Source organism: Thunnus albacares, chromosome 10 (genome assembly GCF_914725855.1).
Source record: "Thunnus albacares chromosome 10, fThuAlb1.1, whole genome shotgun sequence".
NCBI classification, from domain to species: domain Eukaryota; kingdom Metazoa; phylum Chordata; class Actinopteri; order Scombriformes; family Scombridae; genus Thunnus; species Thunnus albacares.
Window position 1 is genome coordinate 2,749,862 of NC_058115.1, and position 71,796 is coordinate 2,821,657.

General features: G+C 40.6%; 4 protein-coding genes across 5 annotated transcripts; 1 reads left to right on the forward strand and 3 right to left on the reverse strand.

Annotated features, from left to right (window-relative positions):
• Positions 1–4,713: 4,713 nt before the first annotated feature.
• Positions 4,714–21,193, reverse strand: mlsl (malate synthase-like). The gene is made up of 15 exons (XM_044364653.1): positions 20,125–21,193; positions 18,842–18,970; positions 18,549–18,767; positions 16,237–16,327; positions 16,026–16,102; positions 14,777–14,887; positions 14,597–14,656; positions 10,039–10,195; positions 9,664–9,862; positions 8,408–8,486; positions 8,190–8,282; positions 7,515–7,587; positions 7,372–7,439; positions 6,073–6,197; positions 4,714–5,229 (listed from the first exon to the last, which is right to left on the reverse strand). Exons 1-15 carry the CDS (start codon positions 20,128–20,130, stop codon positions 5,058–5,060), a joined length of 1,659 nt encoding a protein of 552 aa, XP_044220588.1. The 5' UTR covers positions 20,131–21,193; the 3' UTR covers positions 4,714–5,057.
• A 4,517-nt stretch (positions 21,194–25,710) lies between these two features.
• LOC122990409 (induced myeloid leukemia cell differentiation protein Mcl-1 homolog) lies at positions 25,711–27,440 on the reverse strand. The gene is made up of 3 exons (XM_044363769.1): positions 26,743–27,440; positions 25,981–26,231; positions 25,711–25,877 (listed from the first exon to the last, which is right to left on the reverse strand). The coding sequence occupies exons 1-3, from the start codon at positions 27,281–27,283 to the stop codon at positions 25,785–25,787; spliced, it is 885 nt and encodes a 294-aa protein (XP_044219704.1). The 5' UTR covers positions 27,284–27,440; the 3' UTR covers positions 25,711–25,784.
• Positions 27,441–30,751: 3,311 nt separating this feature from the next.
• hars (histidyl-tRNA synthetase) lies at positions 30,752–40,737 on the forward strand. 2 transcript variants are annotated; one of them, XM_044363956.1, is made up of 14 exons: positions 30,825–30,936; positions 33,326–33,691; positions 33,867–33,956; positions 34,618–34,737; positions 34,847–34,942; positions 35,686–35,811; positions 35,922–36,029; positions 36,124–36,222; positions 36,428–36,521; positions 37,277–37,404; positions 37,552–37,824; positions 37,914–38,030; positions 39,128–39,274; positions 40,156–40,737. In XM_044363956.1, the coding sequence occupies exons 2-14, from the start codon at positions 33,581–33,583 to the stop codon at positions 40,213–40,215; spliced, it is 1,569 nt and encodes a 522-aa protein (XP_044219891.1). In that variant the 5' UTR covers positions 30,825–30,936; positions 33,326–33,580; the 3' UTR covers positions 40,216–40,737. The 2 variants fall into 2 exon arrangements, with proteins under 2 accessions (XP_044219892.1, XP_044219891.1); XM_044363957.1 differs by lacking the exon at positions 33,326–33,691 and having other exon boundaries at positions 30,752–30,936.
• Positions 40,738–42,011: 1,274 nt separating this feature from the next.
• Positions 42,012–53,420, reverse strand: dnd1 (DND microRNA-mediated repression inhibitor 1). Its single transcript, XM_044364478.1, has 5 exons — positions 53,314–53,420; positions 48,085–48,190; positions 44,324–44,649; positions 43,042–43,174; positions 42,012–42,815 (listed from the first exon to the last, which is right to left on the reverse strand). The coding sequence occupies exons 1-5, from the start codon at positions 53,335–53,337 to the stop codon at positions 42,259–42,261; spliced, it is 1,146 nt and encodes a 381-aa protein (XP_044220413.1). The 5' UTR covers positions 53,338–53,420; the 3' UTR covers positions 42,012–42,258.
• Positions 53,421–71,796: the final 18,376 nt, after the last annotated feature.

Here is a 71,796-nt window from a genome sequence, read left to right on the forward strand (position 1 = left end):
ACTCTTTCCACTGCAGCCTTGTAGTTGTGCAGGAAGGAGACGTCTGCAACTCTCAGCTCCTCCTCTGTGGCTGTGACTGTGTGTGAAAGAGCTGCTATCTCTCTGCTCAGAGCCTCAATCTTCTCCTTCATCATCTGACTCTTCTGCTCCTCTTCCTCCCTCAGTGCAGCCATCCTGGCCTCCTCTTCCTCCTCTAGAAACTGGTGAAGCTTCTTAAACTGCTCCTTAATCTGCCTCTTTGTGTTTTGGGCCTGGACCTTGATGTGTTCTGCTGTTTGATCCCAGTCTCGTTGAACTTTATTAAAGAGCTTCAGTTTCTCTTTTAAGGGTTTCAGGGATTTCTGGAGTTCCTCCCCAAGATCTTGTGCAGCTTCATCGATGGGTCTGAATGTGTGGTTGGTGTGTTTTTTAGAGTCTCTGCAGACAAGACACACTGGCTGCTGATGTTCCAGACAGAAGAGTTTGAGTTTCTCAGAGTGCAGACTGCAGAGAGCCTTAGACCCTGATGAAGCTCTTTCCAGTAAGAAGGCCTCAGACAGGTTCTTCAATGGTTGATTACAAGGTGGGTCAATGTTTGAAGATATTCCTCTACAAATTGGACACTCTGGGTCTTGTTTCTCTGTCCACCAGCTGTGCAGACAGGCTTTACAGAAGTTGTGGCTACATGACAGGAGGACAGGATGTTTGAAGATGTCATGGCAGACAGGACAGCAAAGATCCTCCTCTGAACAAGACGCCATTTTCCTCTGTGAGTAAAACAAAAAACACAAGAGGCAGATGACTCAAACAGGCCAGTCTGTTGAGGTCGTACTCCCTCCTCTGGAATATTTCTTGTAAATTACTAATATTTCTAAAAGTACATACATTGTGTGAAGTCAGTGACTGGTTGAAGTGACAGTATTCCAGTATTTCTCTTGTTGCTGTCCTCCCTCAGTGAAAGTTGTTGCATTTGACTCAGTGAATCCTGTCTTCAGTCTTTTGGTGTGTAAGTGTGTCTGCTCAGGAAGAAAAAGCTTTCTCATCTGTCTGTTGGGTCATACTCAGGGTGGAGCTTTGTCACAGGCAACACATTCAGGTTATGAGACAGTTGTTGCTTCTCCACAGTGTGGTGTGGAGGGCTCCCTGTAGCTGGTGATGTCCTGCAGGCAATTCCACACTGACACAGGTTCTGTGGGTGGAGACCTGTTTTTTCACATTTCCCTCTAGTTTCTCGTATCTATTCTGATCTTTTCTGTCAGTGTGTCTCTTACCTGGTTCTATAGGGTTATGGTCCCACTTCTGTATGTTACCTGAGTTTAGCTGTAAACCCTTACTTACTGTTATCAGTAAACAACACTCAGATTAAGGGCCTCGGTATGCTTCAAACAGACTGCTTGTCAGATTGTCAGCAGTGTCTGAACCCCCCATTCACTTGTCCTATATTAGAGTTAAAAATGGGGGAAGGGGAGGGTTGCTGGGGGAGCAGCATCTGACAATTTCTGTAACTTTATAAAACGAGCAATCCAACATGCATGCCTTTGTCAAGCAACATTTGGCCAAGTGTGTAACTGAAAGGATTTGAACTTTTAAGGGTCACACAAATTCTGTCACATTTCTTTACAAATAAGTACAGTTCTGTACAAAAGTTTTAGGCACTTAAAGTAAAGTGAGGAAGCTTTCAAAATTAATGCCAGAAATGTTTTTTATTCATCAATTAACTTCCTCCTTCCTCCTTGGTACACCTGCACACAGTTTTTCAGGTACTTGGCAGGGTGGCTGTTCCTGCATCTTGGAGAAGTTACCACAGTTCTTCTGTGGATTTAGGTGTCCCAGCTGCTTCTGTCTCTTCATGTTAATCCTAGACTGACTCCATGATGTTGAGATCAGGGCTCTGTGGGAGCCAAACCATCTGTTGCAGGACTCCTTGTTCTTCTTGTTGCTGAAGATAGTTCTTTATGACTCTGGCTGGATGTTTGGGCTCATTGTGCTGCAGAATAAATTTGGGACCAATCAAACGTCTCCCTGATAGTACTGCATTATGGATAAGAATCTAAACATCTGAAGAACCTAAAACTTGGTACAGTACTGTACGTACAGGAAACTGAATGCCTTTAAGAAGTGACTGTTCGATAGTATGTGCCTTTACCCTCAGTTGAATGATTCATTGCATCAAGACAACAAAGGCATACCAAAGACACATGAGAAACCAGACATCGAATACACAGTGGAATCCACCCATGAGGAGACTAGGACAGTGAGCTTTTTGCCTCGCCTTATAATGCCGCCATCTATAACAGGTTAAACACTTTTGCTGTTAGTCGTTGGAGGACTCATTGTATGACCTAGTTTCCATGAACCCTTCATTTCCAACATGACATCAAGGACTACTGTGCGTTGGATCTGAGTCTGCCACATCAGCACACTAATTCCACATTTACCACGAGCACAGAACTCTGGAATGAGGCCAGCACAGAGGTGGGGAAGTCTGTATGGTTGTTAACCCTAGATGGGGCTCTGATGTGGCAATTTTCACATTAGGCTTTATTCAGGTGTTAGAGTTATCAACTATTAAAGACGCTTATACCCGTTTTGCAAGTTCAGCTCCCTTATTTTGACTGTGGTCTACATTTGGTCTACAGGTAAACTACTTCCCAAATTTAGCCAGCACATCAACATACCTACATACCTACTACTACCTGACAGGACAGCTACAAACAGAGCAGGGAAGGGATTTGCAGCATGCCATTCTGCTGCTCCCTGCAAACAAACAGGTCAGCCAACTGTCAATCAGTGCCTAGACAGCAGACATCAAAGCTACTTTAAGTCTTCCAAGCTTATTCATTTATTTATTTTTATGTGTTTTAGGGCATTTTTTGCCTTTAACAGAGAGCTGATAGTGGAGAAGCAGACAGGAAGTAAGGAGAGAGAGAGAGAGGGGCATTACATGCAACAAGGGTCCCAAGCCAGAGTTGAACCAGGGATGTTGTGGTTATATGGAATACAATATAACCATTCAGCTACTAGGGTGCTCCAATTAATGGAGCAATATTTTCCAAAATGACCACCAGCACATTTATTAGAGGGCCTGAAATTAGCGATTGAGACCCTAATGACTCGTTGAAAAAAAAAGATTGATTTATTATTTCTAGAGAGAAGTTGACACTTTTTGAATGGGAGTCAGTTGGAGCATCTATGCCGGTGACATTGCTTTTCAAGGGATTTCCACATTGGCTTCATCCTGAAATCATGGTAGTTGCTGCTTGGCTGCGGACCCTCACTGTCATGGGCAGATGATGAAATTTACATCATGTGGATGTAGAAAGCATGAATTGGCCTTAAGTATGAATGCCCCCCGGGCTTCATGATGAGCCCTCTATTGTACTGTTTACTCACGACTGTGTTGCAATGCACAGCTTAAAATGCCAACGGCAAATTTATAGACAACACATCCATCCTCGGCCTCACCACAGATGACATAAGTGAGCTTACAGGTAGGAGGTTGAAGTGGTGAATTCTTGTCATGACACCAATCTCTGCCTCAACATCAATAAAACTAACAAGAGAATAAGGGAGCAGAGGAGGGTCCATGAGGGCGACCATGCTGTCACACATTGACTGAAGTGACATTGAAAGGGTCAGCAGTTTCAAGGTCCTGGATGTGCACATCACTGAGGACCTCAACTGGACTGTTTACACAAACTTGGTGGTTCGAACTTCCTTCCAACTGCATTTCATTTTAGGAGACATGAAGAGTTTGGCATGGACCCGATGATCCTCACAAACGTCTGAAAAGTTGCATCACCTTCCTTATTCTTTATGGCAGACAGTAACAGGGTCCAGAGTATCAGAGCACAATCCTTAAAGACTTAAAGACCGTTTCCACCTCCAGGCCATCAGGCTTCTTAACCCCTTGAACTCATTTAGCACTAGTCTGACATTGAACACTTTTATGCTGCTCATACCTGAGCACACATTTAACAAACTCTGGCTCAGTGTGCCCATGAACATTTATGTCAGTTTGCCAGCAGTATCTTAATTCAGCACCTTTATGTTGTCATGACTTTTAGGGATAATTTAACTCTTAAAATATAAAGCAAGTCTAGCATCTTTATCTAAATGCACTAATATACGAGGTATTCAACAGAAAATGCAGATAGAAAACATCTGCAGATTGTTTTAATCCTTGAGGGTGACTTAGAGTATTATTGTTTACTGAAGCTAGCTTCTTTTTTTTGTCTCCTTGTTGCTCCAGAGAAGTGCCTGTTGATGCTGCAGTCAGTAAACAGGGCTGTAACCATCAAGCCTTCTACACACATGCCTGCACCAGTGTCTCATGTGCTTTAAAGGAGGTTACCACAACTTAGAGTGAACCACTGTTTCATACATGGCTGCAACCAAGGATTATTTTCATTACTGATGCATGTTATTACTGATTCAGCATGCTGTCTAACCTTTTTGGCACTTTGTTGATTGTTGTACGTCTTTCTTGTTGCTTATATTATTTCTCATGCACTTGTCTACTTCCTGTTGTTTCTTACTTTCTCATTGCACTCGTACCTGGTCAGCTACTTGAGAGTTTGTACCAGGGCTCTTTTGGAGTCACTGTCCTCAAACACTTGATTGTCTTGCCTCACTTCTAAGTTGCTTTTGATCAAAGCGTTTGCCAAATGACAAAATGTAAAAATGTAAATGATCAGAAAATGTCAAAAAAAGAAAAATGTCCATGGCAAGTGATGTCATTAAATTGTTTATTTGCTGCAGATATCAGAGTTGTGCTTTGTGTGACCCACGAATGTCCAAGACTTCACCTTGATTCACTTTTTTGCATCCCTTGTGTTTGATCCTGATGGAAAGCAGCTGTGAGAGGTCCAATGAAACTGACTTCTGCTGCTCAGAGTGGAAAATACTTCACTTTACACTGACAGTATTCACAGCCATTTGACATGATGCTGCCTGTCAGAGGGAACAACTCATGAGTCAGGACCTTTCTGTCTTTCAGTCAGTGAGGTGAACTTATGTGTGTCATCCTACATAAAGGCAGTTGAGCAGAGAACATGAAGCTGTGTTCAGCTGGACCTTCACAGTTTGGCTCGGTGTGTGTTTGTGTTCAGATCCTCCTCCTGTCCGGTGCTGTGGGAGCTGAGGAAGGTGTGGTCCTGATTCAAGTAGGTGGTGATGAACTCTGGGAAATCTCTCTTCAGGACCACCTCCAGGAACATGTCCGCTGCTGTGTGTAGCCTCTGTTTAGCCCTGAAGGAGACAGAGAGACGCTGCACATCTGAGCCGCAGTCCAGATACAACAGAACATTCCTTGCATGGAAAAAGCAACTATTTTCATTTGTCTTTCAGTGATGGAAACAATCATGGAAACTCATTAACAACAGGGGAAAATAGGTGAAAAGTTTAAAATGATTTTTAAAAAAGCCTTTGTAAGAAGGACATGATCAAAATGATGAGATACTAAATAAAAAATACGATTTACTGTGTCAAAAGTATGACTTATTATGAATGAAAGTAAAAATATACTTATATCCTATAATTTTGACTTAGCATGAATGTTTTCCATATGAACACCCTGGGCGGCTGATATTAACATTCTTCTTAGCTGTATTTACAATACATCAATGAGCTGCAACCATTTCAGGTGGCTCCATAGACGGTGTGTTCTCTCGTGGCAACAAAAACCATTTTCAATCAAGCTTTACAAGTTGATCACAGCAACGTCTCATCAGTGTCTCACACACTATTAAAAGTTCTGTGTATTCTGTGATCAGAGGCTTTGTGCTGTTCTGTCCTTCTATGAGTGTAGTTTTCAGTATAAATGCTTAAATTCTTTGTAGTTCATTTACTTTTTTCTGTCACAACTAGAAAGTAATGTGCTGTTTCTGATCCTGAATCATTTTCCAGAGAACTTCATATGTAGTGACCAGATGTCCATGAAATCTGTGTGATGTTCATGGTCCAGAGAGTATAAAAAGACTATTGTTCCTATTAATCCTATTCGCTGAAATTTCCACACAATGGAGGGGATACACATGTCCTGATTGCTCAGCAGGTTGTTCCGAAAGGTGTCATTATGAAGAGTCTGCTTACCTAACAGAGTGCCAGAGAGCACTGAGCTCCATCATGACCTCCTTAGTGAGGTCAGTCACCAGCTGCCTGCTCACCACCCTGCTGTCATCCTCCAACTGAGTCTGATGACGGATCCACTGCCACACCTGAGACACACATGCACACAAACTTTTTCTCTCCCTTAATATTTACATTCAATAATAATAAAAGTAGATTTTTGCATTTGACAAACATGGATTTACAACACAAGCTCCATTCATGGTAAAATACACCACAAACCAGTTCTCAAAGAGGATGAATTTTTCTATGAATACAAACAGAATTGATAATCTTCTCTCTTATGAAGGCAGAGAAAATATCACTGTTGCCTGTGATGAAAAATGAATGAGCTCACAGCTCTTTTTTACTATCACCAAAGATGTTGTCTTTCCTGTCCTGTCTGTCTCTGTTTGTCTGTCTGCTAGTTAGCAGGATGTTACCAGGTTTCAAATTACATTTGGCAGAAATGAAGGCCATGGACCAAAAAACAAGTGAAAAGATTTTAGTGTACATCGAACCACCTACTGGTCATTTTTAATCATCTCATGATCCTTAAACTGGATTCCTTGATTAAAGAACATCTATATGTTTGGGCCTTATACATTTCTGTCCAGACAGATTTATCACTGTTTTTTTGATGATATGCCATTCTTAAATTCAAATTTCTTGTAGGTGTGGCTTTGATATAAACTGCAATATCTCTTGAACACATTCTAAATTTGCAGACACATTTTGATGACATGCACATATAAACTCTGAGCAATGTATCATAACTTTTGAGCATTTAGATAGAATCCAACATGGTAAATTCAACTGGTGATACCTCAATGACATGAAATGACTGACATGTTTTCAGACAGGATTTTGTTCATCATGACTTCACTATGTGTATTTTGATATATGTCTTGATTCAGAGGCAGATTGAAACGTTTTAAACATTTTCCAGTATTAAAGTCTCCCCAAAAATGTGTTTTGGTTATTATTACTTCACTGTGATGTTGTTTTCTTCTCTGTGCAGAATGATGTATGTGCAGAGTTGGTTTTCACATTTGTCTGCTGACAGAGGAAAGTTTCTCTGTGTTCACCTTAAATCTCAGTTTAACATGTGTTCCTACAAGCATGATTTGGCACCAATCATTGTCCAGTATATGGAAACTTGAGGGACTGAGAATGGACTTTACAGTGAAGTAGGAGTGAAGTAAGTATAAATGTATAAGTTATTCCTCTGTGGTGGACACACTTGATGAGTGCTGAAGTTGGATCATTTAATCCTAAACTCACCTGTGATCTGGAAATCTCTGCAGTGGCTGAATCTTCCACCTGGCCTCTGTAGAAAAAGTGACCTTTACCTAGGAAACAGAGTGTGGTTTTAACAGTCAGTCTGCACAATAAGACTCATTGAATATATGAATTAATGTACTTACCTGATAGCCAAGCATTAATAAAGAGGACACCGACTGCAATGTTATACTTCAAACCATAAAGGGTGACTCCTCCCTAAGGAAAAAACATGAAATTATACTTTATCATTAGAGACTAATACAGCATATCCTGTACTTTTACCCAGGTCAGTATTATGTTTTCATCCCATCATGCTCTGTGATATGTATGACAATGTTGAGATGAGATCTCAACCTAACTGAACACCTTGTAGGAGATTTTGGTTTTAGACAGTGCTCTCCATCACCATCATCAAAACACCAGATGAAGACATATGTTTTGGAGGAATTAAGTTCATCCCTCCAGTAGAGTTCTACACACTTGGAGACCTGAAGCTGAGTCGGACCAACACCAAGCTAAGACACTTTGTGGTGCCTTTTCCTTTCATTTGTCAATCATTTATATCTTCTTAGTACATTTTCATTCCCTCCTAATAACATCTGCACAAAGTAAAACAGCACTATCTTCCTGTACAGTGCTATAACGCAATACAGTGTCTTTGCCTTTTGCAGTGTGGAGGCTGGAGGAGTCTGTTTGCACATGAATGAACTCACAACCAATTGCACAAATATCTCCAATTTAAATATCTAGTAAGTGCTGCAGTTTTGGTGTATTTGGTATATTCTGCAGTTCTGTTATGGGACTACTAAGTGACTGACCGCAGGCATGGACAGCAGGTCATCAGGGGTCACAGTGACATCATTTCGAAGCTGGTGGAGCTGGTTATCACCATCAGTGTGGAGCTGAAAGAGCTGCAACAGGGAAAAGATTATTATCACTAGAGAATAGATCAGAAATTCTTCTTATTATTATTATGTTATTGACCATTCTGTATTTCTAGAAAACAGTATATAGATCATGATCTGTTAGGACTTACTTTCTGCATGGGCTCAATCAAGTTCAGGTCATACACCATGAAACCATCCACACCTGCCTTGATCTCCAGCAACTTCAGTCTAAAAAGAGGAGAAACAGAGCAGCATTGTTAGGATAACATTTGTCAACTCAGCACAAAATTCAGATGTCACCAATGTAAATATAGTGTATATTAGTTAAATATTAAAAATAAATATTAAAAGACATCCCAGGGTGCTTTCACATCTAACCTGTTTGGTTTGGTTCAAAACAAACTCTGGTGTATTTTGTGTTTAGCTCAAACAATTACATTGACCACTTGAAAAACAGGTTCTCAGTCTTCCATGTGGACTTTGGTGCTGTTTATTTGTGGTGTAAAAACAAAGCAGATCAACCACAGGATTTTTGTGATAGTAGATGCAATTATATATATATATATGTTGTATATGTGTGTGTGTGTTTGTGTGTGTGTATGTGTGTGTGTGTGTGTGTGTGTGTGTGTGTGTGTGTGTGTGTGCGTGTGTGTGTGTATAAGTACCAGTCAAACGTTTGGACACCTTCCTGTTCTCTTGAAAGAGAAAAACAGCAAAACTGTCCAATGAACCATTGGACATCAGTCCATGTGACTTCATTTTTGCACTTCTTGGTTCAGTCAGAGTAAATAGGAACTGGACCAGAGCTAAAAGGCAATAATGTCCAGACCAAATGAACTACTGAACTACAGGTGTGAGAGTGGCCTCCAAAACCACTGGCCAGAGCACCGTCAAGTTCCACCAACATCCTTCTGACGCAACTGATGGTGATTTTGGTCAACTTGTTCCTTGACCAACATTGACAAAAATTCTCAAACACTAAAAACCACATTTTCATGATATTTGTTGTGAACATTCATTGTCTCCAGAGGATAAATCCTAACCATGTTAACCATGTAAAATACTGAGCACATTTATACTCCCCAGAGGATGAACCCTTTCATTTGGGATACTACAAAATAGAACCTCTAGTGCCACCCGCAGGACAAAAGATTATATTATCTAAATGGCAGACTGCCATCAAATTCACAGAGCTCATTCATGCTCCCAGAAGGACGGACTCCTTTGGTTTTAATGACCCCGTGGCTCATTCTCTAGCACCGCCCTCAGGACATTCTTTACGTTTTTTGTCACACTACCTGTAAAACTCCAGGCATCAGTAAGTTTAGATTTTGTGCCCTGCACTACTGTTGGACTCAGTGTAATGAGTAAATGCCTGAATGTGTGCCAACAGTGATGCTCTTGCCTGGTGACAGTAGCCAACACTGTCCTGTAGGGGTCACTGTTTGGGTCCTGAGGCAGCAGGAGGGCAGCCATGCCTCCTGTGGCCAGCGCTCCCCGCTGATGACATGTCTGAACCAACAGGTCCATGTAACTGCGCAGAAAACGCTTCTCCATGTTGACATATTTACTGCGGTCAGGCAGCAAGAAGGCACGTCGGTGACCTGGACCAGAAACACATGACGTCTTGTTAGGAGATTTCCCTTTTCACTATAATTGTGTAGAGTTAGCTTGTAAAAAGTTACTAACCTATATAACAATAAAAATACTCCATCATACTCATTACATGAACCCTAAATCTGATGACAGGAGCAGCTACAAACCAAGATTTTTGGCTCACCAAACTTATTGACAAAGGAGGCTGAATAATCCCAGATGCCACAGTTGAGTCCTGCTGAATGGTCTCGCAGCTCATAGAGAATCTCCTCCATCTCAAACGCTGCTAATACATTTTCAATCAGCACTGTTGCCTTGATGCTGCCCAGAGGAAGGCCCAGCTAGACACACACAGACACATTTATTAACATTGAATACATACAAAGGGCAAAAAAAAAAAATGAAATAAAATTGAAACCAAAGTCAACAATTTAGATTATTTGTAAGGCATTAATAAATTAAATGACAAATGGCTATGTTAAAAATGGACAGTGAAACTGACAAATCTGCACTGATAAACAGAACTGCTTAAAGCTGAGGTGTAAACATTGAAAACATATGGAATTAAAGCTGCAAGCAGCGTTGGACGGGCCTTCGCGCCCTTGCGCACAGCGAGCCGCGGCGCAGTCAGTTGAGCTTGTGGGAACCAAGAAAACGTTTGGAGATGATTAGTGTGAGAGTCTTTTGACACACAATACTAACCAGTGTCTCTCTGTGAGCCCACCCCTCTGTTCACAGACAATTATGAATTATGAAATCAAAATATTGTTAACCTTAATCAATAATTCAGGTACCAACTGTAGGGTCTGCGAAGAACACAGTTAATTATTTGCTATAATTATCAATTATCAATAATAATTAATTATAACAATTAACAGAATTATTAATATGAACTAACAGATACGAAGCACCACCCCGAAACCGGGACCAGTAACCGAGCAAGGTAGTCTCATAAATGGGAGTTCACCTAGAATGTTAATATCTGAGAGATAATCATTCAAGGGTGAACAAAGAAGGGTTGAATTCGAGCTCTGACTCCGTCAATCAGCCACTTTTCACAATATGTTACCAATAATGACTAAAGAACTTCTCTTTAAAGATATAACAGTGTTTATGAAACTTAGCAAAATTAACAAAGTTAACAAATGCTTCACTCAATAAATAGCTATTCTAAAATCTAATTCTACCAAACAAAACACAAACAGCTTTGCACAGAGTTGGACACTTGCAGGGGAATGCGTGTATGTATGTATGTATATATATGTGTGTGTGTGTGTGTGTTAATAACAAGAGAGAGAGGAGGGAAAGCGATCGTGAGAGAGAGAGAAGCGGTTCTTTTTCCACAGAGAGCGCACGTATGGACGGCAGTCTGTAACGCACGTTGTCTGGTTTAAGATCGACAAATCAGTTTACTTTCTCACTCACGGCAGCACAAACACAGTAGTCCCGAGCGGGACAAACACAAATTAGTCAAGCGTGGTGAACACAACTAACAGGCAGCAAACAGGCAGCAGCGGAGCGTTAACTGCAGCATGACCGAAAGAAGCACAACCAGTTAGCCTCTGCTAGCCTCTCAGCTAACCCCGGCTCTCTGTTTAGATTCAAACGGAGCACCGAGTCCCGATTTGTTATTTAAGTTAAAGCGGAGAACAGGCAGCAGCGGAGCGTTAATTGCAGCATGACCGAAATAAACACAACCAGTTAGCCTCTGCTAGCCTCTCAGCTAACCCCGGCTCTCTGTTTAGATTCAAACGGAGCACCGAGTCCCGATTTGTTATTTAGGTTAAAGCGGAGAACAGGCAGCAGCGGAGCGTTAATTGCAACATGACCGAAAGAAACACAACCAGTTAGCCTCTGCTAGCCTCTCAGCTAACCCCGGCTCTCTGTTTAGATCCAAACGGAGCACCGAGTCCCGATTTGTTATTTAGGTTAAAGCGGAGAGAATCAGCGGGTCTGTCGGCCAGCTGAGTGAAGTGAAACCTGCGGAAAAAACACCGTGACCATCAAGGTAAATCAGGTCGGCGAAAACACGGCAGCTGGCTCTGAGTGGAGTGGCGGTGAGAACAGCAGAGACGACTCGGCGAAGACGCGCAGGGCAGAGCCGGTCCACGTTATCCCGAAGTAACTTCATTACCTCTTTCTCGGGGGAATTTGAGGACGCTGGTTGCAGCAGCGGTCTCTCTCGGATCCAGGAATGTGTTCGGGTGAACACGGGCAAAGTCTCGTCTCGTCCGACGAGGGGAGTCTTCGATGAGGGGAAAACATGTTCGTGGGGTAGTCAAGCTAACTCACAGGGGATCAGGAGTTAACCCTAGCTCAGTGACATGGGAAAGACGTGTAGTTTGGGCGTGCTCGCTTATAAAGCGGTGGTGATGTCATGGCTGCGTCCTCAGGACGCTCCGCTGTGCAGGAGCGTCTCCGCCAATGAGGGACCGATGTTGACTGCTCCCTGCTGAAGTGTGAAAATCGAAAAGCATCCTTGGAAATGGAGTTTGCTCCACCCTCATGGCAGGTCCATTACAGTTTTAATACGGAGCTCCGGAACTCCAGCCTTCCTGAGTTTTTCCCTCATATAGGCTATAGTTTTTCTTAATCATTACTACAATATATGATTACATATGTAATAGTCTCCTCAGCCAAGTTAGAAAAAATATGTGCATGTATGAACAACAGCAATTGGAGAAGATGACAGTCAAAAAGTAATCATGTTAAATAATCATGATCTCAATATTGAACAAAAATGATTGTGATTATAATTTTTGCCATAATCAAGCACCCCTAAAAACAGCAAATTGTGATTTACATACACACACACACACACACACACACAGTTTAAATATGTATGTGATAAATTGTAAATATGTATGTAATGAATTGTTTTCTTTAAGAAACTCTTACTTGAACATTTTTCAGTGTGCTCCTAAAGTTATATGTATGCTCCTAATTTCTGTCATTTAGGAGCACATGTACTCCTTGAAAACAAGTAAGGATTAAACACTGCTGTCACTGCTGCAGTCCAAGGGCTTCTGTCACAGGCAGTAGATGTTTACTTTACCCATCCCCCCTCCCATTCTCTCTCTCTCCCTCACAGCTGCAGAGAAGGATATTAGTGAACTCTACTTGTTAAATATGCTCATAAATCCCATAACTTTGGCCAAATCCTACATAAAAATATCATTTTTTTGTAGGAATTTTCGTCGCGAATCCATTGATACAGGTTTGAAAGTGGTGGGACTTATAGTTTAGACGCCAGATGCCCCAGTTTGGCACAAAGTCCATGCCCAGAATTTGCCTCCCCATTGATTTGCATTGTAAGGTGTAATGTCGCACTCCAACTTTCAGGGCTTACTAAATCTAAACCGTTCGAGTTATTACAAAGTTTTTAATAACTTTTGCTCAACACAGTGTGATAAGTCATGTATTAAAGTTTGAAGCCGATACCATTAACGCCCTAGGAGGAGATAGCGTTTATTCAAGGTCCAAAATTGGCAAAAAATCGTACTTTGAAATGGACATTGCGGATTTCCTGTTGGATTTAGGTCAGGGGTGTCAGCGTATGATTTGTAGGTCTTGATGAGACGAATAATTGGGTTTTGGTTCGATCTCTCTACGACATTCCTACGGGCCGTGGCGGCCGTTTTAGATACATAGGTGGCGCTCTCGAGCACATTTTGGCACTTTGGGGTTTAATTTTTACATTTTATCAAATTTTTCACCATTCCTGATGTGCGTGCCAAATTTGGTGAGTTTTTGAGCATGTTTAGGGGGTCAAATTTAGAGTTAAAGTGGCGTAACAAGAAAGAAAGAAACAAACACACGAAAAACAATAGGGTCTTCGCCCTTTGGGCTCAGGCCCTAATAAAACAGGAAGAACATCTGACTTTCTCTGCTGCATGTAATGCAGAGGTGTGGATACAGATGTGTTAGATGGGTCTGCGGTTCACCTGATGAGCACCAGGGGGAGTTTGTGTGCTAAACGTATGCTGTGAATAATATCAGCTACAGCAGGAGTGTTTCCAAATGATCAGCACCGTGTCCGTATGTTAATGGTAAATCCCACAATAGCTGCGTTACTGAAAGGCATGGAAGACGGTTTCACATATCCGACTTTTTAGATTTTTCTCTCAGTTTCTCTCTTCACTTTCTGTTCATATTTAGCATAATTTGAACTGTCCTCACCACTAGAAGGACCCTGTTTGCTGCAGTGATGTAACAAAACTGTAGCTGTAATGTATAATTTTGAGGCATTAGTACTTCTACTCTAAATTTTAGAGGGAAATATCTTTATTTTACAGTCTACAATTTTTTATCTGAGCTGCTGCAGTAACTAGTTACTGTGTTTTGCAGATTAGGATTTTAAAACATGATCATCTCATAAAATATGATACATTTTTACAGATTAAACTGCACAAAGAGGGAAGGAAAGGACCTTTACATCCCATTTACACCAACACATGTTAATACAGGTGTAAATGCACTGAAAGCGCATTGTGATATGAATACAGTCAGATCAGCCAGACCGCATTTAGAGGTGGTAAATCAAAAAGTCACTGATTCCCCTGACCTTGGACATGCCATGTCTATTGATATAATATTGAGATCTGATCACATTTTAATACCAGGTGTAAATGCAAAGACCCATAGATCGTATTATCATTATCCAGATAATGTCTCCAGGTACAGATCACATGTTAATACCAAGTGTAAATGAGATTTATATGTGTAGGAACACATGTGCAGACCTTCTGTTGTGTCCAGACAAATATGTTGTTCCATAATCTGGCCTCCATAAAGCTCTCCACCTGGAAAACAGGGAGAAAAAGTAGAGCTTCATGCTGTCCATATTCATGTAACACAAATTGTGTGTGTGTGTGTGTATGTGTGTGTGTGTGTGTGTGTGTGTGTGTGCGTGTGTGTGTTACTTTTGACAGGTAGAAAAAGGGTCCACTCTTGTTTTCAAACAGTGTCTTTCCACAGTGAAACATGAGGAGTCCAAAGTCAAACAGAGGACCAGGAGCCTCCTTCCCCTCCACCTGACAAACAGCCACAGAAAAACAGAGAATGTGTATTTTTTATGCATGATTTTTTTTGTTATTCATATACAAATGTAGCCTATAACATGTTATAAATAATGACAAACAATGACCACTACAAGGTTCCAGAGCAGAAATTGATATATGAAAACTGATTATTTTGTCTGACCAACAGAAAAAATGCAAATGAGCAAAGTAGCAAATTTTCCGATGTGAGCAGCTGGAACTGGTAATTCTCTGTTCACCATGTGACTAATGTAAACAGTCCCCTCAAATGATGTAAGGATTTATCAGGCCAGTCAACAAGGGATGGATCTGGCCCGGCGCCATGAGGAGTCTTAAGGGGGCTTAGACCCTTCAGTTGTATTTTTTGCTCCCTCTGTTTAAGTGTTGTGTGTTTCTTCCAACCACTCAAAGCACTTTTTACACTACAAATCACTAGTGGACGACCCGCTCTACCTCCTGAGCCACAGCCACCCAGACACCCAGATACATGTAACTATTGCTTAACCGTTGTTTCAAAACCATGGACAGTGATGTTTGTTGTGTTTAGGGGGTGTGTGTGCCGCACGCGACATGATAAAAAAATAAAAATTGCCCCCTTGCAATTTTTAACAGCCAGGACTGTCAGTCCTGGATGGATCTTCTCTCTAAATTTCAAATTTTCAACCCCTTCCATCCTCAAAAAACATTTTGAAACCCAAAACAGGGTTTCCAATCAAAACTTGATTTTGTTATTTATGTTAGTTTGAATGCTGTTTCAAAGCTTTCTCCACACTGGCAAGAATAAAATTCTGGGGGTGTAATGTTGAAGCCTTCATTAATTTATAATTTTGTTGGCCTAAAATTTGCAAAATTCAAATATATTTTGTATGAGAACACTAGAATCACCAAATAAAATAAGATGGGTAGTGACACTATGAGGTGCTAAAGTCAAATTTTTAAATCGTACATGTAAGGCTTTAAATCCCAGAACACATAAATAAAATAATCATTAGATTCAAAGCAGGCCAGTGATGCAGGATATCTTCTGAGACATGTTAGGCTCCATTCAACCACTTCAGTAGACAGATCTGGATCCAAACCTGCTCTTAATAAATAAATTCAACTGAGTGAGGTAGAGAAAACGCTATCCTACCATCATGTTGTGCTCCACCATGTTCCAGGCACGGGGACGAAGCATCAGCACTGGAGCCTGAGATATGTGTGGAACATCTGTTAATACATGAACAGAGGTGGGTGAATGATCGAGGTGCGTTTGCAAGTCTGGAATATTCACACATGTGCGTCCACACAAACGTTGCTGTCCATGTAACAGCATGAGCATCAATGTAAAGCAAACCACTTACTGGGGAACTGGTTGTACACTGCCTTAAAAACATTATGAATGCCTTTGATCTGGTTGTAGTATGTAGGACAGTTCCCATCATCGAAGTCAACCTGCAAAAAAACAAAAAGCAAAAAAACCTTTACAACTGAGTCTACAGAGGCATGGTAGAAAACTCAAGACAGTAGTATGATTTTATGTTTGAGAGAGTGTAGTGTTCTGATTGGTATGTTTTCCTTTTGATATTGTTGTTTGGCTCCTTAAACATTAAAAAAAATAATGAATGCATTTTAAAATATTTTCAACATCTTAAAGCTGTGATCACATAGGACACAAGTTTGTCCTGCTCCAACATGGGGTTTTAGCATCACTGCTAACAGTGATAGCTCATGTACTATTGGTACTGTATGTACCAGTGATGGAAAACTGGAGCTATTTTTCACAATTAGATTTTTATACTTAAATCCCCCCTCTGATCAAAAATGTTTTGCTTCTTGTTCCTTCAGTTGGATGTTTGAGTTTCACTGTGCAGAATCATGTATGTGCAGAGTTTGACTAGACGGCTGTTTACACATTCATCTGCTCCAAGTGGTAACTAAGTACTCACCGTGTACTGACGAGCCTGATTTATGACATCACAACTAGTTTTGAGCCAATCGTGGTCCAGTGCAGATAGGTCAGTGCACATACAGTACCAGTCAAAAGTTTGGACACACCTTCTTTATTTTTACTATTTTCTACATTGTAGAACAATACTGGAGACATCAAAACTACGAAATAACACATATGGAATTATGTAGTAAACAAAAAAGTGTTGAACAAAAGAAAATATGTTTCATATTTTAGATTCCTCAAAGTAGCCACTGTTTGCTTTGATGACAGATTTGCAGACTATTTGCAACATCTCAACCAGCTTCATGAGATCATCACCTGGATGCTTTTCAATGAACAGCTGTGCCTTGTCAAGAGTTAATTGTACTTAATTGGTGGAATTTCTTGCCTTCTTAATGTGGTAGAGATGATCAGTTGTGTTGTGCTGAGGTAGTGTTGGTATTCAGCAAATAGCTCTATACCACTACTGTAGTAATCCATATTATAGCAAGAACCGCTCAGCTAAGTAAAGAGAAACGACAGTCCATCATTACTTTAAGACGTGAAGGTCAGTCAATCCAGAAAAGTTCAAGAACTTTGAAAGTTACTATAAGTGCAGCAACAAAAACCATCAAACGCTATGATGAGACTGTTTGTCATGAGGACTGCCCCAGGAAAGGAAGACCAAGAGTTCCCTCTGCTGCATAGGAGAAGTTCATTAGTTACCAGCCTCAGATATCACCAATTAACGGCACCTTGGATTAGAGCCCTAATCAGTGCTTCCCAGAGTTCAAATACCAGACACATCTCAACATCAGCTGTTTGGAGGAGACTGTATGAATCAGGCCTTGGTGGTCGAATTGCTACAAAGACACCACTACTGAGGGAGAGAGGAGGACAGTGATGGAGTGCTGCACTTTGCACACTATTGCCCATAGTGTGCAAAGCTGTCATCAAGGCAAACAGTGCTTCCTTTGAGGAATCTAAAATATGAAACATATTTTCGTTTGTTTAACACATTTTTGTTTTCTACATCATTCCATATGTGTTATTTCATAGTTTTGTTGTCTTCAGTGTAGAAAATAATAAAAATAAAGAAAAACCCTTGAATAAGTAGGAGTGTCTTTTGACTGGTACTGTGCACTGAGAAATGACTTCACAGTTAACTAGGAGATGTCTTGTATCCAGCAGTTTAACTTTTGAAATGAAAAATATTCAAATTGTCATAGATTCTGGATGTTTAACGAGGGAGCGGGAGGAGATCTAATTTTAAGGATTTTAATGAGATAATAGAACTTTTTTGTGAAAAAACCATGCCAGACACAAATTATTATTCCAATCAGAGGATTTTTATAGATCTTAAAACATTTCTTGATGGGATCTTTATGAAAAAAAGAAAGAAAGAAAAAAAATGGCTCAGTACTTTCCCACTTGTCATTGTTATTGTATTTCTCAGCAAGTGTCTCTGGTTGCAGGACAGTTTATAGGGGAGTGAATTATTATTATCTTGTGGTATCATTATGTTATCCCTAACCCTAACCCTACATTATGTAGTGTTTTGTGTGAGCAGTTAACCTTAAAATGACCTTAATTGAAGTGTGGTCAGGTAACTTACTGCATGCAAGTGTAAATGATTCCTCCATTAGCTTTTATATTAAGGCATTTCAGAACCAAATAGTGCAGCATGTTATATACAGATCTTGTTGGTCTTGCATGGTCACTGGTAAATGATATAAGTGGTACCTGTATGCCTTGTGCTGGTGACTGGAGAGCTTTAATGAAGCGCTGTGTATCACAGGGAGCCAGATCCCCAATATCCACATGTCTCCTCTGGAGCTTTGGGGGGACGGGGAGCACCCTCCAGGTTGGATCTCTCCGGATATGGGTGGTGTTTTCCTGGAAGCTTGGCAGGTCACCTGAAAGGTCCAAGTGAGCCTTTCTGGACACTCGCAACCGCAGGACCTGAGGAGAAAAGAGTAGGTCAGATTCCGAAACCTGAATTCATCAAACAAAAAGAACTTTTTCAGCTGTCCTACCTGATCCACCTCCTCATCAAATGTGGAGATCAGCTCATGGAGGAAGAGGAGGGAGTCAGTGGTGAAAAGTGTCTCATACTCTGCTTCCAGGCCTGAGGGAGGGGGGGACAACTCCATGCTGACTGGACCCTGAGGGCAAAAGTTTGTATCACCATATTAGAGTCTGAATAATAATAAAGTAAGTTTTACAAGATCTATCTTCACAATCACAAAAAGGTACTAATTCTAGGGGGCCCATAGATGGCGATATCAAAAATTCCAAAGGAATCATTTTATCACCTCTGTTCATACATACAGACTCACTGTGAACTTCAACATACTAGTGCTGGATGCTAAGACTCAAAAACTCAGCAGTCCAACTGAAAGATGCCAACTTTCAAAAGTTGCAGATCCTTTGATTTCTATCCAGCCCTTTATATCTTCCAGTGACCTCGGGAATTCCCATGTTGTTCACCCTAAAGTTACAAATAGTCTGTACTGTAACAGATACTTTTCCAATTAAAGCTCTTGTTTAAATTCTACATAAAGATCACACACTGTCATACTATAGGAAAATGTTGTCCTGCTCAAACACAAGGGAAAGATGTTAGCATCACTGCTAACAGTGACAGCGTTTATGTACCTGTGTCTTCTGCAGCATGGATGTGATAACCATTAGCACTCATTTTTGATTCCCCCGGAAAAAAAGTACATGGTTGTTTTTGGCCACTTATGCAACAGAACAAACTCTAAGCACATAACTGACATACTGTGTATATCACCTTATGAAGAGATAAGGGGAACTGCAGAGTTAGGTCGTCACAAGTAACCCCTTTAATATTACATTTAGTCACTGAATCCATTGTTAATGTAACTGTTGATTAGTGCAGCTTTAAATAAAATGGGGGAAAAACTTTCCTTTTTTTGCTCCCAGGAGTTGAATAAGAAAAACAATGCATGTGAACAGATAGCTTAGGAAAGGGAGATGGGGTGTGGGGTTACTAATACCACTACTAATACCATGCCACTATTGTTGTTCTTTGATCAAAGCAGCTGAAGATTTACCCTTGATCAACAATTTACTTTGACCACTTTCACAGGAAATTCCCAAGTCTCAAAGCAACGTAGCTTATGAAAAAACAATTCAATGAAACGAATGAAACTAAAGTTCAAAGTCCATCATGCAACACAGTGTTACGCCTCCTCACATTGCACATGTTTCTTCATATCAGCCGTAATGCTGTATTTTCTACAGTTCATAATGTCTATTTAGCTGCAAAATAAAGTAATACAAGGATACTCACAGACATGCTGATAGCAGGTCCCTGTTCACCCAACAGATGTGGACTTTGGTTATGAATTTACTTTAGTCACTGTTTGAACAGGAAGATGTTTGTTTGTATGTAGGGTTTAAAGTCCTACATGTGATTCTGTACATTGCCGTTTGATGCTACTTAAACACTGTATGCCCCACATCAGGAATTTGATAAAATTGCTAGTGATTTGAGAAATATTTGTGATTTTATTCTATTGGAAATTACTACATATAGTTGGAAATGATCTGAAAATGTCAAACTTGGATACACCAGTCCTAAGAATGCTTTTTCCATTCGGACTCTTGTTATCTGACTTGATCTTAATTCCTGCCAGATCTTTTTTTTGCGTTGTCCCCAGTTACGAATTGATGTCTGTTGATATCTAAATTACAATGTCCAAAGTTGCTTTTGTTTTTTGCTGTTTGGCAGTTCCGTAGGTTGAAGACATGGGAGTATCCCACAAAGAAAATAGCAAAAAGTAAGAAAAAAATAATATTGTAACAGATTTTGTTCTGAGATCTTAAGCTGGGTTTTCGCCCCAAATTTGGGAACACTTTGAGTGTTTCAACAAAAAGTTGACTACTACCAAGGGAAACTCTCATTTCAGATTTTGACGGCATAATGTCTTGCTTGAGTTTGATTTCAATCTCCAATAGTGATCATCAGAGCTGTAGAGTTGAGACTTCACTTGTACTTGGTCCAAAAGACACAAGTACAAGTGAAGTCACAAGTGAAAAAACAAATAATTAGTAGGCTATTCTTGAGTTGTTTTTTATCAGCTTGAATTTTGACAATGACAATAAATGTTTAGTTAGACACACTGTGTACACATCAAAGACACTTGTAAATAAATGTGTGTCTTTGCCTTCATCTTTATCTCCTACACTTCCTTCCTTTATCTTTATTCTAACCACCTAGAGACAGCATGACCTACACCAGATTGCCATTTGTGTTTTGTGACGCTTTCCATATTTACATTAGCATTCATTTGAAGTTGTATTTTTGAGGATGTATGTTAGCTCCTTTTATATCTGTTTTGGTCTCCACCAACTTCTGAGAAAAATATCTGTCTCCTTAGCTGCTCAATTCTTTACAATTTTCACCAGCTAGCTGCTGACTGTGTCTGTCTGCTGTTTGATGCTGAGTGGTAGTGTACAGTGGGTTTATCGGAGCTTTTTAGCTTAAAACGAATAAACACTAACGAGAATGTTGAGACTGAACCTAAACAGTGCTCTTTCAGTTGTTCCTCTTGTTAATACTGGCCCTGCAGAGGACCTTCCTAATGCAATCCTAATGTAAGAAATGGAGGACAAAATCCTCCTTTCCAGTTAAGTTAAGCCCGGTGCATGTTTTTTTTTTTTTTTTTTTTTGCGCCAGGCGCCACAAACACATGCACATCTGCAAAACTGCAGCCAGCACACAGATCTAGCATCTGCCTCTCAAAATTGATGCAGCTTGTGGCTACGCTGACTGCGTGTGGTTCTTTGTTAGAGATTGGCTTGTTGGTATGTAGTACCAACATATATATGTAAAGATGACAAGAGGAGGAAAATACAGAATACCACACATGCAGTAGGATTGGTATTGGGGCTGAATAATGTTTTAAACAACTCCCCCGGGCTAGCCAAACTAATTTGGAAGAGAAAATAAGTCTAAAGTTGTTGCCCAAACATTCATCACAGTTTACCGAAGGTTTATTAAGACAACTTTATACTGTGTTCCAGGTTGGCACCCCGTCATTTCCAATAAGGATTGCCAATTAGGTGCATATTTGCCAAAAAGGTTTTTCAGACTTCCTTGAGCTTCCATATGATTGTGCCCATAAATCATGTGCACTTAAGTCCAGATTGCTTCCTGTTGGCTCCCTACACACATAATAGCATGGAAATAATTAACTAACTAGGCTCAAATTCTCATAATAAAATGTAATTTCAGGTGTATATGGTTTTAAACTCAAAGTACAGGGAAATTTAATTGAAGATCTTACTGTTGCTTCTTTCTTTAATATTTTTTTCTACAGTCTGTATATGAGTTAGGAAAAAAAATTACGAAAAGGAAACTGGATATCGGTCCTATAGATGCTACAGATCAGGTTTTCAAGCTGGTAGAGACTAATGAGTTACAAGTAAACAAAATCATCAGCTCCTTACAAAGCTCCGGCAGTAGAGATGCTCTCCAATTTGACACCATGTTTATCAAATCACACAAAGATATTTTAACTCCCCCTATTGCTCATTTGATTAACTTGTCTTGTAAACACAGCTCCTTTCCTGATGACTGGAAATGTGCAATTGTCACGCCTATTTTTAAATCTGCAATTACAGTTAAACTCACAGCAAAGGGGAACCATTGAATCCTTATCCATCTCTCCCTGCTTTGCCAAGTGTTGGAGTGAGCGTATCCTGCAGACATGCAGTGTCCCACTTTGAGACAGTGATGACAATCTTGGGAGCTGGGCTGACACCAGTGGTTATCAGGTTTCCTGCTGCCTGGCACAAAATTTCTGTGTGCAACAAAGGATTGTTACCAGCATTTCAGGTGCACTCACTTTGGGTTTTGGGGGTTTTGGGTTTGTGTGTGGTTCTTTGTTAGTGATTGGCTTGTTGGTATGTAGAACCAACATATATATATAAAGATGACAAGAGGAGGAAAATACAGAATACCACACATGCAGTAGGATTGGTGCTGGGGTTGATTTGGGGATGTTTTAATGGATTGGTAACTGATAAAAAGCTGATCAAAATCAGATCCTTTCTTTACTGTATTCTTCTTTGGACTTTTGTTTAGAGTGCCTACAGCCTGCAGTGCATTTCATTTTCATATGTGAGTGAAAATTTGTGTGTGAATGTGAGAAATTGTTTGGCTGCAGCGGTAAGAGTGACTCTGAATTCTGACATCCTGGGGCCAGATGTATAAATGATGTGTACGCACAAAAATCATGCATACGCAATTTCCACACACACAAACTGGTATTTATAAAAAAACAGAATGTACGGTGAGAATGTGCGCACCTCAAGCCCTCAGACCAGACGTACACGTTTTTCCAGAGCTAGCAGCGAGATCTAAGTGTAATGAAACATTTTTTAGGATGATAACCAAATGCACTGACTGAGTGATTTTTATGTAGTCTACACGGCGATCTTTAAATTCAAAAGGAGCATTTATAAACTTAATAATTATACAGCCATTATTTCAATGTGTCAGATACACACAAACCTGGAGAGCAGATGGTTGACTCTCTCAAAGACTGTAATTTGAGCAGGACAAAGCTTAGTAAAAGCAGAGACACGAAAAGAGAATACAGCAGTTTGTATTGTTAACTAATAACTGAGGGTCTATGTGGGAATCATATTGGGATACTATTCAAAACAGCTTGTGAGTATTTTTAATTTTAATCAAGTGGCACAACTAAATGTTTGCATCTGTCAAAGCTAAAACTATTCACTAGGGAATAAACTCTTAGAAGTCCCTCAGAATAAACCCTCAGAAGTTTTCAAGTCCAATAAATCTATCAATCAATCAATCAATCAATCTTTATTTATATAGCGCCATATCACAACAGAAGTCATCTCAAGGCACTTTTCACATAGAGCAGGTCAAGACCGTACTCTTTAATTTACAGAGACCCAACAATTCCCCCATGAGCAAGCACTTGGCGACAGCGGTAAGGAAAAACTCCCCTTTAACGGGTAGAAACCTCAAGCAGACCCCGGCTCTTGGTGGGCGGCCATCTGCTTTGACCGGTTGGGTTGAGAGAGAGAAAGAGAGAGGGAAAGGGGGAGGGGGGACAGAAGAAAAACAATGACAACAACAAACAACAACAAGCACAAGCATCAACAGACAGGGAAGGATGCCATCAGGACTGTGAAGGACCGCGAAGGTTCGGCCCGGGAGTCAGGTTTTTCTGTGAGATGAGAAAGCACAAAAAACTCCGGGGAAGAAGCAAAGTTAGTGACATGCATTGATGTTACATGAATGCATACAGATGGAGAAGAGGAGAGAGGAGCTCAGTGCATCATGGGAAGTCCCCCAGTAGTCTAGGCCTATAGCAGCATAACTAAGGGCTGATCCAAGGCGAGCCTGGTCGGCCCTAACTATAAGCTTTATCAAAAAGGAAAGTTTTAAGCCTACTCTTAAACATAGAGAGGGTGTCTGCACCCCGGACTGAATCCGGTAGATGGTTCCATAGAAGAGGAGCCTGATAGCTGAAGGCTCTGCATCCCATTCTACTTTTAAAGACTGTAGGGACCACCAGTAAGCCTGCATACTGGGAGCGCAGTGTTCTAGTGGGATAATACGGTATTATGAGCTCTTCAAGGTATGATGGTGCCTGACCATTAAGGGCTTTGTAAGTTAGGAGAAGGATTTTAAATTCTATTCTAGATTTTACAGGAAGCCAATGTAGTGAAGCTAAAATGGGAGAAATGTGGTCTCTTTTTCTAGTTTTAGTCAATACACGTGCAGCTGCATTCTGGACCAGCTGGAGAGTCTTTAGAGACTTGTTAGGGCAGCCTGATAATAAGGAATTGCAATAATCTAGCCTAGAAGTAACAAATGCGTGAACTAGTTTTTCTGCATCTTTTAGGGACAGGATGTGCCTGATTTTTGAGATATTACGTAAGTGAAAAAAGGCAGTCCTTGAAATTTGATTTATGTGGGAGTTAAAGGACATATCCTGATCAAAGATAACTCCCAGATTCCTTACGGTGGTGCTGGAGGCCAGGGTAATGCCATCCAGAGCAGCTTTATCATTAGATAATGTGTTTCTAAGGTGTTTAGGGCCAAGCACAATAACTTCAGTTTTATCTGAATTTAGTAGTAGAAATTCAGATATGTTATGTCACGAGATAAAGAACTCCACATTTAAAAACTTTAAGCATAATTTGTGTTTACAAAACCCTGAAAATTAAAACTACCACTACTGTAACTCCCAAAAACTGTGGCTGCAGCTGAGCGCTCATTGTGATGGAGGCGCTGCCACAGCCAAAATTTCGAGGAAACGGCAGATGCGGCTCTGTCTTGGGTTGTGGTGTGAATAAACATCAAAAGGTTGTCGTGCAGAGGAGGTGAAATTAGTGTGGGGCAAGGTGATTCATTTCAGCACAGTAAAACCAGTATAGGCATACGTGTAACCGCTACCTTTTGCTTTTTCAACGTTATCCCAAGAGAAAGACGGCATCAAAAGATCAATCCATGTGAATTATATATTTTTTATTATATATATGTTATATATATCATTTATACAAATGAGGAAGTAGAGCTACACTTATGCAAACCCACCCCTCTTCTCCTCTCCCGATTTGAGAGTCCATACAAAGATTAGAAAAATAAATTCCTTTGTAAACTGAAGAAAATGTAATTGTAGGAAGGTTGGTGGCTCAAAGTGGAGTCTGTCCAATAACATCAGCAGCAAAAGTGCTACTACTACTGGGAAGATCATCTTATCAGCAGTTAGATGTCAGTTAAGTTTTCATTTCCATCTTCTTTTGTCCAAACCCAATGCGAGGGGGAAAGTTTTTAGAGGAGGAATAATCCAGCATGGACCTAGCTTATGTAAAAGTACGTCTTTGAGCATTCAGTTTATTCACCTGAAGAGTTTTCAGGTAAAAATGAGTCTTTTATTGTCCAAATGATAAACAGGGCCAGTGTCACCCCCACACCAGCAAATCAAAAGAGTCCATGGGTGTGTTCCTCACTGTGGACTCTCTGTCTGCTGCTCCAAAGAACTCCACAAAGCCGTCCTGGAAGCAAAAGGATTAAAAACAAAAACCATTAGATTAAAATCTAAGAGTACATTTCTCTTTTCACTACATCCTGTCATTTCAGCCATTAGTCAGAACTCACCCAGGAGTTGTTCTTGACCAGCCAGTCCTTCTGGTCAGTCAGCAGGTACGTCGAGATCTCCTCTCCCACCAGCTCCACGCAGTTCTCTCTGCCCTTCTCCTTCAAGTACTGACATACCACAGCCCCGAAGGCGACCACGCGGGCGATTCGGTCCCAGTTGGCAGTCCCGTCTGCAAAGAGGCTGTTGGCTACTGTACTGACGAACCTCACTTCATCCCCTTTGTCATCCAATGACAGTTTGTTGATCATTCCTTAGAAGAAAAAAACAACAACAACAAAAAGTCCAGATATTAGAAACCTATTTCGATCGTGCATTTAAGATAACATTTCTGTGAGACAATCAAATATTTAACTTACTTCCGCTGAACCGAGAACAGCATTTTAAAAAACAAGCCTTTCTATTCAGGAAAGTTTTTCAATCTTAACTCTTATTTTCTCTATGTTGTGTGTTGAATGTTTTTAACGCCGCAGCATCTTGAAAATCACTGCGAATGAAAAGTGCAATGCAAATTAAATTATTACTATTATTTACTAAGTGGATTACTTACTGCCTACTTAGTTAAATCTAGCGAAGGTTTCCTTGTTCGTCTCTGTGACTGTTAAATGGCTCATACAGGCCAAAACACCAGTTTCAAACGTGGTGTCTGTGGTGAGGAATTTATGCAGTTAAACACAGCTTGTAGTTGAGGCAGTTAAAACGCTTTGAGTAGTTTACGTTAGCTGTCTTAATTATAAAATCCACACATACGAATCGATACCTACCATTGTATGCGTATCTGTTTTTCTCCAATACGTCGTCCACAACTCTTTTCATTGTCGGTAGATCGTTTCTTTCTTTCCAGCGAGGATTCAAAAGTCCCGTAAATTGTCCCAGAAAACGTTTCATCAGTTGCCCGGTGTCTTCCTCCAACGCTTCGTACACAGCTTGGGATCCGGAGATGTCGAGTTCGGACTTCATGTCTGGGGGGGTCAACATAGAATCATCGCTGTCGTAGTCGCAGTCGTGCTCCGGGGTGCTGGGCAAAAAGCCGTCTTCGTTGTCGCTGTCATCCTTCCGAATAATTTTTTGTGCATACCCAATTTTTGAGCTCACCGTGAGTGCACTCGGACGCTGTTCTGAAGTATTATTAGAGCTTTTTTTTATTATATATTTATTATTATTATTCCCGTTGGCTTTGTCAATATTTGGGGGCCTGTCCGTCTGCGGGGATGAACCTCCTGAGCCGAAGTCCACGACTCCATTTTGAGGAAGAATGAGAAAACTCGTAACTCCGACGGGTTTCACGTTCCTCAGTATATTCATTTTGAAATTTAGCTTGGATATTGCGTCTAATTGTCAACCATCATGAATGAGATAAGACGTTTGCTTATCGCCTGTGTGACACAAGATGTTTCCATTGCCCCTGACGTACACTTCTACCGTGACAAGAATGTCACCTCCTCCTTCTTCTTCTTTCTTTTTCATTGTAGGTGGCAACCAGCGTAAAGGTGCATCAACGCCACCCACTGTATTTTAGGGTGAACCAGAGTGATATACTCCCATAAACAAAACAAACAAACAAAACAACAACAAAAAACTATATCGCTTGAACATTAAATTATTTTGATCAGACCAGTTTCTTTCAAGAAGTGGACTAGACTCCCTAACCCAATGGCAAATACACTTTTCAGACTCAGTTCTTCCACTCCAAGCTTCCTGATTTCCCTCTAATAATTCTCGCTCTCGGAAATACTTACTCCACTAATTCCTCTATTTGACATAGGCCACATAATCCTCAGGGATGTTTGTTTATTTAGTGCAGTGTTTATTAAGCATGTGCCATGATTTATACAGCCATGATATGTGTTGACAAATTATTTCTTCCTCTTTGCCTTTATTGGCGGATTGCAATACCAACTTATACATATAAGTTGGTATTGCAATGTATGTACATACATATCGCCACCCACCGTACCAATATGTACGGGATCTAGTTTACAATAGCCTCAAAAAACAAAACAAAAACAATTCGGTGTTCACTAAAAATTCTACTACTCATCTCTGAATTTATTAAACACTCCCTCCCCAAAAAAGTTCGAGTTTATTAAATACCTGCAGAGATCCGACCGCAGTATAAACAGTAGCCTAAGTGCGTCTCCCCATTGATAGAGACGCTGTGTGCATTTACGTACGAGGCACAGCAGCCTGACTTCATTAATTATCTAGATCTAATGTTAGTTAATGTTCTGTGTTCTTCTACACATCCAAAAGGTCACACACACAGTCCAGGTTCAGACATTGAAATTGTTTAGAGTAAAGCAGCCGTGCACCTGATAAATCCTGAGCTCCATCAGGGCTGTCTAAATAAAATACTTCAGAAGCTAAAATTTTAATTCCTTGTTTCATATACTGAGGTCTAAACTGTGTTGACGTATGGTTGGTTTAAATATCATAATATAAATGTCCTTTATGAAATTAAGACTGTGTAACGTGTTAGTATACTGTACATACAGTTTGATGAAAATTACGAAAGTGAAAGCGTAGGGCTTAAATGAGGGATGTGAAATGTAAAGTTCAGTTTTACAACCCCGTCTTCATGCCATTTACACACACGCGTGGCTGTCGCTGGCGTCTTCACCATAGCAACGATCGCTGAGAATCATGGGTAGGCTAATGTAGTCGCTTCCGCTATCGTACAAAACTGACAAAAATACTTGATTTCTGAACCAAAATTGCATGGTCTTTTGAATTTGGTTTCTGGATTTTCGTTGGGAAACAAAAAAGGAATAGATCATGTGATTTCGTTTTTCGTTTTTGGTTTAAAATGAAAAAAGGAAAACCCATGTGACTTCCGTTTTTGGTTTCAAACGCAAAAACTAATTGGCTTTATGTCCGCATACCTGTTCGATATTCAATCCAAAGGAATAACGATAAAACGAATCGGCAAAAACCAAAAACAGGCCGGGTTTAGTTGGTTTTTCGTTATTTGATTCTGACACCAAAAACGGTCTTTTGTTTTTTTGTTTTGAAACAAATAACAGATTTACCGTTTTGGGGGTTTGAATTACAAATGAATTACGAATTATACGATGATACCTGGGGTCCGTTTCACAAAGCAGGTTTAGTGAAAACTCAGGGTCTGTTAACCCTGAAATGAGGGAAACTCTGAGTTTTCCGTTTCAAAAAGGGAGGTAACTCAAACCAGAGAAAGAGGGATAACTCAAGCCTGTTTCAGAGAGAGGGGTAACTTAAGCTCTCGGTCAGTTACCGTAGCAACAGACTCTATGAACCTAACCTGGTCGGGACCAGGTTTTTCTCAATGAACCTCGAGTTTCTCTCAGTCTCCGCCCTCTTTCAGAGCCACACACTCCATTTGATTTCCTCATTCATTCAGTCAGCAGGCGAGTTTTGGCGTAGCCTGGTTCTGCCGTCTGTCATTTAAAAAAATCATTAAAAAGAAAAAAAAAAAAAAAATCAGAGTCAGTATATTAGAAGTCCATTAGGCACAGTAACATTTTTCACTAACATGGCATGTCCTTTTGATAACGATCCCGTGGATGAAGGTGCAGCATTACTGCGCAGAGAATTAAATATTCGTTGAGAGATGGTTATCAGACCGCGCATAGATGTTCTTGCATTTCCAGACAATTATCTTTTTGAGCGGTACCGTTTCACGTCACAGTCCATTATCTACATACACAACCTAATCCGTCCTTACATTTGCAACATTACCAATTGTAGTCATGCTCTCACATCCCAGCAGATATTGTGTGTTGCGCTGCGTTTCTTTGCAAACGGAAGTTTTTTGTACAGTGTCGGAGCCAGCCACTGGCCTTCCTATAGTCTGGCTTGTGGCCAGCTCCTCTGCCTCCGTTAGAGGTGGCGGTGCTGGACCACCACCCGTTTTACGGGCATCTGCCTTCTTTCTGTTGGCTGAGTAGAAGTCTGTGTTAGTTTAAATAGGCTTAATTATTTAAAAGAACATGATGTAGATGAGAAGACATTTATTTGTGTGAAACCAGCATTATGTTGGGGATAAAACAGCTGCTCAGTCAAACAGCCACTTAATATTTACTTTACAATGTAAAACATGATCAAAATGAGGTACCCCCATGAGATTATGCCGAGGTCTCACCTGTTTGAACAATGTTTTTATATTTCATCCTAAACTGCTGCCAAGTGCGCTTCTCCCTCGCGGGATTGGACCTAAATGAAATAAATTAATAGGCGACCAATCAAGCAGTTTTCCTCTGTAATATTATTGTGATTACAAAGGACTACATTTAAACTTACGCATTGACCCGAGCAGCGATGTTCTCCCACGCCGTCTCCCTCTCTTTTGCAGCTGCAGCGGTGTTGCACTTCTTTTTGAAAACATGTTCAAACTCGCCGTATTATCGCATTAAGATTTCTAGTTCTAGTGGGGTGAAAAACGCAGCCCTCCTCTTCCCCGTTGCCATGGTGACTCGTTGAATCGGGGCTCCATTGATGCTGGCTTTTTATAGTTGTGGTGCACGCGCTTAACTCCAGGTGAAACTACTCCGAGTTGAATAAACTGACTCAAATCAGCTGTTCTGGAACCGGAAACTCAGAGTTTCCTATCTCAGAGTAGATCAACTCAGAGTTCAGGATTAGACTCAGAGTTTATTGAACCTGCTTTGTGAAACGGACCCCTGGACCCTGGACCATTTGCTCTGCTAATCCTGCATTTGCTCCGGAAGGCTTTTACTTTGAAAATACTGCTACACTTCCTCGGGAATGCTTTTACTTTGGAAATATGGAGCAGAAGTTCGATTAGTTTCCGTCTCCACTTTATGCTGCCAAAGTCTGACAGCCGCGGGTCGCCGGAGGTGTGAGTAGCGGTAGAAACACGTTAATGAGCAGCCATGGAAGACAAGGCACAGATACAAGAAGCGATTAAAACCCAAGGTGAAGTCGTTCGGAAGTTAAAGTCCGAGAAGGCGAGCAAAGAGCAGGTCAGTACAGTTAGCAGTGATCTGTAGAGGTGATGTGAAGGCCAGAATGTAACATGCGGTGAACAGCATGTTAACATCTGCTATTTAACCCAACAGACTAGCCAGCCCCCGGAGAGAACTCCATTCACATTGCATGGATAAATATAAAACCCAGCCAAACCAAACCCGGTTCATTTCTGTCAGTTTACTGCGGCCTGTAGCACATCATGCTGCATACAACTGACTCACTAACCTAACAGTTACTATCTGATTTATTATGAATCACTTCTGTAGTCGAGATACTTTATATGCACTGTTATAGCGAAATGCCCTTTATAAAATCAGTCAGCTGTTATTCTTACAAGAAGACCCTCTTGCTCTATTATATATATGCCGAAAAGACTGTATGACTCCAAGAATTTAGCAGACATAACGCGTTATATTTCACAGTGCATATATGTCTAGTGATACGTGAGTTAACATTAAGTTACACCAGATAGGAGCGGTGTTTGGAGTAGCTAGGTTGACGACATTAACAGCTAATGTTAGCTACGCGCGCTGGTGCCACTAACAGTTAGCTGTCAGCGTGCTTTCACTTCACATTTCAGTGGCTAACCCATGCTAACCGGATTAGCTCGCTAGTGCTAACAGTGTTGCGGAACTGACAGAAAAGCAGTCAACCGACCCAAAAGCCACATATAGCAACTTTAATTTACAAAGCGGCGTTTTAACACAATTCTGACACGACGCGCTGTCTAAACGTGGACTTCTTTCGTGTCTGTCCAAAATATGGTCGGACAGCTGATGCAATAGCTTGCTTTATTGACGCTGACATTTGCCACTGACCATTTAAATATGCAGCCAGGTTTCTTCAGGTGCCATCCTGCTGTTATTAGAGCTTAATGTCGCACGTGACTTTGTTATTAGCAAGCGCACACAACATTACTTAAGACTAGTGCTTAGAGCCAGTGTTTATCTCTGCAATCCTGAAATACAGCAGTTATTTCATTCAAATCTTACATGGTTCATCTGTGATATTCAAGATGTTCTTGGTGCCATGCTCAAGAGAACACACAGAATGGAAGTATTGTTAGGATTTTGAATGGAGTTTGGTGTAAGATAAATGTTTAATAACAAACGTTTCATCTTAATGTATTAGGGGTTATTATGCCATCTGTTTCTCAGCGATCTTACCTTAGCTGAGTATAGCCCACAGTTAGCAGCCTTAATACTGTGTCTTATTCTCTGTTAGCTTTCCTCTCTGTCCTCCTGTATTTGCCTCTGTCTTGTGTGATCTGACTTGTCTGCTGTTTGAGTGTCATTGAGACCTTTTGCCACTACAACTTCACCAGTGACCACATGTTTACATTACAGCTGAGCACGGTGCTATTCAAATCAATCACTATAATATTTATGATAGTAATACTTTGAGAAAATAGTAGAAAGTATACAATTTTAGTTAATAGCAGATACAGCTGAGAATAAAAGTGCTTGATCCTAACCTCCCGTCCTATTCCAAGCATCACAACACTGCCTGTGTGTGGTCTTTGCACTCATACCATAAAGACATTGTATTCATACCCTAATTTAAGAAATATACATTTATTTTCTACAAAATCTTTGTGTGCTTATAATAAAAGCCAGAAGAAGCCACTTTTCAAATGTTAAATGTTCTCTAAACAAGTAAAATACAATCAAAAACTAGCAAAAACGTCAGTAACCAGAACCACCTACCTGACCAGACATGATGCCAGCTGAACAGTTTTCAATGCTCAGTGCTACAGATTAGGGGTTTCTAAACTCTTAAATATATTGACAGAGCAACATGAAAAAACGTTATATTAATGGATTTTGTCACCCTTGTTGTTATTCTTTGTTGCTTGCTTTATTGCTATTTGGGAGATAGTCATGCTCTCAATTTTGGCACTAAAGTTCCCATAATGCTTTGGGGGTTGTAAACAGGAAATTGTGAAACATGTCGATCACTTTTTCACAGGGCTTAAGATGCATCCTAAAATGTCTCTTTTTGTCCCGACCGACAGTCCACAACCCAAAGATATCAGTTTACTGTCATAGAGGACTAAAGAAACCAGGAAATATTCACATTGTTTCTTAAAAAAATGACTCACAACGATTAATTGATCATCAAAATTTTTGCCGATTAAGGCTGCAAGAGCTTTTAAAATGTTAGATGCCCCAGATACACTAAATACACTGGACACAGAGAGCTGACACTAGGGTCAGAGCAGGACCCCGTCTGACTGTGTGTGTATGTGTGTATGTCAATGGGGGGGTGAGGGGGGGCTGCGATAGGCTGGCTGCTTTGATTGACTTGATACATCTCATGTTCTATCCTCCACGCTGTGATGATGATGATGATGATGATGCGTCATGCCCCGCCCTCCCCTAGTGCTAGGGTTGCTTACCACTTTTCTCCTGTTCTTCCTGGCTGACCCCGGCTGACCTCGACCTGCCTCACCCTTCATCACCATCATCTACCTCACTGTCCTGGACATCGCTGCTCAACTCACTCCCTGGTTCTCTCTACTCACCCTTGTGATTGGCTGCTGTGGCTGATCCTGGACGATACCACTGGATAATGCTGTAAACATGATGCACTCCTGAACTTTTTGGACTTTTTCGTTTGTGTCCCCTCCGCTGTGGGATGAACATGCTGGGCGTGTTTTGTGTTCGTGCTTGCTCTGGTCTGGTGGGCTTCCGGATTGCAACACATGTCCGATCTCTGCATTCTTTCGCCGGGATCACTGTGGCTCAGGTGGGCCTCTGGTGCTGTGTGCACATGTGTGTCTGTCAAAATTTCATGTAATAAAATGTCATCTAGTCATCAAGTTTCTCGCTGATGTTGATAAATTCAGTTCTGTTAGGAAACTTTTACAATAAGTGTTCACAAAGATCTTATCTTCTGGTGTGTGTGTGTGTGTGTATTGCAGATTGATGAAGAGGTAGCCAAACTGCTGCAGCTGAAGGCTCGGTTAGGAGGAGATGATGGCAAACATCAGTTTGTCCTCAAGACTGCAAAGGTAAGACCACATGCTGCAACACACACATACATTTACTGTACATACAGAGCACTTTGTGAACAAGAACAGTCTCCACCTGCTATTAACTTTCCATCTGTATCTGGATTCTAATGCACATCAGGAAAAAACTTCATCTTCACACTGTTGTTGTTATGAAAATGACAAAAATAGTAGCCAAGTTTCCATCCAAATCTAATGCACAATTTAACCAAATTTACAGAAAATCAGCAAAATAAAATGCAACATTTCCATCCAATATTGTTATATGAATATTAGGAGTTGGGGTCATCAAGAGAAACAGTTGGCGGCACTGATTTTCTAGTCAGGTGTCGTTTAACTGGTGCAGAAGAAGAGAACACAATGAGATGATGTAATTAAAAGATATTTCTGTTTGCTTCACGTCTGTTTCCACTGCACTTTGTCACATTTTCTTTTTATCCATACACCAACTTTTCCATCTCAGTCAAGCATTAACACTTTTTCTCAGTATTCAGATATTTTTTATTTTATGCACTACAATAAATTCTTAAGACTCACATTTCTGACAGTTAATCAGTTTATGCTCAACAACCCTGCTGATTGACAGTCTCTCTGAAACGTTTGAAAAGTAAAATTCAGCTGACAGTCTGGAAACACATCAACAAACGTCTTTTTGTCTCAGGGAACGAGGGACTACAACCCCAAGCAGATGGCCATCAGAGAGAAAGTCTTCAAAACCATCGTCAGCTGCTTCAAACGCCACGGAGCCGAAACCATCGACACACCTGTTTTTGAACTAAAGGTGTCATTTCACACCATTTGTAACATGCTCATACACATATACATAGTGTTGATGCACTGAAGTCACCTCACATACAAACATTAATGTTTATCTTCCTGTTGGTGTACAGGAAACATTGACAGGGAAGTATGGAGAAGACTCCAAGCTCATCTACGACCTCAAAGACCAAGGAGGAGAGCTGCTGTCCCTCAGATATGACCTCACTGTATCCTTCATACCCCACAGACACACCGCTGTCTGCCTGACTATAAGGCTATAACTAAGTGTGGGAATTATTACATATGCCTTGAGTCTTTTTGCTTTGATGTCAGATCATGAACACTATTCATGATCCAAAAGTTCAAAGTAATGTCAGACTGTTTCTGCTGCCAAAGCAGAGCGGAGAGGAAATGTAGTTAATGACTGATGAGGTCTATCTGATTGAAATGTTGCATTTATAATCATGGGAGCTAATTAACAGTGTGTGGATTCTTTTACTATTAAAATACAACAGAGGGTTTAGTTTGTATCATGCAGTTCTGAGCTGCAGTGATGGAATCCCTGTAGGAGTGAAAGCAAGTTTGCTCAATTAAAACGCAGCTATAATCATTCATTATGTATTTGGTGTCGTTAACTATCTCTCTGTTAGAAGCTGTTTTAAACTCAGTGACATATGGAAGTCTGGAACAGAAAAGTCAGGACTTTTGTCCCTGTCTGGATCCTGTAGGAATGATGACTTGATGTTTCCAGGGATCTGATTGGTCAGTAGTTGGGCTGATGGCAGGTTTTGATCTGATCCACGTAGAGTTACGTGAGACAGCTTCGTGAAACCGGAAAAGCATAAATGTTATTCAATAATAGTTAATAATTTAAAATGAGAAAGCTCCTGATATAAACTACATTAATCACTGATAAATCTCTCTATCAAAGCAGAGATTGGTGTGTTGTCCTTGACTTGCCTTCTTTCAGGTGCCCTTCGCTCGTTACCTGGCTATGAACAAGATAACCAACATCAAGCGCTACCACATCGCTAAGGTCTACCGCCGTGACAACCCAGCCATGACCCGCGGACGCTACCGAGAGTTTTACCAATGCGTGAGTCATCCTCAAATACACCTGTTTCCTCCTGCCAGTTGATTTGTTAGATCTCTGGAATCTGTTTAATTCACTTAAAAATCAAAATAATGAATGTGTATGTGTTTCAGGATTTTGACATAGCAGGGCAGTATGACGGCATGATTCCGGATGCCGAGTGCCTGAAGATCGTCTACGAAATCCTCAGCGAGCTGAACCTCGGAGACTTCCGTATCAAGGTTTGTCTCATACGTTCGGTTACATTCAGAGATGAAACTTGTACAGACTTTGATCGGCAGGTATCATGTCTGTAACCACGTCCTTTATTCCCAGGTCAACGACAGACGCATCCTCGACGGGATGTTTGCTGTGTGTGGCGTTCCCGATGACAAGTTCCGCACCATCTGCTCAACAGTGGATAAACTGGACAAGGTGTGGAGATGTACTTATTTAGAACACCTGATTTACAGAAGAGCATCTTTAGTTTTTCAGCTGTGGAGAATCCACCTAAACTTAGACCTGAACCCTCCTAGACAATGGTTAAAGACCTCTTCTTCTCCTTTTTCCTCTGTTCCCTTTCACCTTCTCATAAACGTCTGGCTTGGACCCATCTTCTCCTCCTCTGGTCCTCCGCTAGATGTCTTGGGAGGATGTGAAGAAGGAGATGGTGAATGAGAAGGGCTTGTCAGAGGAGGCTGCAGACCAGATTGGGGAGTACGTCAGTATGCAGGGTGAGACTCAGAGCGAATGCTGTACATTGTGGGGTAAATGATTATGTCACTGCTGCGTGAGGGCTCTAACTGAAAGCTGCCCTGTGTTCAAAATATGCAAGGGTCTAACGTTGGTGGGGGAGTGTTGCTGATGATGGATAAGTGTATAACACTGTCAGAGATTTGATTTTGATTTGATGCAAGGTTAACAGTAGGGGTTGGTGGAAAAAAATCAATTCACATAAGAATCTCAATTCTCAATTGCCAAAAAAATGATTAGTTAATAATGTTATGTTGATGGAAGGAAAAAGGCAGAGCTCCGTGAGGGCAGTACAGCACCTGGATGCTAGAGTTATTATTAAACTATAAATCCAAACCTACTCTGTAACCCTTTGTGCCAAGTATAAACTCAGCTTCAGTTCCTGTGGTGAAAAATCAATACCTTTCTAAATATTAAAGCTCTACTAATCAACATTGCAGGCCTACACAGGCTCAAAACACTGCCTGTAATGTGAAAGGCTCACATGTAGGGACACACATACAGAATTCTGCAGCTCCATGATGCTTTTAACTTATTGTTTGGTTGAACAACCTGCAAACTCTGCACACATCAACCTGGTTTCCAGCAGCAGCAGGCAGCTGTTTTTCAGTGTTGGTAGAGAGCAAATAAGAGCTAAAAGAAGGTGAATATTGGACTTACACCAGCTTCTCTAAATGAATGATAATGTTGCTCTGTAACTACTGGATATGGAAATAGGAAATGGTTTGTTTTCTAGGTGGGATGGACCTAGCAGAGCGCCTCCTTCAGGACCAGAAAATGTCTCAGAGTAAGCAGGCCTGTGCCGGCCTGTCAGACATAAAGCTTCTCTTCAGCTACCTGCAGCTCTTCCAGGTCACAGACAAGGTGGGACGTGCTGTTATTCAGCTACACATCATACGTTGTAAAATAACAGTAGTTTTTGTCTTCTTCTCTTCACCATGTTACCAGCAACTCTTTACTTCACTGTTGCCATCACCATAGCTCTGCTTCATGGCTCTCTGTCATCTGCAGGTGGTGTTTGACCTCAGTCTGGCTCGGGGTCTGGACTATTACACAGGAATCATATATGAGGCAGTGCTGACTCAGGCAGGCGTGGCCCCGGTTCCCGCTGAGGTCCAGAACGGGGCTCCTGCAGAGGAGAGTGTCAGTGTGGGTAGCGTGGCCGGTGGGGGGCGCTACGACGGCCTGGTCGGCATGTTTGACCCCAAGGGCAGGAAAGTGCCGTGTGTGGGTGTCAGCATCGGCATCGAGAGGATCTTCTCCATCATGGAGCAGAAGGCTGAGGTAATGTTTGGGCTATTGTTGGTGCTCCTCGAGTCAAAGCGGTCAGCAGGTGTGTGTTGTGCACACTCTAACAGTCACGTGTTGTTCAGGCTTCAGCGGAGAAGGTTCGGACCACAGAGGTGCAGATCATGGTGGCGTCTGCACAGAAGAACCTGCTGGAGGAGAGACTCAAACTGGTCACTGAGCTCTGGAATGCTGGAATCAAGGTGTGTTTGTTTGTTTGTTTGTTTGTTCTGTACAGCAGGTGTTCACAAACATTTTCATATCACAGACTAACATTCAGAAAGATTTAGTCTCAGGAACCACTTCCTATCAGAAGTTTATGTGTATTTTATTTAAGAAGGGACAATGCACATTAATTAACATGAGCACTTGGGTCCATCATGTAAATGTGCCACATTTAGCCATAAAGGCTACTTTTCTGCATTATCTGCAGTCCATTGCAGGTTGATGGCAGGTTTGGATACATATACTGTAGCCAGTATTCAAAGAATGGCAGAGTTTCATATAATAGTCAGGGGTGGCCAGCATGAACAGATGAAGGCAGTATGAAAAAGCATTGAAGGGAGTGGAGTTACAACAGCTCACATTGGACCTCATTCACAAACAGTGTGTACACACAAATCTGTGCTTAAACTGTGTGTACGATCATTTTAAGCACAAATCATGATTCATCAATATGTTCTTACCTGAATTTGTTCTTACTCTCCAAACAAATTTAGAACAGGCTCCAAATGGTGGCGCCAATGACATGTTTACCAGCCAAATCTGTCTTTTCTGGCTTCTACTTCTGAAATTATTGTTTGCATTTCATCAGTAGTAAACTTGAACATTTTTACCATCATGGTCCTCTTTGCAGTGAGTGACAGCTCTCTCCACTGCTGCACAGCTCCAACAGAACTTTCCTTATATAGAGAAATGGGGGCGTGGTAGTATGCTAATTACCAATAGCAGGCACACGCCTGTCAATTTAGAATCATTCTGATTCACTAACATATGCATGGTGGTAAGAACAAAATCTGCATGTGTCATGAATCTGATGGTAATTTTGCATGTGCAAAGTAAGAACATTTCTACACACATATGTGAATGAGGTCTATTGTATATTTAGTATAATATCCATTTCCACAGCTGTTATTCCATCAGTACAACAATAATCATCTTATACTCACTACTCTTTCATTTTTATTTGTGTGTGTGTGTGTGTGTGTGTGTGTGTGTGTGTGTGTGTGTGTGTGTGTGTGTGTGTGTGTGTGTGTGTGTGTGTGTGTGTGTGTGTGTGTGTGTGTGTGTGTGTCTCCAGGCAGAGGTGATGTATAAGAAGAACCCCAAACTGCTGAGTCAGCTGCAGCACTGTGAGGAGTCGGGGATCCCCCTGGTGGCCATACTGGGAGAACAGGAGCTGAAAGATGGAGTGGTCAAACTGCGTGTCGTGGCCACCAGAGAGGAGGTGCGACTGACACAGAATACACACAAAGTCACACCCTGCAGCTCCGCTGCCACACATACATGCACGCACAAACACTCACACTGTCATGAAGCACCGAAGTTGTCAGCTGACTGAAAGAGTTGGGCAGCTCTTTGTGACAGTAAAAGCAGGTTTTGTTTAAGGTTTGTCAGGCTGAACATGACCCTGTAGAGTGATGTTTGAGTATGTGCCTCTTTGTATTATTTGTGTCTGTATTCTACAGTGTAAAGTGCATGATGACACACATGCACACCAGGCTTTGAAGTGGCTATAATTAATATTTTTATAACAATGTGTGAAATCACAATATGTCTGCTTTTGTACCAGCTGAGCAGTGTAGCACTTTTCACACAAATGTTAACACAATGTCAAAACAAAAAATTAAAATCATACATAAAGAATGACAGTTACACCTAATACCCAGTATCAATAGCAATATTTATGAATAAACAGTAGTCATCTCTGTATACTGTGAATACTGTAGGTATGAACATGGACAGTGTGTGGATCACTGCTTAACTAAAGGGGGTATGCTTATTGTTAAAGGACAAGTTCACACATTTTTTCATGTCCTTTCTATGTTCCTAATGTGTTTCCAATGGAAGTGATCAGGGCCAAATCCACTGTCCCCATTCTGTGAATAAATGCATGTAAAGTTTAGCTGAAGCAACCTGCAACCTCATCACTAGATGCCACTAAATCCTACACACTGATCCTTTAACATGTAAGATTTATCCAGAAACTTGTTGACCTAAATAAATTGGGGTTACAGTGTATGTGTTTATGTGTTTGAGTTAACAGTGGTTAGAACTTGGTTGCAGGACTGACCTCACTGTGTCTGTTCCTCTGCTCTGTCTCCACAGGTTGATATATCAAGAGCTGATCTTATAGGTGAGATCAGGAGAAGGACCTCTGAGGCCTAGTCATTCCCTTCTGTCCAGCTACAACCCCAACCGCATCAGCTGATTGGTTCAAACACAGACGCTTTGCAGAGCCTTGTACAGAGTTCCTTGTCTAATCCTCAACAGAGCATGTCGGACATGAATGCAGACGTGAAAACACACATCCAGTCTCATTTGTTGAGAAAGTGTACATGAAATGTCATGTGTTTTGAATGTCTGAAAGATGTGCCCTGAGAAACAGATCATATATGTTCATCACACTACTCCATTGTAGGAAGTCATTCTATTACTGCATAAAGCTTCTGGACATCAGTTCACTTGTAAATCACATGAATTAGAAAAATAAATAGCAGAGCAGCATTCCTACAGAAATGCTTTATCTGTTCAGGACCAAGGATGAGAAACTCTGGTGCACACATCTACTATCTACCTGAACCCTTCAAATGATTTTCTGACGTTCAACTTTTAAGTTGAAACCTCAGTTCTTGACAAAACACATCTCATTTCTACCTGTATCAAAAATAAACACATCATCTTACTCCATACTGAATCATGATTACTGAGTTGTGCATGCTTAGTTATAGTTTAAGGGGTGTCAGGGTCGACCAAATTACACACAAATGTAGAAATGTAGAAGCCCTGCAGATTGCTTTAGTTTTATTTATTGGTTTGGTTTTGAATTACATTGAGTGAGAATGTTTTTGTTTCTTCACAATAAGGTATATTATTGATTCAAGATGATTGTCTGCAAAATGTTTATACTCTAAACCAGATAACTTGAATTTAGAGGGTGATTCCACTGCCAAAGCAATATAATGGCTGTAAATGTTGATTTCCTTTAATGGCAAACTGTTTGGTATAATATCACAAAACTCTTTTGCTAGTCAGCAAAGGCCTGATGGATAGCGTTCTGCAGAGAGCTTCTCCTGGCTCAAACGGCAGCGGAGGATTATCAGTGGTTCTATCTCCTCCCATGTGAGGGAGCCTGCTGTACTGTGGACAGCCACCACTGTGAAGATATTTTTGCAGTTACACTGTGCTCTTATGTAGTGCAGGTTTTTCAAATCCACACAACTTGTATTAGCATGTATAAGTTTAACAAGGAAAGCAAGCATGACTGTCACTATAATGCATTACCTATATCTATGTGTTAGATCTTCTACAGTGATTTTTAATCAATTAAATTGATGAAATCTAATATCTCAAGGGTTGTAAAAACCTTCCAAAAATCCCAAATAATACTGACATGAATGTGAGTGGATGAAATATTAGGACCATTGAGGCACTGTGAAACTTTCTTCATCTGCTGCCTAATAAACTGACACCAGTGTCAGTCATTTGTAGTAAATGGACTAGGTGTAAAAGGATCATGCAGCAGACCAATTAAGCTGAGACAGTTTTGTCCCAGTATAGGAGAGATTCTAGCTGACAACGAGCAGTGCAGGGGGGCATGGTGATCACTGACACTATTACATACCTAGTAATGGAGTGTGGTCTATTCCTTCATAATAGTTGTGTTGTAATACATATATTTACCCTCTAGTGGCAAAATGAGGAAACCCCTGAAGCTGCTTCCAAGACATTACTGAGATTCCTGCAGTCACATTAAGAGCATCCATGCACTACATCAACCTTCTTCAGCACCACTTAACTCACAAATTAATCCAAACACTGTTCTCACATGTTACTGACCAGGGTGGATCTGTCACATCTCTGACTTCCTGTTGGAAATCCCTACTCTATGTAAGGGCTCATTAATAAGTCATCTTTATAAAGAGTTTCCATCCATACATTTACACAAAGTAACACCACCATCATTTTCTTTTCAAATCTCATTTAATTAAAATGAGGAACCAATCCAACAGTAACAGACTATAAAAAGCATGCATAAAACAAACCATGCAAATTCAAACAAGACAAACAAGTCTAATAAAAAAACATGCATAAATAAACAAACTACAAGTAAGATATAGCTTTTTTTTTTTAAGGATAACTGACAAAACAAACAGAGCCTGCAACAGTAGAGCGGGGAGGAGGTGGACTGTATGTCACCTGATGAGCTCATCAGTGGGAGAACTGCTTGTTGTAAACAGACTGCAGGACCTGCTGGGCTGCAGCCTGCTGAGCCTCCTCCAGCATGTTGGTGGCTGTGGGTCCCGGTAAGATCATGACCAGCCCTTTGAAGGCCATGGTTATCCCGGGGATGCACACCTTAAAGGTAAAGCAGAGGAATCCATCTGGCCCAGTGTGGCTGTAGTATATCTCATAGAGCGGCTGGCCGACCCCAGTCGCCTCACACATTTTGTGGAGGAGCATTACTGGAGATCCTGAGAATGCAGCAGACAGATGCTCCTGGTAGGTGGAGGAGCAGGGAGGGTGAGGGTGAGGGTGCTGGGGAGCCGTGGGTCCTCCCACTGCTCTGCAGAAACCTGGGGGCATGGATGGAGGGCGGACCAGGCGAGGAGGCAGGACTGAGGGCTGCGGGGAGTTCAGGATGTGGCGCGGCGGCTTCAGGGGTGATGGCAGGAGGCTTTTAGAGGGCTGCTGTGGGTCGTCCGGACTCAGCTTCACTGATGACTGCCACTTGACTGAGATGCTCAACGCAAACTGCTTCTTGAACACTGCAGACAGAGAGGTGAGGAAGCACAGCAGTGACGATCAGAGCTGTTTTCTAAAGAAGCTGAGAATGGATGTAATACATTAAAAAAAAAAAAAAGTTGAACATCTTGAGATCCCAATTTAAATGTATATATCATACATAGATCTAATTTTGAGAAAGACCAATGGTTTTTAATGCGGTCAGTGGTAAGACAAGTGCATTACTGCACACTGTCAGAGCTCCCCTACCTTCCACCAGCGTCTTCTTGGCCATGGAGGCAGCATGGTGGGATGAAAAGGCGACTATAGCCAACACCCCCTCTATACCAGGCCCAGCCTTCAGAGACACTCTCTGCACCTCCTCTGTCAGTCCCCGCAGCACCTGCGAGCCCCAGTGTAACCATGAGTTCAATTTTGACTTAACAAAAAGTCTTAATAGAGAACACAAGAAATAAAAATTGAAAGCCTTTTTAAATCTTTCTATTTTTACATATCAGTAAGAAAACTTAAATGCATTAAAATACACTCACCAAGCACTTCATTAGGAACAGCTGTGCAATCTAATGCAATCCAATACAACCGCTCTGCCATAAATTCTACTTTTATGAAGCTTATACATTTTCAGTTTTTGTTGACAATGTAAGAAAGGTGATAATTCTACTTTATGTTTATTATTGAGGTCGTAGTGGGTGGTGGTGTACTGGAGTGCATTAGATTGAAAAGTGTTCCTAATATTTTGCCACCCTCATGTATGTTAATGGGACAAAATATTGAGAAAATCTAATTGCAAGTGCTACTAGTTTGTCTGAGAACATGGATAGTAAACCCCAGGAACATGTTTCATGTTTCCAGAAAAAAAGATGGCATTGGGTAACAAAGGCTGGTGGAACAGCAGCAGACCTGGAGGTGATTTATCACAAAGCCTTCGATGTTAGCATCCACACTGCTGCTTTCAGCTCTGGCTGATAACAGCTCCTGAAGTTGCTAACAACCCTACCCATACCATTTCCTCTTAATGCTGTGTCCTGTCCATTGTACAGATACATTTCACCTGGTCAGTAGGCCTTTTTCACAGCAGCCATTTTGACTCGTCACAGTAGGAAAAGCACAGGTGGAAATAATAACCTTAAGGATGACTGTTTTATTTAGATTTCCCAGTAAGCCATGACACAGTGACAGTGAGCCAGCATGCACAGTATGAGGGCCCTGAAACCTGCACATGAAACAAGAATGCAGCCATGATTCATGTTATCAATGACACCTGTGCTTTACGTGGTCTGACATGTTAAAAAGTCTATTCTGGTCCACCTGTGTGGGTGGAACGTGCAGATGCACATACATGAATACTGAAATGTTTTAATTACAAATTATACTTATACCTCTGTAAAAACTATGTGCTTCAATCTGTTCTATTAATGCCACGATATGACAGTAGATTTATGGAGAATCTGTTTTGAAAATGAATTCCACTGTTTTCTTTCAAACAGGTTTTCTCATGCTACCACAAAGACAGTCCACCCTGCTGTCGTACCTGCAGTAGCTCCTCTGGCTTGGTGGTGGCCGGCAGATCTCCGACACAGAGGTGTCTCTTCTCTGTGCTACGGCGGACACTGAGGCGAAAGCCGGGCTCCAACATATGACCGTGCAACATGCGGATGGCGTCAGAAGCTACAGCTGCAGAGCCGTATTTGGCGTAGGCGAAGCCGCGGTTCTGGCCGCTGAAGTTCATCATGAGCCGGAACTCCCAGAGCGCCCCCACGGAGCTGAACAGTGGAATCAGGAGGTCCTCGTAGGCGTCCCGCGGGATCTGGCTGATGAACACCTCACAGCGGGCTCCTGGGGTGGGACCAGTCCACACTGGCAGCACAATGAAAGGAGAGGGGAGTGGGTGATGACACCTGATTATGTCCTATCACAAGAAATCATCGGCGAGGACGAGTAAAAAATGCAACTATTTTACAAACAATTCATTTATGCAGCGGTCAGCGTTTGAAATAATGTAAAGTAAGAATGACTTCATTTTATTGATTGAATATGCTGTATAACTGTAAATAAGGCTAAATTCTGAATTTACACTGGACTCAACATTTTTTTAACGCAAAATGATGATTGTGATTCTTCTTCACTGCATCAGTTTACTGCTTTGTTGTGTAGTAACAACAAATTTTGTTTCTCTTCACCATCAAACCTTATATATTTAAATAATGTCTAAGTTAAATCATCAGTAATCATCAGTAAGATGCAGTGAATACAGTTATGTTGGAAAGCATACAACGTTGAAGTTATACTACTGTAATTAATTATGTTGCAATGCTCGCCTGGTAATCATGTTAAAATAAGACTTGCTAGCACTGATTCAGTAAATATGAAGTGTCTGACAACTGAACATGTGATTTAATGTTTCATAATTTGTATGTATGAACAGCATCTCATGTTTAAAAGTAAGAATTTAGTAAGTCATGTTGGCTTGCCTAAGATACCTAAGAGCTGTTCCTTTATTACAACAAACACCAGTGTAGTTTAAAAATACCGCTGCAGCTAATTGAATAATTGATTAAGTTTGATTTAGGTGATGAGCAATCTCTACTGTCAGTCTAAGACATTTTACATGACATGTCAGAGTAGGAAAAGCACAGGTTTATATAATAACATAAATAACGACGGCTCAATTTCATTTATCTGCTTCAGTTTCATTCTGCATGTTGGCTCACTGTCACACTGTCTGACTTACTGGGACACTTGAATACACAACTGTTAATGTTATTAGTAACAGTTGTGCTTCTACTATGATAAGTCTAAAGCTGTATCCCAATTCCATACTACATACTGACAGCATAGAGTACATTATATATACTAATCTTCATAGTATACAATAGAACAGCAAAATGTTTTTTTTTTTTTTTAAGAATTCAATGTAGTCAATGTTCAATGTCAATGAATTGTTCTGTTTTCAGTGGTGTTGCTGGAGCTGTTTCACCACCATCTCCTATTACTTTTTTGTCCAGCTGTGAGTAGCTCATCCATTTCCTTTCCATTGTGGGAGAATAACGTCCATCAACAGTGTAGTGTAGTATGGATTTAGGACACAGCTGTGGAGAAGGTCTGTGTCTGCACCTTAATCAAACCTCATCATTGGTGATATTAGATCCAGCTAGAGAAAAGTTGAGAGTAAAGATGTCTCTTGAAGACACACACTCACAGCTTTTCATTCAGTGTGGTAACATTATACTGGATGTAATAATAGTATATTGGTAACAACAGAAGTAACTTTAAACAGATGTTGGTTGTGCATCCAAGGAAGCACCATAGCCAGAGATCAAACTGTAGCCACAGTGTTTATACAAGTGCCACTTACTCTCTTACAATTAAAAAGGATTACTTCCTCTGCTGTTCACTACTACTACTGACTGAGGCCCAAGTGGCCCTGTCAAAATAAAAGTAAAAAACAACAACAACCCCCCCCCCCCAAACAAACCCCAACAACTTCTATCCCTTAATCTTTAAAAATGTTTTTATTTAATCTGCACATTTTTGTTCTAAGGAAATGATCACAAATAAATTGTCTAACATAAATTAGCTGCAATAATATCTATCCCACTGAAATGGTTTCTGCCTACAGATAACCGATACCCCCTGCCGGTGTGGATAAGGTACCGACAGACGACAGCCCTCTACCTCTGACCTAGGTATCGAACGTAGTTCCCAAAACCTACATACACGACCACTCAAGCCTTGCTTAGGGAACCAAATTCAGTCTGGCTTCAACCAGCTGTTGTTGAACCACTACCAACAGGCCTATTTAGTCAGGAATCCTGACAGCCTGGGTCACAACGAAGTGTATTGGTGCAAATAGGTGTTGGAATTTTGAAAGTACTTCAAGATGGCCTTCTAACAGGAGGAGGCCCAATCTGTCGGTCAAGGGCAGTCATTTTAAAACTCTACAACTTCCTCTTATTTGTATTACCACATATCATCTATCTCCAGGACATCTATCAGTTTCATGCTGATGTTACATGTCTCTTACATCAGACTACATGGAACTTTTGAACTTCTTATTCACATTTGAGATTAAAATATAGGGATGTCTGCTAGGTGCAGAATACACAGGTTCTCCTTCGCCTCTGATTATCTGACAGTTGCCTAAGTTTTTAATGTTTGTTTGTAATTCTTGGTGGTTCAGATGTAGTTCTGTACACGTTGCACAAATTGTATAAATCCTCCACAAATGTTTGCAAGACATTTAATTAATTTGTCACTAATTGAAATTAAAATAATTGGTCAGAAGTAGGCTTGAATAGAGTTTGTCTCAGCCACATATAGTGGAACTTTCAACACCACATAAAAACATGGTGCATAACTCATGATTTTGAAGCATTAGAGGCAGTGACATATTTCATAACTTTTACTTTAAAAAGTCATGAACAAGTACAAAAAGACAGTGCAGCATAGAGTCTGGAAAGCTCTGAGCAGTACAGGTTAAAAAGGATTTGAAGGAGTGGACACTGCATTGAAAGTAGTGAATAACTGCCCTACAACAGTTTCCTACTCTGTAAGTGAGGGACAATTCATCCTTTTCAGTTCAATCGTGATCAAAGCACAAAATGTTTCCTTCAGTAGCCAGTCAGTGGAGCTCTGCGGAGGCACTGGTGCAGAAACAGCACTGGTTACAGGCTGTATCACTGTAAGATTTCTCTTAAGGTGTTTGGACTGTTACTACTTCATAATACACTTACAATATAAGTGATGGGGGACAAAATCCACAGTCCTCCTCCTGTGCAAAAATGTATTTAAAAGTTTATCTGAAGCTAATATGAAGCTTCATTCAACCAAATGAGTCAAATCAAGTAGATATCTTTCAACGTGTCAGTCTTTTTAGTGCCAAAATCCCTCTTTTTGTTACTATACTTCCCCTGCAGCTCTACAGGGAAACACTGTCTGAGGAAACACAAAGAGGGTATTTGATGCTAAAAAGACTAAATCTGGCAGATATCCACTTAATATGACTAACTCAGTCTGTTGAAGCCTCATATAAGCTTCACATCAGCTTTTAAATGCATTTTTGCACACTGGAAGCACATTTGAAGGGGATCTTTTAATAGCCAGTATGAACAGGAGGGGTGATTACAGTGAGGAAAACCTCTTTCACTGTTCATGTGGACACCTGACTGTTGTTTTAAGACAGACTTTGAAAATTGTGAACCAGTCCTTTATTTTCCACATACAGTGTATTTGTATCTTGTAGTTTCATAGTCATGTGTAAAGGCAGTGTGTGGTGTTTGGAGGGAGTCTCACCCTCAGGTGGTCCTCCATACTTCCTCTGGCCGTTAACTTGAGTCAGCTTTGTGTTGGTTGTTTTCAGCCAGGTTTCCAGTGCCTGCACCCGCTCAAGGTTCAGCACCTGAGGTGGAAACAAAGTAGAAACAGCTCCTCGGTGACAGCACCTTTCTTACTAATGGGAAAGATCAGATCTTATGAAAAGGATTAGTGTCTGTACCTGCGTTTTAGAACAATTGACACAAATCACACAGACTTTGAGAGATTATAGTTTCCAACAGCTGGGGTGTATATACTGTGATATTAAACTGAACATCACCCTGTTGCCTTTTCCAGGTCTTAAAGGCTGCACAGTGATTCTATTTTTCAATTCAATTCGATTTTATTTATATAGCGCCAAATCACAATCACACAATCACATGGAGCAGGTCTAGACCATAGTCTTCAATTTACAGGGAGAGAGACCCAACAATTCCCCCATGAGCAGCACTTGGCAACAGCGTTAAGGAAAAACTCCCCTTTAACGGGAGGAAACCTCAAGCAGAACCTGGCTCTAGGTGGGTGGCCATCTGCTTTGACCAGTTGGGTTGAGAGAAAGAGAAGGGGGTGGGGGGTGAGGAGGACACAGAGAAGCAGAACAGCAACAACAACAACAACAACAACAACAATAGATACATGACTAGCAACAACAAACGGCAACAACAGGAGGAACAGCTGGTGAAGGACAGAAGAAGGACATCAACACATCAGCATGGTTTATGGGGTTTCCTGCAGATGCGAAGGCACAAAGAACTCCGGGGAAGAAGTCAAGTTAATAACATGCATTAATGGTAAAAGAATACATACAGATGGAGAAGAGGAGAGAGGAACTCAGTGCATCATGGGAAGTCCCCCAGCAGTCTAGGCCTATAGCAGCATAACTAAGGGCTGGTCCAAGGCGAGCTTGGTCGGCCTCAACTATAAGCTTTATCAAAAAGGAAAGTTTTAAACCGACTCTTAAATGGAGAGAGGGTGTCTGCCTCCTGGACCGAATCTGGAGGATGGTTCCTCAAGAGAGGAAGCCAATGCAGCGAAGCTAAAATGGGGGAAATATGATCTCTTTTTCTAGTTTTAGTCAGAATACATGCAGCTGCATTCTGGACCAGCTGGAGAGTCTTTAGAGACTTGTTAGGGCTGCCTGATAATAATGAGTTGCAATAATCCAGCCTAGAAGTAACAAATGCGTGGACTATTTTTTCTGCATCTTGTTGAGACAGGATGAGCCTGATTTTTGCAATATTACGTAAGTACGTAAGGCAGTCCTTGAAATTTGTTTTATGTGGGAGTTGAAGGAGATATCCTGATCAAAAAGAACTCCCAGATTCCTTTAGGTGGTGTTGGAGGCCAGGGTGATGCCATCCAGAGTAGCTATATCATTAGATAATGTGTTTCTAAGGTGTTTAGGGTCATCCAGGTCTTTATGTCCTTAAGGCATGATTGGAGTTTGTTTAACTAATTGGTTTCATCTAGCTTCACTGATAGATATATTTGGGTATCATCTGCATAGCAATGAAAATTTATGGAGTGTTTCCTAATAATATTACCTAAAGGAAGCATATATAAGGTGAATAGAATTGGTCCAAGAACAGAACCTTGTGGAACTCTGTATCTAACTTTTGCCTTCATGGAGGATTCATCATTATCATGTACAAACTGAAATCGATCTGATAAATAGGACTTAAACCAGCTTAATGCAGTTCCTTTAATGCCAATTAAATGTTCTAGTCTCTGTAATAGGATCTGATGATCAAATATGTCAAATGCAGCACTAAGATCTAACAGGACAAGTACAGACACAAGTCCTTTGTCTCATGCAGGCAGGAGGTCATTTGTGACCTTCACCAGTGCCTCTGTGCTATGATGCGCTCTAAATCCTGACTGAAAATCCTCAAATAAACTATTGTTATCTAGAAAGTCACATAACGGCAACTGCTTTCTCAAGGATCTTAGAGAGAAAGGGAAGGTTAGATATGGGTGTATAGTTGGCTAAGATGCCTGAATCGAGAGTAGGCTTCTTAAAAAGAGGTTTAATTACAGCTACTTTAAAGGACTGTGGTACATAGCCTGTTACTAAAGACAGATTGATCATATTTAGTAAGGAAGTGCTAATTAAGGGTAAGACTTCCTTTAGCAGCCTAGTTGGGATGGGGTCTAAGAAACAGGTTGACGGTTTGGATGAAGAAATAGTTGAAGTTAGTTCAGGAAGGCCAATTGGAGAAAAACAGTCCAAACATATGTCAGGTTTCACAGCTGCTTCTAAGGTTCCTGTGTTTGTGGATAAATCCGTGCCTGTTGAGGACAGAGAGTGTTGAATTTTGTCTCTAATTGTTAGAATTTTATCATTAAAGAAGCTCATGAAGTCATTACTACCGAGAGCCATTGGAATACATGGATCAATAGAGTTATGACTCTTTGTCAGCTTGGCCAAAGTGCTGAAAAGAAACCTAGGGCTGTTTTTATTCTCCTCTATTAATGATGAGTAACAGGCAGCTCTGGCATTACAGAGGGCCTTCCTATATGTTTTAAGACTATCTTGCCAGGTTAAGCGAGATTCTTCTCGTTAGGTGGAGCACCAAATCCTTCCCAATTTTCACGATATTTGCTTTAATTTGCGGGTTTGGGTGTTAAACCATGGAGCTAACCTCTTATATTTTATTATTTTCCTTTTTAAGGGGGCGATGGAGTTGAGTGTGATTTGCAGTGAGCCTGCAGCACTATCAACAAGATTATCAATTTGGGAGGGACTAAAATCAGCATAGGAGTCCTCTGAAGTATTGAGACATAGCACTGAATTCAGCACTGATGAAATTGCTTCCTTAAATTTAGCTATAACACTTTCACATAGACATCTAGTGAAGGCATTTTTGTCTAATGGCGTGTAATCCAGTAATAGGAATTCAAAATTTATCAAGTAATGGTCTGATAAAATGGGGTTTTGTGGAAAAACTATCCAATCTTCAATTTCGATGCCGTAAATCAGCACAAGATCAAGGGTGTGATTATGACAGCGAGTGGGTTTATTTACACTCTGAGAGAAGCCAATTGAGTCTAATAATGAGATAAAGGCAGTGCTGAGACTATCATTTTCAACGTCCACATGAATATTAAAGTCACCTACTATAATTACTTTATCTGTACTAAGTTTGATAAAAACTTCTGAGCTTATTAGACTGTTCTGCCTGAGTGAAATAAGCAGACTTACATCTCATACAATCAAACAAACAAACAGAAACCTTCATGCATTGTAAGGGAATCCAATAGCACAGTCCAGTATTAAGTGATACTTGCTGTCTAGCATTGCATCATTTTCAGAAAACAAACACACATTAGATTACTAGAGGAGGCAAACATCACCACAAGTTCAAAGGTTGAGAGCCAACAACAACAAAAACATATTGCTGTTCATTTTCTCAAGTATGATAGTGTGTCCCATTACCCACCACTGCAGAACTGAGCACTTAGGAGTGCTTTCACACACCACCAGGTGATAGGAAATTGTGCCCAACATATAAAAATGCAAAAACAAGCAGTACACTTGAACTACACTTTGTGCACACTTTTTCTTATACCGCTTTGAAGCGATGTTCACAGCAAGTGTATCCCACATTTCACCACCGTATAACGCAACCATAATCAGGACTGACAGTAATCAACAGGCATGAAGACGGTGAAGTTTATGATGTGTTGGATTCAGCATGAATATATTATGTCCAATTAGGAATGCAGCTGTGGTTTATTGATTAAGACATTGACCATGAAACAGTTTGAGTCCATGATAAAGACTTAAAAATTCCTCCCAAGGATACTTTTAAATTCTTATTTATGCTTCTACCTAATCTGAAAATAAAACCAAGAAGTATCTGAGCTTAATTCAACCATGTGTTCGCCTCATTGTGTCCTCCTCACACACCTGTAGTCTCCACAGGCACTTGTGTGGCAGTTACTGGCAATACAAGTTATCGGTGACAGGGACAGACCTTTGCTTTTCATTATTAAATTATGAGTTAATTTGCTTTTTGTGGTGCTGAGTTTAAACTTAATGATTATCTAATTGTTATTTTATTATATTAATACATTTATTATTTGTATCTGTCTATTGAACCTTCAATAGAGCAACCATGTAAACGTTTTGGGGGGGTGAGGTTTAGTTTCCCTCCCCAAGTACACCAAACAGGGGCTGCCTGACAACTCTACTACAGCTCGTTGCCATAGAGTTCACTCTATGATAAAAAGTTGCAGTGGACAATATTTTACTGTAAAGTGATTCTGACATTTTATCTCTATGTAAATGAGATGAAAAAATATTAGACACATCTTTCAATTTGATGAATTCCAACAAAAACATTTACTGCAGAGCTACTTTACTGCATTAAACTGAATCAGTATTTTTCTGCTTACTCATTGTACTGATGATATGTTTTTTTTTCTTGTGTTAATATCTAGTGACAGACATTCATCTTCAAGTCATCATTACATTGACACTATTGGTATTCAGTTATAAATAGTTTCACATTACATTTAGTCTAAACCGCCCAACCCCAGTCACAACTATTCTCCAAAGCTCTGTAATTTATTTCCATTTAATTCAAGTGACTTAAAATGTGCTCAGCTGGATAACTGATAAATGAAACGTAATGGCTGCTTTTATTGGCGTCGTGAGACACTGTAGAAAAACCCAACAACTAGGTGGTTTCAACAAAATAAGAAGAGGCCAAAGTTTCAAACATTTAAACAAACTACTGAAATGAACTGAAGTTAAAGTAAACATAGAAAAACGTTGGCGGGGGCTTCATTAATGTAACGAGTGGCAGGTGATTCAACCAAGCGACGGCTAGTGAAGGGTAGAAAAACAACAACAACAAAGCAAAACAACGTCAAACACGAGAAAACCTGAAACAAATATACAGTATAAAGCACAGGCAGGCACGAGGACACCGCGGTGTTTGTTTATGAAGGGCTCGTGATGCTCCGACAGTAACTGTAGCTAACCTATTGCTGGGTGGTCTCGCGCCGTCATTACTGACGCTGCCAGATTTTTCTGTTAGCGCGCCAATTTCCTTTCACTTCATTAACAACTGCATTGAAAAACGAACACACACACACACACACACACACACACACACACACACACACACACACACACAAACGCACAAAAAAGTTGAATTTGAAAATTTCGTGATAACAAGTTGAAACATTTGGAAGAGTTACCTGGTTCCGCTTGTTTTCCATCATCTCCACAGTTGTTGTCCGCGCAGAGTGACGCCACTCTGTAGCGCGGGTCCGCACCTGGAGGGAGCCCACTATTGGTCAACTAATTAATGGCACGCCGCCATCACCGTCCACTCGTGCCAAACCCACCGAATCAGGACGTGAAGAATATAACCGTGACTGAATAGTTAAAGCAGTATGAACGTTAAAGCACTTGTTTGCTGCGCATTTAGTTCAAATTAGAGAAAAAATAAACTCATAGGAAACGAGTCCGCAACAGAAGTAGCCTTGTTGTGGCTACTTTATATGTGTATAGTCGTGCTACTGCCTGTTTTGGTGCCCTTGGCAAACTTTTACTCCTCTTGAAAAGAGATTGTAACAGTTAGATAAAACATGCTTGTTTGAAGGAAAGTGTCTTGTCAAACAAGACTATACCTCCAAAATCAGATAGGAGATACCGGATTCCAGTCTCTATCTCTTTTTTCCTTATAGATATTAATATTGTGCTCATATTTCTTGTATATTTCTTTAAAAAAACAAACAAACGTGTCTAGTCGACAAACTGACACCCAGTCATTAGATGACTGACAGTTCTCTGCTCTGCTCTGTTTTGTTTGTGTTTTTAAATTATAAATTTCACACTCCTATACACACATAGCTCTATAAATAAAGCATTACTAAGAAACACACAGGAAAAAAATAAAACACAGAAAAGGAATTAAAGACAGAAAACTAAAACAAATGGCAAAGAGGATCCAGAAAGTTCGTGATCAATATACTGGTTCACTGAGCTGAGAGGCAGTAGTATTACACGAAGACAGAAATACTGAAAGGGCTGAAATGATTAGTCAGTTATCCTGACTCACATAGCTTTAATAAAATCATATCCAAACAAACCTTCTTTCATATATTCATATGGATTTTTCATACATGTTGCATACAAAGTGCTTTTCGTGATAAATAAAAGGTTTTGCTGTATAGTAAAAACAGCTCTAAAGCCGCTTTTTCCAGTAATATTTCGTGAGTTTAGATCATCACTGTAGTTTATGTTCAACTCCACAAGGTGTCAGTGTTGCATCATGTCTGTTTCCCTGCAGTGTGGAAACTGGAGAGTTGCCCAAAAAACTGTTGGATTCTCTCTCATGAAGCGAATGTCTCTAATATATCTTAATATCTTTTCTAATATCAAAAACCAAACTTATCTATCCAACAAACATTGAACTTCACCTCACCAAGGTTCTTGCTGCATATTCAACCAGTAAAAAATGTATTAGTGATATTACAGTTGTATTCTGGTTGGTATTTTATTGCTTTTAACCACAATGTTGCCATTTTTAAATTGTGATTACATCAATCTAAAAATGTCTGTTTACTTTGTACTTGGTCCAGTTGTATGATGTGAATAAAAATAATCTTATCAGAAAAGTATGTTAACATAGTAACACTGAGTCAGTCCATGAATTTACAGTGTTGTCCATCGATGCTCATCTGTCTTCATAGGTCGATTGAACTCTATACAGCATCTAGTAACTGTAACAGTGTGAAAGGGCTTCCTGTATGAAGAGATAACACCTCAAACATGAAAAGTGCTGTTATAGAAGGCTTCAGGTGTCAAGAAGAAAAGAAGGAATGCTGTCAAAGTAACACTTAGACACGATTTTGACCAATGACCAAAAAATAAAATAAAATAAAAAAATCAGTCATGTTGGATAGATCATAAATCAAATAAAATAGTTATGATACTTTAAAGCACAACAAGTACTGTATGTTTTCAGCACTATCACCCCTAACTTACTGTATCACTCTTGTCATACTGTATGTATAATGTGCTTATGTTTGAGGTTTAACATGTATGACAAGAAAACAAATTAATATCACAACTTTCTACAATATGCATGTATCTGATAGTGATAAGAAGCTATTTTACAAACAAAACTTTCTTATACCTAAAAAAAGACACACAAGATACACTTAATTATATTTTATTATATTTATTTAATTTAAGAAGGAAAAATAGTAATGTTGAAAATCTGACCTGTGCTCAAAACTGTTTGTGGGTTACCAATTACACCAAACAATCAACTTGAAATCATAAAATACAGACAGTCAGACAGATACTGTACATATACAATTTCTCTTTTTTTATGGAATGGCTTGCATCTTTTGCTTTGGTTGGTGAAAGGAAAAGAATATGTGTTTCATATGTCTATATGTGTTCACATTTGACTGAGTTATGACCAGTGGTGGAAAGTAACTGAATACATTTACTCAAATACTGTACTTAAGTACAATTTTGAGGTACTTGTACTTTACTTGAGTATTTCCAGTTTATGCTACCTTATACTTCCACTCCACTACATTTCAGATGGAAATATTGTACTTTCTCTTCCACCACATTTGTTTGACAGCTTTAGTTACTTTTCAGATGATAATTTGACACAATGGATAATATAACAAGCTTTTAAAATACAACACATTGTTAAAGATGAAACCAGTCGTTTCCAACCTTTTTGGCTTTTGATGTCTTACAAAAAGCAGTGTGTAGTCGGGGTCACATTTCACATGTCTATGAGTTGTTAACAGCTCCACCAAATAGTGATTTTTCCCTCTAAACTTCTCACATGCTTTCATTTCAATAAATGTTCAAATGATCCAATATTTCACCAAAATCTACCAAGACTAAACTAGTTAACTGTATATAAAGTAGTGTAAACTAGCTCCACCTCCAACAGCTACAACAGTAACATGCTGCTCTAACACTGATGCTTCACTATTAATAATATAATGATGTCATATATAATAATATATCAGTCAGAGGGACCAAACCACTACTTTTACTGCAATACTTTAACTACATCAAGCTCATAATACCTATGTACTTTTAAAGCAATACTTTAACTACATCAAGCTCATAATACTTATGTACTTTTACTGTAATACTTTAACTACATCAAGCTCATAATACTTATGTACTTTTACTGTAATAAGATTTTTCATGCAGGACTTTTACTTGTAATGGAGTATTTTTACATGGCTGTATTGGTACTTTTACTTATTGTAAGTAAAGGATCTGAATACTTATTCCACCACTGTTTATGATTTTGACTCAAATTCACCTCACGCAGTATCTTTGCCTCACCTTCAACTCTCCCACGCCCCCCTGGGCAGGCTTTAGGCTTTGTTTTGCTGAATGTACATGTCTATTACAGACCATATCCTGTCATTTCCCCGTGGTTAAAATGCTGTCTGGAACCATGAGTTAAATTACAGAGGAGCACAGTGAATATTTCATTCCTCACCTCCCCCTGTAATGTTAATCTTGTCTGAATGGGACTTTAGTTGAACTTGTCTCATGACACAGGCCTCTGGTCAGGTCGTCAGATTATCACAGAGCACACGATCAACCAAAAGCTTCATTGCAAAAAACACTTCACCTGAGCTAAATAGTGAGTGCAAACAGCAGAGGGTTGAACGTTGAGGACATTTGTTTTCACTACAAAGACAAGTTTTCTCTCTGTGTGTCATGGTTAGGCAGGGTCTCTCTCTCATTCCTATTGTCTCCCACAGTTTTCCCCTCCCTTGTGTTTCTTCTTTGTCTCTGTTTCTGTGTGTGTGTGTGTTTCTCAGCCTGAGGGTGTGGCGATCCAGCTCACCTGCACACCTGCTGCTCATCCACTCATCAGAAGCCTGCAGTATTTAAACTCTGGTCCTGCACTCCATTCTTCACCAGATTGTTCTGTGTATTATGTGGTATAGACGCATTGGCCAACTTCCCCTGTCAAGAAGTTGTTCTCTTGTGTAGTGTTACCCTGGCTAATCCTCTGTTTACCTGGGCCTCAGGTTCATTGCCTCCAGCCCTCCCAGTCTGCCTGCTCAGCCCTGCGCCTCGTTTGTCTCCTGTGTCTGCCGAAGACTCTGTTCACTACCTGCCCTGGCTCAGCTACTGATACCACCGCCTGCCCCGCTTCACTGATCAGAATCTGTTACATCTACAACTTTACAATAAACTGCCTTTGTCTGAACTTTCACAACGCCTCTATGTCTGAGCTCTACTCTTGGGTCCGGAATTATTGACATTTAAATATAACACTGTGTGCTGCCATGTGTGTTGTGCTGTCTGTCGAAGGATAAAGTACAGGTGTCTGGCAGGGATGGGAGACTGCTGCTTTGTCAGCGACACAAACATTATTTTCAGAGAGCGAAATGCTGCATTATACAGAGGCTTATAGGAAAGCAAAATGCTGCCATACCGCTGACTTTGATTTTCAGCAGAGCTATTTGTTTCAGTTATAGACCGTCTCTGTATTCTGTGCCTGTGAGTGTCTAGCCTGACTCTCTCTCTCTCACACACACACACACAATACATGCTCATCTGATACAACAACCGGGACTGAGAAAAAGAGAAAGTCGTCATTCAACCTTTACTTTCAATATGTTGTGAGGAGAATATTGAATTGTTGTATTAAAAAATGGTACCCGATTAGATGATATGTTTAGGTAGTAGACCCTTAAAGGAAGAGTCTAACATTTTGAGAAATCCTCTCTTTTGCTGTGTCACAGTCAGATGAGAAGATGAATGTCTGTTTCATCTCAGAGAGGTGTAGCTTTAAAGGTGCAGTATGTAGAATTTAGTGGCATCTAGCAGAACAGAGTTGGCAGAAATGTGATATTCTTAAATATTTTTTAATTAGTGTTTATACCATGGTCTGGGTGAATACTCTTTTGTGATTGGTAAGAATGGTATTCCTCTGCCTTGGCATTGATTCTAGTCTCTGAACTCTTCTGGAGTTATGAACACCATTCTTCAAAAAGATACTCCGTCATTTGGGGTTTTGATGATGGTGGTGGAGAGTGCTGTCTAACATGTCAGTCCAAAATCTCCCATGGGTGTTCAATTGGGTTGAGATCTGGAGACTGTGAATGATTCACATCATTTTCATACTCATCAAACGGTTCAGTGAACCCTTGTGTCCTGTGAATTGGGGCATTGTCATCCTGGAAGAGACCACTCCCATCAGGATAGAAATGTTTCATCATAGTATAAAGGTGATGACTCAGAACAACTTTGTATTGATTAGCAGTGACCCTTCCCTCTAAGGGGACAAGTGGACCCAAACCATGCCAGCAAAATGCCCCCCAAAGCATAACAGAGCCTCCAGACCCCCTCACTGTAGGAGTCAAGTATTCAGACCTGAACCAGTTTTTCCTTTAATTTGTCACCCATCTGTAGGTTAAATGTTGCAAGCCTCATGAAAACGGTCCTGTTAGTACACTGTTGCAATATATCTAGTTTGGCCTACAAACCTCTGCTGGCATTGGCATCAGCTGGATGTGGAGACCTCGACATCAGAAATAAATTAAATGAAAAAAAAAACCTGAACATCTTATTTACAACACTAGTCCTTTAGTGCCTCATCCTCTGAACACCACAGGATGGCGACTGTAACACACAAGCTGCAAGAAGTACACTGCCCCTCTGAACTTACTGATACTTTGTATCACATAAGCAATCATCTCACATCCCATTCGCTATTCAACTCACTACGTCAGGCTGCAGCCGACAGTACACATGGCTTATCATTGGTTCGTGAAAATCTTGATATTTATTTGGGGACAATGACATGGCTGGATAACTGGCTAGTCTTGTTGTTAAATATACTGTCAAATTATATTTACTGTTTGTCAACTGTACACAATGTTATTGACTTTGAATCTTGATAGCTTTCTGGCTCATAGCTGAGCCAAAGGGTTCTATGAGCTGAGCGGACTAGAAATATCTCCCATTGACAAGTCATATCTAAGGTTCATCCTATATACTGGAGTCGTGAATGTTTCCATTGAATTAGAACCTTATGGGATGGTAATGATTGTTCCAAGTATTAGTCAAACCCTCCCAGGGAAACTGAGTTATGTTTTGTAAAAACATAACTCAGTTAATATCTGAGAGATATCAACATTCAAGGGTGAACAAAGAAGGGTTGAATTCGAGCTCTGACTCCTTCAATCAGCCACTTTTCACAATATGTTACACAATAATGACAAAAGAACTTCTCTTTAAAGATATAACAGTGTTTATTAAACTTAGCAAAATTAACAAAGTTAACAAATGCTTCATTCAATAAACAGCTATTCTAAAATCTAATTCTACCAAACAAAACACAACAGCTATGTACAGGGTTGGACACATGCAGGGGAATGCATGCATGTGTGTGTATGTGTGTGTGCGTGTGTGTGTATGTGTGTGGGTGTGCGCGCCAAGATGGCGACGGGGCCTGACGTGATGACGTCGTCGGTCTGCGATGCGGACGTGACTATGGGAGGAAGTCACGTCACGTGAGAACCGAATGGCAAAAGTACAGCGGTGTCTTGGTTAGACAAAAGCAAGATGGCGCCGCCTGGTGGATGGCGTCTTGCACTCATCCAATTCTGTGGAAAACACACGTGTCTGATGGCGGATAAGGAGAGACAAAGCAAAGCTTTGTCCGACGTTATCTGACCATCAGATGTGCAAAAAGATGTCAGTGCGTGTATGCGTGTGTGTGTGCCCATGTATGTGTTAGTCAAAAGAGGGGGAGGAAGGAGGGAAAGCGATCATGAGAGGGAGAGAAGCAGTTCCTTTGTCCACAGAGAGCGCACGTACGGACGGCAGTCTGTAACGCACGTTGTCTGGTTTCTGATCGACAAAGCAGCTTACCTTTTCACTCACGATGGCACAAACACAGCAGTAGTCCTGAGCGCTGTGCAGGAGCATCTCCGCCAATGAGACTGTATGTTGACTGTTCCCTGCTGAGGTGTGAAAATCGCAAAGCATCCTTGGAAATGGAGTTTGTAATGGACTCCCATTGTCTGTAAGCAGCATTGTCTCGGGGGAAACAAAGGAAAAAGCACCTCATGGTCAGGCCTTACAGGTTACATGTCTTCTCTGTGTGACATCGTGGTTTGAGGCCCAACAAGGACATGTTTCCAGAATGTAAAAGGCACAACCCCACACTTCTTAGTTGGAAGCTTCTGGCTCCAAATGGAAAAAATGACGCTGGCTGTAAGCTGCAATTCTGGGCTCCAATGCAAACCAACGGGTGACATCACACCTTGCTACATTCAACTTTACATACAGTCTATGTATCAATCTTCTCATGTTGCTCTGTGTAAAGGTGTATTCAGGCAGAACACTGGGAAAATGTCTGCCTTACATTATTTGCACCTAATTTACTGCACGACTGTAATCTCTATATTCACCACTCAGCTAATGTCCAACTGTGCAGACGCTAGTTGTAAACTAGCTATCAACTTATGCACCTCATGTCACTGTATGTTTATGAAACCTTGAGATAAGTGCATATATTTTTGCTCAGACTGACACATTTTAAACGTGCAGATGTGTCTTTGCCTCATTGTATGATTTAGCATCTATTTGCTGCGTCTAAAATCTGCCTAAATGTTCTGTCTTAAGAAGGAACCTAAAGTACCTACACCTACACCTTAAGTAGGGAAAAAAGCATATTTAAAAAATTAAAAATAATTTAAAAAAATCTTAGTAGTGGTGGGACTATACAGTTCATACCAGTGGAAAGTAACTAAGTACATTTGCTCAAGTACTGCAAATAAGTAAAATTTTAAGTTACTCCAGTATTTCCATTTTCTGGTATACTTCTGCTCTGTTAATTTCATATAGAAATATTGTACTATTTACTCCACTACATTTATTTGACAGCTAGCCTATACAGTTATGATTTATTTTGCAGATTCAAATTTTACATGAAACACACGTAATCTACATTCACATCTTCATATATATTATTATAGATTAAACTACCTTTTCAATGTTTCAAATGAGCTCTTCCACGACCTGCTACATGAAATGCTGATTACAGTTTAATGCATCTGTAACAATAATCCAATATTGCAATATATAACAACATAACACTGTGCCATGCTGCATACTGAGTGCTTTTACTTTTGATACCTGAAGAACATTTTGCTGATAATTCTGCATGTTTACTTAGACTTAAACAATCAAACAGGCTATAACATGTGTATAAGTGAGCCTTGGAGGTACTGGTAGGTTGATTTTGTAACATTTGGACAAAGCCAGGCCAGCTGTTTCCCCGTTTCCAGTCATTGTGCCAACCTAAGCTAACTGGCTGTTGTAGTTTCATATTTATTATTTATTTTCTGTAGTTTCATATTTAATGAACTGACATGAGAGTGATACTGATCCTTTTATCTAAGTCTCTGGCAGAGAGCTAATAAAGTGTACTTCCTAAAATCAGAACTATTCCTTTAAGTAACATTTTGAATGCAAGACTTTTGCTTCAAACAAAGTATTTGTACAGCATGATATTGCTTATTTTACTGAAGTAAAGGATCTGAATACTTCTTTTACCAGTGGTTTAAATTATAATGTTTTTCCTTGATTACTATAGAAAACTAAATAATCTGTATGTGGTATTCTTGTTTATACTTTTGTTTAATCTATATTTTCTAATCATGTATGTAAAGCATTTAAGGTTCTCCGCGCATGCACCCACACACCCACACAGACACACACTAAATCAAATGACTGGCTTGACCGGCACATGGGCTGTCTGTCTGTGTGACTGCAGTGTCCGTGGTGTGAGACAGGCTGTCCTATCTGAGTGTGTGCACTGAGAGAGGAAGGTCTCTTGCTGCTCATTCAACTCCCCGTCACATCTGCACATCAAGGCTCATACCGATCCTGCAGCAGGGCTTCAGCTGGTAAAAAAGTCAGTTTACTCATGTCTCAAATGTTTTATTCAGTAACAACCGTCTGTGCTTGACAGTTTGTGTGTGTTCCTGTTCCTGTTCTTCCATCCTTGTGAGAACCGGTTTGAGAACATCTTGGACACTCCTCACTTCGTAAAGGGTTTAGTTCAGGATTAGGACTTGGATTTAGAGTTGGGATTAGGGATAAAACTGAAATTAGCTTATGACTGGGTTTAGAGTTAAGAGTTTGGGGTTTAGTAAGAATTAGAAGTATAGGTTAAAATTGTTATTATTATTATTATTATTATTATTATTATTATTATTATTAACCTTTATTTAACTAGAATGATCAAAATCAAAGCCAATACGGAAAGAAAATGAATAAAAAAATATGGAAAAAGTCAAGCATTAAAACACCATTTTCTGGAAGGAAATACACGCAATAGATATATTCTTCTACGTTACATCCGTTTAATTGTTTGTGTAATCCATATTAAATTGACCAGCACAGTTAATTCCAGTGATCCCACAAATGGTTGCTAGAGGGCGCTATAATATAGTGTAGTACTAGTCATTCTGACTGTACTGTAGAGAGAAAAAGGGCCGAACAACAGAGTTCGGCCCACATGAGCACTGCTCAGAGAGAAAGTACGAAAAAAAATCTAGGGGCTTCCATAACCACTGTGCCACAAGTTTTTATGTTACGGCACTTTGAGTTAAAGGACCAGTGTGTAAGATTTAGTGGCATTTAGCAGTGAGGTTGCAGATTGCAACCCATTGACCTCACCCCTCCCTTTCAAGTATGTAGGTCAGAGAACCTACATTGGCTGTGAAACACATGAAAATTGCGAAAGACCCTCATTAGAGCCAGTGTTTGGTTTGTCCGTTCTGGGCTACTGTAGAAACATGGCGGTGCAACACAGTGGGTTCCATGGAAAAGGACCCACTCTCTATGTAGATATAAAGGGCTCATTCAAAGGTAACAAAAACACAGCGATTCTTATTTTCAGGTGATTATACACTAATTAAAACATACTTGTATATGTATATTATATTCCATTCCTGCCAAGTCTGATCCGCTGGATGCCACTAAATTCTACACACTGCACCTTTAACTTTTATTTTTTCCAATTTATTGGTTGTGAGACCGGAGGATTATTTTGGTGTCGATGCTTTTGGGATTTTTGGGAAGTGTAAACGTCAATATTGTGTTACTTTTTTAGACCACTGCATTATTTTGTGTTACGTTTCTTTACCTTATGTATACCATAAACCAAACAGAGATATCTATATGAGAGTGTAGAAATGGTTTTCTGAGTTTTATTTTCTGTTAAACTATAAAAGAGGATGTAAACATGAACAGTCTTTGACTAGTAACCCTGCAGAGCGCAGGTTTCTAAGATGTGAATGCATTTAAATTCATATGTGATTATGCAAATTGGTTTTTAGTGTTTTAACACAGTTGATTCAATTCACTAATTATTTGAATTAAGCACTTATAAAGAGTAAGAGAATTATGGTTACTAATGGTGATGAAATTATTGTACACTGCTGTGTGCAGGTTGTTTTGTTTTTTTTTGAGTCTGAGAGACTTTTAAGATGAGGTGATCCAGTTTTCGTGAGACAGGATCCATACCAGATGCATAGGAAGAGTATCTGGCCTACTTTGTCAACATACCCAGAGTGACAACAACCTTACTTCTGGACAGATAAGAATATGAGATCTCAACAAACACACTACCTGGGTAGCAACAACAATATTCACACATCACACACCTGACCTGAGGAGAACTGAGAACTGTGAACTGTGGAGGACTAAACTGTTTCTACAAACTGACAAAGGACTAAGAAAACAGCATCTTTGCTGCAGAGGAAGAGTTGTTATTGGGTTTAGATGTTTATTTTCATGTGTTGTAATAAATCACATTGTTTTCTACAAACCCCTTATTAGCTGTTTGTCATTCGCTCCTGAGTTGAAACCTAGAGGCCCAAATATCATAAAAGATCTTAGCTCAATGTAAATTCACAAGTGGTTAAGTACACAGTGTTACATTTCCACAATTATGCATCATAGCAATAAACAACTAGATGGATATGCTGAGTGGCCTATACAAGATCAAGTACAATCAAGTATAATGCTTCTGTTATAGCGCCCAATAGAGCCTCCAGATCCCAGAATTTCCTTCAAGCTCACGAGTTGATGTTCTGAAACTCAGCACAGTTCACTGGCTGCCTGGAAGGTAGAACATCAATCTAAAAACATATGGTATGTTTTGGATAATGGCCGGCTTTAAATAGGCAATTTGTAGTTTATGGGCAACAAATATGGAAAAACTCCAGCATGGTGCTACTGCAGACTGCGGTGTGTCCAGCCAGTAGCCTGCACTGAAAGAGGCAGAACTTTGCAACAGCTCTAGCAGCTCTTGTACCTACACATCCAGCCTGGGATATCAATAGGGCAAAGTGGAGAACTGCCTTGTGGTCCCAGAACTCTAGGAGCCCAATTTCAACCTTAATGTGTGTCAACATTTAAAAAAAGTCATTGAGAAGTAGTTTAGGAGCATGCACCACTAAAGCACAACTGACAAGGTATAACACTAGAAGAAGGAAGGTCTCTAGTGATTTAGTATTATACTCCCATAAAGTCTGATAACTCATAGGAGCCAGATTAAATAAATACTTTTAGTCCCTCATATGGGTAAAACTCTAAAAACACTGGATCCTTACAGCTAGCACCAAGTTCTCCTCTAATTTGTAGTTAACTAGAAAAATTACAGGTATAAAATGTGACACTAGATTAGAACATTTGTATTAGTATTAGTATTTGTAGACTATCAGCTTCCTAAATGCATATTGTTTTTGAACTGAAACTTCATTAAGTTTCTAAAATTAAGGAGACACTTTACTAGTAGACTGACAGGCTGTGTATGTTATCGAGGCAGATATAGACACAGGTTTAAAATAGTGCTTTCACACTCTGATAGTTACTTCGTGGCGCAGTTTGGTGTTTTTCACAGTTAAGCCTTTTTTTTATCATTAGCAGTCATAGCAGATATTTTTCTCCACGGAGAAGAGGGTAAATGTCTTTTGATTTTATGAAGAGCATGAACAGATTCATGTGGCCTTGCCTAGCCTGCAGAGAGCCCCTGTGGGACCACTTGTGTGCTGCTTGTAGCTCCTCAGGTGATGCCAGTGTTTAGATACTCTGGTGTTGGAATCACAAATAAGTATATGTGGGTGTGAGTGTGAGAGAGAGTGTGACTGTTTGCTATTTTTCTATCGACATATTCAAAAAATGTTTGCTAGGTAGGGTTAAGTTAGGATTACTTCACTGTCCTCCAGTAGTCAATTTACATTTTACATTTGCACAAGTAATGCACTTTGAGGTACTTTCATAGGATTATTAAAAAGTATTTCTCTTTGCACAGAATCATTTTTAATAGCATGTGCAATCAAAACTAAACAAACTAAACAAATTAACATTAACTACATAAACATTAACAATTAAATAAACAGTAAGAGATCTGTAGAAATGTACTAACAGTAAACAGTGAGAGAAAGAACATAATGGCATATTAAACCTCAGGTTAGTTAAGAAGGTTTAAACTTATATTAACCACAGTTAAAGAAATGTAGACAGAGCAACAGCTGTAATATCTGTACTTTAGGAGAGATTACTGCAGTAGATGTTAAGAAGCTGGCAGAAACCACAGAAATGAAGGCTACACCTCTATAATGTCATAAAAACACAAGCATTTCATTGGTTTTAACTAAACTGTGTATGTGTGTAAAAACCACTGACTGAATATAAATACGGACGGCATGTCTCCACTTCCTATCGCTATCCAAATATCCTCAAATAACTAATTAAAAACAAACTTATCAGAAAAATGAGCACTTGGACACACATCAGCATGATAACAACTACCTAAAATGACAGAAACCATTTGGCTCATGTTCCATCGGCTGACATGGAGGGGGCGGGACTTATGACCTATACTGCAGCCAGCCACCAGGGGGCGATCAAGATGTTTTGGCTTCACTTTTGGGACGTCCATATTTATATACAGTCAGTGATATAAACCTTGGTGATTCACACTTAAACAGAGAGCTGTGTGTCTCCTGCAGAGGCTGCTGCTGTCAAATGCACACAGAAGACATGCACATAACTACGGAGTGAAGATGCTAACTGGCTAGCGAGTTAGCCGTCAAACTGTACAAAACATAATTTTAAGTATTACAATACAGTAATATTGCTAGATGTGCAAATACAGATTAAAATATCTGAAAGAAAAATTTCAAAATGAAATATTACATGTCTAACGTAATACAGCTATTATTTTGCAGCACTAACCAGGTTTACAGTTTTTACAGTTTTGCCTTGGATGGAGGACAGACCCCCTAGAAAACTACTACTGGGTCCATTGGACCCTCTCCCAGGCAATTCTGGCTCACACACTGTAATGTTATATTTAATAATAGTGAAACGTGTGTGTGTGTGTGTGTGTGTGGACGTAGCACGGGAATTGCTCTGAAGGTTTACTGATCAATTGGACCCCTTTCTCTTTGCTTTGATCTGGGGGTGGGAGTGGGGTTGAGTTGGGGGGGTACAGCTCGCTGAAGCAGCGAGTTCAGAAATGAAAAACAACAAAAACACTGATGACTTTAATAGATTTTTTTAGATAATGCCTTCACTGCAGGATGTGGTCTGCTTGGTTCATTGTGCCAAAAAAAGAGAGAGAGAGAGAGAGATGGAAAGTTGCAGATGAGAAGGAAAAGGAGGGGCAGGACAGAAGACAGAGGAGTGAGGGGGTTCATCTGTGAGACAGGACGGTATTTTAGAAAGGCGACGGAGAGGAACTTAGATGGAAAGATAGATGAGAAAAAGAAGGGAAGGAGGGAGGAGGAGGGGGGAACTGTTGAGGATATTGAGTTGGGAATACGGTGTTTCCTCCTGCCATGTCTGTCTTGTTGTTGTTGTGTTCCCAGCAGAGGAGTTTATCTGAGGTATCTGGGATCTAAGTGAATTACTGTAGCCTATCTCCACGCAGCAGATAAGCAGCCCCGGCTGCTTTCAGGACAATCAGATCTGCATCAAGGTCTCGGGGCATTTTTATTGACCATCCAAGGGTCCCTGTGGAGTTAATATAGAGGTGGATTTACATGGCCCTGTGTGTGCATGGCATTTAATTCTTGCTCTTTTCAGTTCGTTGCTAAGTTACTCTGCTACAGGTTCACATCAACACTTTTTTATTGCCATGAGCGTTCAACGCACACACTTACAAACAAACACATGAGTCTATTGTGTGTCGGCCTTGTAATTTCCCATAAGAGGTGAGTGAGTGTTAGATAGTTGATGAGTGGACGTGGCATCTGTGTGTGTTTGGTCCAGTGAATGTGTGTCTGGCCTTTTGATTAGACTCTTTACTGGCCTTGGTGCCTTCACAAAGCACTGAGGGCTGAAACTTATAGCCACTCTGCAAAGTGATACAAATGGGTTTGACTGCGTCGACTGTTTCCTTAGTCGGTGTGTAAGTGGTGATCTTTCTTTCAAGTGTTTCAAGCACTCAGAGTTGTGTTTTTTTTTTGTAGTGCACTGCTCAGAGATCACAAGATATCAGCTCCAGAGCAAATCTGTTTGAATCACACATTCAGTTACACACATGGGAATGTGTGTGTAGTATGAGAAAGATCTATGCTCCCCCCATGGGCGCCTGGTTATGTTTTAAAATGGGAGAGCAAGCTTGGAAAGATACATAAATAGTGGGGAGTCTGGGGGTCCTTCCCCGAGAAAAAAAAAAAATTAAAACAAATTTCCTGGATTTCTACACCACCTAACCTCTTGGATTAAGTCAAGAAACAGTCACCTGCAGTAGTCTAGATTAGTTAGATTGAGGGTGCTATGAAAACCAAGAATGCATCAAGCACGGTATATAATTGGATGGACAATACAGGAAATGATTATTAGAAGAATGGCTGTATCATATTTGAAATTATATTTATAAAAACATTATGTTGCCTAAAATGGTAGTAGGTTGCAGGTCGGCTTGCTGCTGTGGTTGATGTTACCGGTGTTGGGACATACACCAATTACATTACTTGCCCACCGCCCATACCGTAGTTATGCTTTTTTCTACAGACACAAACCCATTTATTTCATTTTCGCCCATGTTCACCAAATAAAAAAAAAATCCAATTCATAAGGTATCAAGCGTGTTATGAATACTTAGTCGGATGATGGACGCTACAATTATAAACTGACAGGGTCTCCACTGGGAGCGTCTGCAGCAGCAGAGTTGCAGCAAAAAGTAGCAGAGTGAGACATCTGTTCTCCGTCCTGCTGCTGTAAACAAATGTAATGCTAGCTGTTAGCCAGCAGCTGCTCTCATGTCTCTCTGGGTCTCGGTGCTTGTTTGCGGCAGCAACTCTCCTGCTCTCTGCCTGCTCAGCCTGCTCTTGGGATGGCAGGCGAGTTGCTCCGGTCCTGGTTCTAAGCAGCGGGCGTCCTCTGGCTCATCCCTGTCTGTGTGCGCCGCAGCCCGGCTGTACATGGAGGACAACCCGCTGGCAGCAGCCTGAAACCCGCTGTCACTAACTCTTAAATAAGATGAAGATCTAACTAAAAATCTGATGTTAAAGATCAAAGAATGTGCTCTTATATATAATATCTTATATTGTAAAATGTCCGGTGTAACCGTAAACACCGGTGTTGTCATGAGTTTATTAGTCGGTGGGAAAATTTCCTCACCATGGCATCCCTAGCTGCAGGCTACTAGGCAATCTTCAAGGTCAAACAAGGACAAACAATTTATATAAATGAAATAGCCTCTCAACACATCACAATATGATTTGGATAATTAAACCTGGTTAAATTATTCCATGTGTCAAACACAGTATAAATGGCAGTGCTTCACTGCAATTCTCATCCCGACACCACTTCAGCGGATGATGTAGGAGCGGCAGGATCCATAGGTAGAGTGCTCCATCTGTACTTATAGAACTATACAATATTGCAACCTTTGTTCTATCTCACACAGGCTCCACCCTCTACGCCCGATGAATGTTCACCCTGCCGCAACATGCTTCACTGAGCCTGACCGGCTATAGGTTAATCATAGTGGCCCCCCTACTACTTTATAACCCACAAGCCGCTTAAGTGAAGCAGTAGAGCCCAATCCAGCCCAGTTAACATGGACATGAACTAGGCGAAACCATGGCCTAACCTTGTCCATACAAAGACACCCTGCACACCCCATTCCCCAAGTCCTCTTGGATCATGGGAGAATGCAGGTGCATATTGCAAGGGGGGGGGTCAGATGAACCACAGCTGACACTCACACCACCCTTTTCACAAGTCCTGAGTTGCAACTGTGAGCACGGACCAAAAGGAGCCCATCATGTCCAAGAGATAGAACTTTATGAATGGACAAGGTGTAGACCAAGATGCTGCCGTGCATATGTCTTCAACACTCACCCCACTGAATAAGGCAGTACATGCTGCTACACCACATTCACAAAGCCAACTAGTTAGGCGTTTTGTACATTCAACATAACATGCCAACGCACTGGGCACAAGAGGTGCACTTTTGCCTCCCTGACGTCCCCAAGGGTTGGAGGACAAAATGCCTCTAGCTGAATAGTTCTTGATCTAAATGAACTCCTTATGTTCTTAGGAACAGAGGAGGGGTTCCATCTGAGTGTAGCACCACTCTGGTCACCACGAAGCAGCAAACAGCTGGGGTGAACCAACAGGGTGCACAATTCACTCACTGTCTTAGCTGAGGTCAGCACAAGGAGATGCTCTGCGTATGCTAGCCACGTAGTGCTACATATCTCTTGACTTTGCACTACATTATAATTTTGTCAATGAACTTCAGCACAAAGTCAAGAGGTTGTGTTATGTTACTCTGTTGAATGTTTTTAATCTAATTTTTAACTTTCACCTCCAGGAGCCAGAAACCTCAGAGACAGATATCTCAAAACCAAAACTCTACTACTATTCCTACTAAGTGAGTACATGTTCACCTTTTTCAAGCATTCTCGGTAAGGTTGTTTGGTCTGTGCCAGATTTCCATTTTTACACCAGGCTAAACAAACTGAACCATACAGGCAAACACAGCAGAGTTCATTTGAACCGTGCCAAACAGGTTAGGTGTGAAAGCACCCTTGAAAAACTTGTTAAAACTCATGTTGGTGGTTTAAATATGTTTTTTAACTTACTGCCTGAGGGCGGTACAAAACTCCCGCTTACATCAACTGACTGTGCGTCCTAAACTGTGATGGAAGGTTCTGATCAGGTAGCTAGACACAGAGCTGTGATGTTGGTAGGTGATCTAACCCTGTTTCACCCTGTTACCTCGTCTGTCAACAAGGTGTGGAATCCTGCATTTCTCCGCAACTCCTATCACTCCTTTTTTTTGTGTGTGTGTGTGTGTGTGTGAAGTTTTCAGGGTTAGCTCATCGTTATCATCATCAGCACTGCAGTATATTTTCCACAGGCGGGATGTGAAAAGTTTCATAAGGGTCTCGTGTCGTCTTCCTCAGAGTCAAATTAGTTTGTGAAAATCTGTCAGTCTGTCACTAAGAAGTGTCAGCTGCTTAGCGACAGCAGATTCTGAGCCTGCGGGGCCTTGTCTGACATACACACACCCTCGCACAAACACACACACACACACATACACACACACACACACACACACACACACACATACATACACACACACGCGGGCCAAAACTGTCAGAAACACACGCATTCTGCCATGTATACACTTAAGATTGTGTGTGTGAGTGTACATGCTTATACTGTACGCTCATTCTCTCGCTTTCTCTGCACCCCCCCCCCCCCCCCCCCTCCCCACACACACACACACACACACACACACACACACACACACACACAGCTGTGCTCTCCGCCTCTCTCGCCTAAACATCAGCGGGGGTGATCTGTCTTCCCCAGTCTCACCTGAGGGCGAGCCGCAAGCGCTGGCAATCTGTCGACTGTCACTTTCCATCACTTTTCAATCGTCATTCCCCTCCGATACACACAAACCAGAGCCCGGCTGCGACAACTCTTTAAAGACTTTGAAATCAACTTGAGTCATCTGACTGCAGTTCAACAGCTGCTCGGTAATGAAGGGACCTTGATGTTGGGAAGCCCAGTCCTGCATGTTCTCCATCTTTTCTCCTCTTCTTTATTTTCTAATTATCTCTTCCGTTTTTTTTAAAAAGAATATGTCGAGTCTAAACTTTTCTGCCATAAGAAATTGTTGGTGTGTGAATGAGTTTATTTAAAGCCAGTGAAATGGAAGTTAGAGCAATCTTTAGCTTCTGTGATGTGACAATATTTCTGAGTGAAACTGAATCCGCAAGCAGGGTCTCAAGAGATATTTGATTCCGGGATTTTATTTGATTGCACAAAAGTGGGCGCGACTAAGTGAACATGGAGTCTCTGGAAAACTGCTGCCACCCACACCTCCCTCACCTGTGTTGTTAAATCAGGAAAGGTAGGATGAGGGACAAATAAATAAATTAGACCAAACAGTTCTAGAAGAGTTTTTGCCAACTGATAACCAGACATCACCGCCCCATGATGCAAGCGACTATGAACTATCAGCTAAGGGTAAAGTGCGGTGTGATATGATTGGAGGAGATTATTTCAATTTCACTTTAAATTTAAAGCTGCACTGAATATTTTTATATCAAGAATTGAAAAAATGACTACGTGAAATGTAAATGGGGTTGCTTGTTGTGATGAACCCA

Bases quoted from the DNA above. Each gene is read 5' to 3' on its own strand.
- LOC122990409 (XM_044363769.1), bottom strand. From the start codon at position 27,283: ATGAATATACTGAGGAACGTGAAACCCGTCGGAGTTACGAGTTTTCTC. The intron at 26,232-26,742 runs GTAGGTATCGAT...TTTTCTTCTAAG, and splicing joins AAACAGATACGCATACAATG to GAATGATCAACAAACTGTCA. The intron at 25,878-25,980 runs GTGAGTTCTGAC...TTTTGCTTCCAG, and splicing joins TGGTCAAGAACAACTCCTGG to GACGGCTTTGTGGAGTTCTT.
- dnd1 (XM_044364478.1), bottom strand. From the start codon at position 53,337: ATGATGGAAAACAAGCGGAACCAG. The intron at 44,650-48,084 runs GTGAGACTCCCT...TTGTGCTGCCAG, and splicing joins GTATGGAGGACCACCTGAGG to TGTGGACTGGTCCCACCCCA. The intron at 43,175-44,323 runs GTACGACAGCAG...TGGGGCTCGCAG, and splicing joins AGCCAGAGGAGCTACTGCAG to GTGCTGCGGGGACTGACAGA.
- hars (XM_044363956.1), top strand. From the start codon at position 33,581: ATGAACATGCTGGGCGTGTTTTGTGTTCGTGCTTGCTCTGGTCTGGTG. The intron at 34,738-34,846 runs GTGTCATTTCAC...GTTGGTGTACAG, and splicing joins CACCTGTTTTTGAACTAAAG to GAAACATTGACAGGGAAGTA. The intron at 36,223-36,427 runs GTGTGGAGATGT...GTCCTCCGCTAG, and splicing joins CAGTGGATAAACTGGACAAG to ATGTCTTGGGAGGATGTGAA.
- mlsl (XM_044364653.1), bottom strand. The intron at 10,196-14,596 runs GTCTGCACATGT...GTGTGTGTCTAG, and splicing joins TTGTCTGGACACAACAGAAG to CTGGGCCTTCCTCTGGGCAG. The intron at 7,588-8,189 runs GTCAGTCACTTA...TTTTTTCCTTAG, and splicing joins ACCTGCTGTCCATGCCTGCG to GGAGGAGTCACCCTTTATGG.